Source organism: Gouania willdenowi, chromosome 6 (genome assembly GCF_900634775.1).
Source record: "Gouania willdenowi chromosome 6, fGouWil2.1, whole genome shotgun sequence".
NCBI classification, from domain to species: domain Eukaryota; kingdom Metazoa; phylum Chordata; class Actinopteri; order Blenniiformes; family Gobiesocidae; genus Gouania; species Gouania willdenowi.
This window is the reverse complement of record NC_041049.1, coordinates 17234268-17306356: the sequence shown is the minus strand read 5'-3', so window position 1 is coordinate 17306356 and position 72089 is coordinate 17234268.

The following is a 72089-nucleotide window of genomic DNA, read 5'->3' as shown; positions in this document are numbered from 1 at the left end:
TTTACTACTCCAGTGAGGAATATTGTGTTGGAGTTGAGGGAGTTAAGTTTAACTTCACAAAATGTTCACGTTACATGTTCCTTATTCTTGATATTTTTTATGCATGTTTTATTATTGCAATAAAATAAATATATTGATTTTATTGCATAGTTGTGACCATCACCAACCCTCCCTTAACAAATGATAAATAAAAACTTTATTAGGTAAGATATTAAAAGAGAGGGCAATGTTACACTTTGGTGAGGGGAAAGGAACAGGGGAGATGGAGTTAGGGTGGAAAATTGGAACGAGTGGTTAAGATTAAACTATTTTGCTTGTGCTGAAAGTGTAATGTGATGCTACTATTGTGCATATTGTGTTTTGCAGATTTAATCTATTGAACTAGTCTGGTGACAAATGTGGAGAGATTGAAGAGGGTGACGCAACAACCGACTTAAGTACAATGATGGTGGTTGTGAACAGAGGGAAGGAGTGAGTGTTTACACCTACAACTGATAGTTGGGATCAACGTATCTAAGATTAAGCTCAATTCGAGTTTATGCCAAAGCCTAAAGGCGAGCATATACTGTATAATTTTTGGCCATTTTGAACCACTTTTTCACTTTCACTATTTTTGGGATTGGGCCAAGTCTCAGCTAAATCATGTGTCATGCATCATGTAATATACACAATGTCACGAGAAGCGATTAACACCTCACGACCAGCTCCCCATCAGCAGTTTTTATGGTCGTAAGAAAATCTTTGGGTAGTGGCCAAGTGGACTTGGCTACTACTTCAGGACGTAACGACCCTGCCTGACCAGAGTCCCGGGCTCAGCTGGCTCCGGCTGATAGTACCTGGTATGGGCCCCTGTCCTGGGTAACGAACACCTTTCCGCTGCCTTGCGGCCAGGTTCTTTAACCAAAGGCTAAGGGAAGGTGTAACCCTGACAGAAAACCTGCATTGTGCCCAGTGATAGGCGGCCCTCAGCAAACTGCATTGACGGCAGGACGCTGCAGTCGCTCTCGAAGCCGGTTGTTGTGGACCTCCCAATGCCATCAGATCACTTCGTGGGTGACCAAGTTAGTGGATCAAGGCCAGCGCACCCTCCCTCCACTTAAATCTTCATCGCACACGTCTCATTGTGTGCGTCCTTCCAAGTCCTGCGCGGATGGGCCTGCTGGTGACGGGGGCACTCTGTGGATGCAGCTGGAAGCCCTCAGCCAGCAACCCACACGTAGGCGGCGCAGACAAGATGGTCATTGGTGGCTGGGATCGGAACAGCAGCACCCCTCGGCAGCTACCTGGGCGACTGAGCAGCTCTCTTTAGGGTCCGCACTGCTCACCTTGCACGGGCAAGGGCCTAGAAAAGGTGGCCTAATCATTGTCTGCCCCTCAGCTTCCTGGGCGGGGAACCACACCCGCCAGGACATCCCTATCAGTGGTAGAAAAACAGAAATCAACAGGCTTATCGTTTTGCCACCTGGAACGTTAGAACACTACTGGACCGGACTAGCAGTGGGCGCCCAGAGCGGCGCACGGTGCTTATTGCTGCGGAGCTGCGCCACTTCAACATCAATATTGCAGCTCTCAGGGAGACCCGTCTTCCAGACAACAGATCCCATACAGAAGTGGGTGAAGGATATACCTTCTTCTGGAAAGGCTTGCCGGCGGTCTCCTGCTGTATCCACGTGGTCGGTTTTGCCATTCGATTGACACTCCTAAATGCCATTGACGAGACTCCATCAGGGATTGACAAGTGCACTATGATCTTCTGTCCAAGAGGCGGTACGCCACCATCCTCAGCATGTACGGCCACACCCTGACTTCCGACGAAGACAAGAAAGACCACTCCTTTCAGACCCTGCACACGACCCGAGGCAAGATCCCTCGCAGTGACAAGATCCTGCTGCTCGGCGACTTCAACGCCAGGGTTGGCACGAACCACGAGGTGTGGAAAGTTGTCATTGGTCGTCACGGGGTCGGCCGCAGCAACAGCAATAAACTCAAGCTCCTCAGCCTCTGCGCAGAACATGGGCTATCCATCACCAACACCATGTTCCAACTCCGGACAATGCACAAGACATTGTGGATGCATCCACAATACAAGCACTGGCATTTGCTGGATTATGTCATTGTCCGCAAATCCGACCTCCAGGATGTCCTTGTCACGAGAGCCATGCGAGGGGCAGAGTGCTGGACCGACCATTGTGGCCTATAAAGCAGCACAGTCCGCTTTTGGTACCACCCAAAGACATCCCCAGGACTGGTTTGATGAGAGGGCCGAGGAAATCCACTGACGTCTGCGAGAGAAGAACGATGCCCACAACGCTGTACTCCGCCGCCCGTCCTCAGCTAACCTGCATGTGCCCAACGCAAACTCAGGACGATGCAGAACGACTGGTGGACGCAAAAAGCTCTAGAGATCAAGAGCTTTGCGGACAACAACGATTCCCAGCAGTTCTACTAGGCAATCAAGACAATCTACGGACCACAGCAGGGATCTCTGCACCCAGTTCGAAGCAAAGACAGCACTACACTCCACAAAGATTGTGCTGGAATTCTTGGGCGCTGGTCGGAACACCTTGGCGAGCTGCTGAACAGAGCCAATGACTCCGACCCAGCCATCATCCAGCAGCTACCAGAACTACCTGCCCTCCCAGCCCTGGACACCCCGCCCTAACTCTCCGAGGTTCAGAAGGCCATTGCCAGCCTGAAAAACAACAAGGTTGCCGGCCCTGATGGCATCCCAGTCGAAGTCTTGGAGCTCGGAGGACCCTGCCTGCTGCACCGCATTCACCTTTTTCTTGTGGCGGTGACCCTCGTTTCTTGCCAGGGCATGTCACCAGCGAATGGAATCGCCATCAACTACAGGACTGATGGGAGCCTCTTCAACCTATGCCGCCTTCAGGCCAGGACAAAGACATTGCACGACACTATCTTCAAGCTCCTGTATGCATGCCCATCCCACACACCTTAAGAACGTCACATGCTTCACCTATCTTGGCTTGGTCATCAACACCAACTGTGACATCACCAACGATGTGGAGCACCGTATACGCCTCGCCTCGGGGGCCTTCGGCAAACTGGCGGGTTGTGTCTTCCTCAACCGCGACCTGACCATCCACACGAAGATGGCTGTTTACAAGGCCGTGTGTCTCTCCACCCTGCTATATGGCTGCGAGGCATGGGTGCTTTACCTTTGGCATGTGAAATGTCTGGAGGCCTTCCACATCAGGTGCCTTCAGAGAATCCTTGGCCTGCAATGGTGGCACAAGGTACCTCACACAGAGGCCCACTGAAGAGCCGGTCTTCCATCAGCCTAGTTCATCCTTCTTCGTCGCCAGCTGCGCTGGGTCGGCCATGTCCTCCGGATGCCGGCCAACCGCCATCCTCAACGAGTCCTCTACGGAGAGCTCAGCGAGGGCAAGAGAAGCGCTGGTGGACAGAAAAAGTGATACAAAGACCACCTGAAGGCCACCCTCAAGAAATGCAGAATTCCACCCGCTGGCCTCGAAACCACCGCTACCGACAGACCTGGCTGGCGAAGTATTTGTGACGTTGGCATGCAGCACTTCAACGAGGCCTACGACAACGACATGCAGCACTTCAACGAGGCCTACGTGGCCACTGCGGAGCAGTGTCAACTCCGCCGGCACCAGGAAACTGCAGGCCCCACGGGAACCTATTTTGAGTGTTCCACATGCAGCAGGTGCTGCACTTCGCACAACGGGCTCCACAGTCATCTCCGGAGATATATCTGAAAAAAAAATAAAATAAAAATTGCGCCGCAATGACTTCTTTGTCGACACCGACGAACCACCAAGTAGTAGTTGCGTAAGAAAATTAAGCCCGTTTGAAATCCTGGTTGCTAATCATGAGGGTATTGCACTGTTAAAGCAGTGCAATAAACCGGCTTATCTCAAACTCTCACACTGCGCAAACACTGTTGGACTGCTGTACAATTGACAGTCCATCACATTGCCGCCTTTTCTTTTTTAAAGCTCTTTTTGCTGAGATTTGCAAGTGTCTATCTACTTCTGGGTTTTTCTTCTTCTGTATTAATGCCGACGCTTCAGATTTCTTCATCTTCTAATTTGTACATTGCATTTCCAAAAACAAGACACCGACGTGTTGTGTATGGACAAACAGTGTTATCAGTGAGATTGTGTCAGAGTGTCGGTTCGTATAGTGAGAGAACATGAATCGTGAGCTTAAACTCTGCAATTGAGTTGCACAGTTTGATCTGAAGCTGAGTACAATGATTTAAAAAAATCGCACAGTGTCTACCCGCCTATAGGCATGCCAGTGTAGCCGTCGCCCCGGGCTTGAAAGACCAGCCATGGTGGCAGCATCAATGGAAGCCAAGGAGGCCCAGGTCAGCCCCCCAGGACCGAGCCTGTCTCAGCAACTCCTGGCCGAGAAGCAGTAACCACCCCCACACACACATCTGAGGACCTAAGGCACCCTACTGTCGCACCAATCTCCCACCCTAAGGCCCCCCACCAAGCCCCAATCCCCACAAACACCCATGTCGCAAACCACAAGCTCCTGGGAGTGGGCCTGGGTGGAGAGACCGCAGGTAAAGTGCAGAGACCCACCCCCAGGGGGCCGGGTCCAGAGTCAGGACCCCAGGCCAGAGGTAACCAAGTCTGATGTGACGTCAACATATGTGAGTGCAGATTGGCTGAAATCTCCACAATTGTGATGCCCACATATAAAGGGATAATACGATTTCTTATGAGGCAAAGCTAAAGCTGACATAAATTACTCCCAAAGTATTTTCCTTTGCTGACAAGCTAAAAAGCAGCAAAAAAAACTAACAGTATTTAATGGGTGGTTTTCTCAATGAAAGTGTTTTAGGAGTTTTGTGCTCCTATATGTGAATGTGACGTGATGATACTGACATTGAAACTACTTTTACTCTCCATTCTGCTCAGCAAATATGGCTTCTATTATCTATTTTCATTGTGTCCAAGGTTAACCCTGACAGTAATCCCCCCCCACCCTGCTGTCTGCAACATTTATGGATGAAGACATGGTTTTAGTTTCCATGACTTACTTTTGCCATCGCTATATTTTCAGGATGGCCTTGTGGTGTGGTGTTTACCTTTAGTCATGGGTTAAGTGTTTAGATTTCTGTGTTACAAGGTAAAGGTCAAGCTCATCCCATTCCTAGCATACTGTAGTTCAGTTATTATCAACCTTTGTTTGTCTTGTGGCTCAGTATGAGCCTTTTTGACATACCAAGAATAACCCTTGCTTGGTATCTGCAGACTCCAAAGAAAATTCTTTCATGTCTGGAGCAACTGTCACTGAAGATGTTAGTCATTTATGTTTTGTAGAAGTCTTGACTATTCGGGCATGGTTAAACATTTTAGTGAGTTGTGCCAGTTTGTTTTAACCAGTGTTGACTAATTGTAGGACACCATTGCACATTGCGTGTACCCCTGGCAATGTGCTCAACTTACCCTTAGGTCAGTGCTTCTCAATCATTTGCTGTTACGCCCCCCCAGGAAGAAGAAAATATTTTATGCCCCCCTCCACTCTCCACCGTGACTATAAATAGTATCATTTATCTATAAAATTGTCATAAGTACACCTATGCACAACATTGTATTCTTACTGACATTAAAAAAAAAAAAAAAAAGGAAAAAGAAAGAAATATAGATCAAGATTTAAAGTGCATGAATTTGCCTGAAAAAACTAAACAAAAACAAAATCCTTATTTAAGCTATCAACATTTTAAGAATTAGAATCAGTTTAATTTGCCAAGTACAGTTTAAAAACAATACAAGGAATTTATCTTGGTGGATGGTGAAAAGAACAAAAAACAAACACTATAATAATAATAATAATAATAATAATAATAATAATAATAACAACTAGGAAAGACCTGTATTGCCTGTATTTGGCAATTGAAAATTTAAAAAATTGGCAAAAATGACAACCTGTATCTGGATTTGTTGACAAGTTTGTTCTTTTTGTGAATTAAATTCAAAATAATAATGCAGGAAAAACAGAAGACTGACCATGACCTTAAATGTGACCTTGAGCAAAGGTCAAGGTCACACAGTGAAAGGAAATGTTGTTCAATGTTACCAGTCTGAGCACTGTATCTCAATTAGTGGCCAAGTTATAGATAAAAAAGTATTCTTTTTTGGTTTTGGCTGAGCTTTTTCACCCTGAGAGCGTGAGGGCTCACTTTGTTCACTTTTATGAGTTGTTGACCTTAAATATGACCTTGAGCCACGTCACACATTGAAAGAAAATGTTATTCAATGGTACCAGTGGCCAAGTTATTGGGAAAAAAGTATTATATATATATTTTTAGTGACGTCATGAACATTGACTCCTACTGATCTTTTTACTGGTAGGTCGTACAGCTTCGGTCCAACTAAATAAAATTTCCACTTGAAATTAGCTTTTCATAAATGGAAGCATCTAACTTGTACAATAAGTATTGGAGATATGGAAAGTTTTGTTTTATGACACGACGCAACCTTGACCTTGACGTTTTGGCTCCAAATAAGGTCGACTTCACAGCCTTGACATTGTCCCTATGAGATGACATACGTGTCATTAGTGCTGCATTAATAGCCTAGGAGGAGACCCAGGACAAAGGGGTGATTGTGGCGTCCTTAATTGACGCCCCGCTTCCTCCGGTGGGGACCGGGTCTCACCCTCTCCCCCCGCAGACGGCTTCAGCCGCGGGCCCGCTCCGCGCCCCTCGAACACTTGGCCACCCCCGTCAAGCAACAGGCTCACTCGTGGGAGATGTGCTGGCGCCCATGGGGCTGCGTGGGCACCGCCCCCAGCCAGGCTGTGGCCCGGCTTGCCATCATCCCGTCCGACGTGCCCCCCCAGGTACCCAGCAGGAGTGTTGGTTCAATGTCTCCGGGGGGGCATGCATTACCCTCGTCTCGAGGGCAAAGAGAATATATATTAGGTGTTGCGGACTAAAAAGTTTGGGAACCCCTGCTCTATGGCGCGCACACACACACACGAGAGCGCCACTGCCCCCTACAGTAGTGGATGTGTAATTACACTGTACAGCAAAAAAAAAAAAGCATGTTACCCAAGGTCACACATGCACCCACCATCCTCCCACCCCCTCGGCATCGCACGGGGGCATGCCCCATTTGAGAAGGGTTGCCTTAGGTACAAGTATTCATCTGGCTGGTAATGATTTAGATGCAGTAGTCATATAATAGCCACTGTGTAGCCACAAGTGTAATCAGAGCGTGACTCGTGGCTAATGTTACTTTCTGAATCTGTCTATCACACTGCTCATTTTTGCAACTAGCTGCATATTGAGCTTCCTCTTTGGCTCCAAAGAGGCCTATAAAATGAGCCATAATAGTTATGTAGATGAGAGATAGGGTTTTGTCCATGGCTATATAAATATATCTTTATATGATAGCCTGCTAGGTAATGAGCAGTCATTATGATAGTGCGGTTTCAGTTTGCTCACTGAGCCACGTCCCAAGAGATCCCCGCTCAGCGTAAACACACAAAACACTGGTGATTTTCTCTCAGGACCAAAAAGGGGTGAAACAAAGAGAGCAAACATAGATCACTGAAACTGAAGCTATGTTCACTGGTCAGGCAGGGAAAAGAGATAAATAGAGAGAGTTAAAGAAGATTGAAAGAAATGGAAATCCTTCTATCTAATGGCAGGAATGTGTTGGCTCTCTTCAACATCTACCTTCAGTCGAGAAAGAGAGGGTGGACTAATGTACTTTGCACACTAAATCACTCTCTAAATCAAACAAAAAAAAAAAACCAAAGCGAGTGGGAAACCACTGCAAGGAAACCATGAATTTGATGTGGTCGTTATCTACAGCAGTTGTCGTATCTTGTCTGGCACTACTGGAGTTTCTGAAGCCCATGCAGTAATCTCACATTTAAACACCCTATGGAGGCAGATAAACCAGACAGCCAGCATTATCTAGTCACTGCCACATCAGGCCTGCACATCCAGCTACTTTTCTTTTTCACAAAACCATCAGCCATGAATACTGAGCATGAAGACAATGCAGCAAAATACAATTTGTATATTTGGCTTATTTTACAATTATTAAATAAATCAAAATTATTCTTAGTTACCACGCTTGCATTGTGAGAAAAGGTACTGATACATTGTGCTCTAATGCAGTTTTTCTCAACTGGTGGTACGTGTACCCCTAGGCGTACACGTTGGCACTACAGGGGGTACTTTAGAGAGAGAGAGAGAGAGGAAGAGAGTGGAAAATTAAGAAATAAAGTGTCAGTCTTGGTCCCACCCCAGGTGTGAGATGACCAGAAATGATAAAACTATAGACATAAATGATAAAACTATAGACATAAATGATAAAACTATAGACATAAATCTTATCAGAAGCCACGGAATCAGTGCTTTTCAACCTTGGGGTCGGGACCACATGTGAGGTTGCCTGGAGTTTAAATGAGGTTGCCTGAAATTTCTGAAAATTTTGAATAGATTTTTGAAATTTGTAAGTAAATTTGTAAGTATTCTTTTTTTTAAAACACAAAATCTTAAACAACTGTATTTCTATACTTTCACTTTGTGAATCTAGTTCAACTACAAAAAGGTTGGGAACCACTGCACTAATTATGTTTCATTTCACTTATTTACAAAATTAGATTCTTTAAAATATGTGTTATCAAGAGAAAGGGGGTACTTGAGTCAAAAAAGTTTAAAAAACACTGCTCAAATGAACGAAACCAGTAAAAAAAAACAAGCACAACAGGTGACATTGGGACACCTTACCTGATTGCAATCATTTTATCAGTAGCAGCTGAGGAAGACCTGTGAGTCAACAGCACAACCAAAGGCAATGATTAACCAACAGTCTCGCCACAGACTTACTCTGACTGTCCTATGAAGAGTAGGACTTTATTGCCCAATGTGTTTCACAATATCCATCTGACTGAGTGAAGAATGAAAACGTAGCACATGAAGACAAATGAAAAGGCACAGTAGCTCACAAAGAGAAGCAGTTTTTTTTTTTTTTTGAACCAATGTTAGAAATACTGAACACGGTCATTGGTTTGTCTACAGTGCAGAAGTCAGCTGCTATTGATTTCCTCACTATGCTTTTATGAGCATTTACAACATAGTCATTTCGGGCACAGAGCCAGTTTTGATTCAGCGGTGTGTGAATTGTAATCATTTTATTAGAAATCCTTTAACAAGTATAGCCTCGGGCCTTTACAGGAAGTTCAATTATTTTGTTCAGGTTCTGTTTTACAGTGTGATTGCATTAGTGCGATTGACTAAAACAATTCTGGCTTGTACAATTCAGCAATTATATCATGATGTGATGATTTGATCTGATGAAAACAGGGGGAACGTGATCTTAATTAAATAAATGTTGTTTGAGGAAGTCTGTTAAAAATCAAGGAAATGCCACAAATCGGCCTCGTACTAGGCATTCTGCATTATCATAAATAGGACATTGGGAGATTAGCCAAACTTTCATAGACTGTTGATGGTCAGTCACCCTGCTTTGTTTGTGCATTCATAAATGAACAGTAGCAACGGCCACGTTTACATGGGAGCTTTAATTCGACTTTAATCTAGAATTAAAGTTTATTCCTCTTTAAACTGACCTCATAAAAACCAAATTCCAAATGCAAATGTAATTTAAATTAGGTGGCTGGTTAATTCCAATTTTAATTCCAAATTAAATGATTATTCTATCTTGTAAATGTTTAATTTCGCTTTAAGTTAATTTCAGTCTTTCTGTGCATGCGCAATTTACCGTGATGACGCTCGGTGTCATCACATCCAAGATGGCGGCCCGGACTAGAGGCAAGACTATTTATTTAATAAGAGCCTTAGAAGACAAGGTTATAATGAAAAAAAGTGGATGGACAGGAGCATAAACATGCGGACATTCATGCGGACACACAAACATATTACACACACACAGACATCGGCAAACTAAGCAGGTTTTATCAGACAGGTGATACCCGTACTGCATTTACAGGCTGTAATGTCACCAAATTGATCATTGTACTGGTTGTTAGAGCTGCTATCTTTACCAGGGAGAAACTATTTATTCCTGGTTATTGTTTTACTGAGTTTTACTGGGCTTTATTCACTGGCGATTAGTTCTTATCTCCTTCTCCTGCTCAGCTGACCAAAGTGAAACCGTATGTTATAGTCGAGCAGCTGTATTCAAAACTACACTCAAAATAAAAGTGAAAACAGTTCTCATGTGGTCTTAGAGCCGACAATAAAAGGTTTGTTTTGTGTTTTTTCCCGATACACGTGAATGTCACATTCTCCACCCTGTCCAATCAGAACCCTTCCCAACCGCCAGACCTAAAGCGGAATTGAATAAAGCTGAATAAACCTGTTTTCTATGTAAACCTCAATTCGGAATAACTATTTTCATGTAAACAAGAAGCAGAACACTTTAATTCAGAATAACTCATTCAGAATTAAAAAAACATAATCTAACTGTGGCCAATGATGAATCAAGAATCACTGATAGGAGAATTATGTTTGAATCATGCTTGGAGACAAATGCGGATTCCAAGGGCGTAACGTTTGTTCGTCTATTGGGGGGGTCGAGAATAAATGCCCTCCGGGGGGTCTGGATGTCCCCCCCCAGAAAAATGTTAACAAAATGCATGCAATTTCCTGCATTCTGGTGCATTTTAGCCTCATGAACAAGTTAAAAAAACTTATTAAAAATGTTGGTACAATAATCTGACTGAACTCAGTCACACTTCTGTCACAACAGTGCGTAATGAATAAACAAACTGTATTTCCTTACTTTTGATTTCATGTTGCAACGAATAAATCACAGAATTACAGGGTTGATACAGGCAGAAGCAAGTCAAATTTAATGCTTTTTAATGCCATTTTATTTTTAATGCCACAAATGCAGAATTAAATCAGCGCATATTTCATTTAAGATTTGCAAACATTTCATCAAACAGAGGAAAGAGAATTGGAGAAAACAAAAAATTTCAGCAAAAAAAATGTTAATTGCAGCTGAATATGTTATGGTATTTTCAATTTACCTACACAGTAAAACTTTGTCGAGCAATGTTATAATTTACCAATAAACTCAGATTTAATGCCAGTTTGAATCCAATTTAATGCTTTTTAATAACAATTAGGGCGTTGCTTTTGGCACAGTTCATTAAACGACTTTTAATGTTTTTTAATGCACCACGAAAACTCTGAATTACACAAATGTTCCAAAAGGATTTTTTTCCGTCTGTCTGAAAATGGAACAAATTGTTGACAGATTGTTGTTTTGTTAATCTCATCAAGCTTTTCTTGATGGATATGGCATCAATACCACAACATGGTTTTGTCTCTTTTGTAACATAGTAGATCTTAGCCATGTTTTTAAACATCAAAGTGCACTGACGCTGCGCTCTGCTTCAGAGGACGAGGATGAAAGGAGGAGGGGTGGGCGAATGCTTTGTGTGTTTGAAACATTTTTTATTATTTTTTTTGTGGGGGGGGGTTAAATTAGTTAGGTTTAAATATTTTACGCCTATGGGGGATTGACATTTGTATACTTTCTCACCACAAAGGCTTCATACACTTGAGACCTTTCCAAGTGAAGGCATTTATGCATTTTACTTCTAGTAAATAAGCATTCAATGTGTTTTAAGATGTGTACACTGAACCTTCAAACAGCTCTTGGTGGCTGAAGATTGCTCTTTTGGGTTGTTTCCAAGCAAACAACAAGTTATTAGCCCCAAAGGGGGTCATTCTCTCATCTAGGTTAATCTCTAAAGGCAGAACGAGATTATATCTCTGTTCTCTCTAATGTCCACTGTTGTAAGAAACAACTTCAAAGCTATTAGAGAGGCATGAGGTCAGTGGTGCGACTGTTTGTTTTTCTCCCAGCATAAGTGCAGTCAGTGGGCCATTTAGAAAGTAGTTGGAAACCTTATCAGTGCTGTTGGAGGCTATGCTTTGTTCTAGTGGAAATTTAACATATACCAATTGACTCGTATCTTTACCTTTGTACACGCACCATCTAGCACAATCACCTCTTGACGTACGATTTGCCGCTCAGTCATTCAATAAGTGTTATCCACTCCTGCACATACATGAAGTATGTAAAGAAATAGTTTTATCCGGCTATTGAATTTAAGTTCAAGGACAAGGCACTTGTGTCAAAGACTGACAGAGATGACAGACAAACCAATGAGAGCTCTCGTTAGCTAGCTCTCGCTGCATGATAACAGCTAGTAGCTTAGCTACACCAAAATAAGGGGCAGCCTCTTAAGGTCTGTTTCTTCTTTTTAATTCGTAATTCATTGCAACATGGTCATTGGATAACAAATTAGTCAACAGCACCACTATTGAGTAACAATTATATTGCAATTTCTACCTGCTAACTAAATACAGATATTAGGGTTTTTTGTTTGTGGCATGTGTGTTTATTTTTGATTCTTACATTAGACTCTTTAATGTTTTGTGTGGTACAGCCATGAAGCAGGTGACAAGGACATGGAAACAACAAATATCGCCCCAAAATAAATCTTTGGTTGAGAACGGTAGAGCAAACTTTAGATGATGAAAAGATAACATAAAACATTAGAGATGACTTGCAAAAAATGAATAAAATGTACTCTGAAAATAGATTAAGTCGACTACATAATTACATAATTGCATCAAAAGATGTGTGACACTTTTATGTATTTCTTTTAAACTTTTGTTTTACCTTTTTTTTTTTTTTGTTTTGTTCTGTTTTGTTTTTTGTTTCCTGACTTATTAATTGTTTTTTTTAAATGCAGTGTACTTTCGATGACCGTTGTCTGTTACAATGATTGTTTAATTATTGCAATAAAGTAATAAAAAACAAAAAAAAACATTACACAGTGCAGGTAACCCGTATCAAATCATGGAGCGAATGCACAAACAGTACATCGTAGCTGAGCTGAATGAATATTCATTTCAGGTCAAACAAGGAAAAATTGAAAAACAACAGATGGAAGCTCCTCGGCCTCGAACCAACAGGGAATATTCATGGAACACAGTTATTTTCCACAATTCACTGCTAAAACAAACAACTTTTTTTATTAGTCGTGAATGTTTTAAAAGTCATGAAAACAGACAATCTTTTAAAAACAAGTACAACTATTCAACTACATGCTGATGACTGCTGGACAATATGGTCGCATCCTAAAATAGAAAGAAAAAAAAAAACCTTATGTTTCAGGTAATTTAAAAGTGACTGATGACTTTCAGATAATGTTTCAACCTCAAAGGTGCCACCCTAAATTCTGGAAGCAAAGCGCTGATATGCTCCGACCTTCCGGGCCATAATTCGTGTGCTGGTAGGAAATCATGGGGAGAGAGTTGGGCCCCGTATTCAATTCCTTGTCAAAACAGGACATACTACAGCAGCCATTAAATTGAAAGGAATGTGGGGAGTGCGTCTCGTAATTTCTCTCTCTGTCTCTTTTGGCCTCTGAGTCTCTCGTTGGTTTGGAAAAGCAGAATGAAAGACAGTCTCTGGTTCACGTGCTCAGGCTCTCATTGTGTTGAACCGGGAGGGCAAATATGTGTGTGTGTGTGTGTGTGTGTGCCTCCCAGTGACGTAATACAGGGTGATGATGAAGGGCATATGGAGGGGACACGGAACATATTTTACAGGCGAGACACATCAAAGGGTGACGACGTGCTTGGTCTCCTTCGGTGACTTTGTTTTTGTCTTTCTACCTTCCCTTCGTGTCCTGGTGCCACTAATAAAGTCCACTAATTCCATTTGGCCCTGCCTAAAGAGACAGAGCGGAGCCGCATATGCAGTACTGGTAGCACATATCCTGTGTGTTTTAAGATAAGGATACCTCCATTCTTTGAGGACCCTGAAGCTGAAGATTCCCATGATCATATTACATTCCATCATCTGCGATAAGCAATCCATGACCTTAATTCACATCATTCAAATCAGATTTGAAATAGCTGATAAAGGATGGGATAGAGTTTCATCTTCTGTGGATTTCAAATGACACGTATACAAGGTGTTTGACATCTCTCCAAGACCTAAAGGATTTTCCATAGTAAGACCGTTCATATGGCTGTTTAACGATGCAGATGTAGCTGGCACTGCACGCCAAAGTTCTCTATACTCACTTTTACTGTCTGCCAAAAAACGCCCTTTGTGGGTTTTAAGACACGCAAGACATTGTGGCAGATATTGCAAGGTCATATCAGCTGCTGAGGTCTGTGGAAGACGTTCACATTTATTTCTGTTTAGTGCAGATTTGGTCATTCATTCTTGTTTAGTTCTGGTTTGTTTCATTGTAGTTCATGTTTTTGATCTGAATTGTTTTTTTTTTTTTACAAATTGTGTTTTCAGTCTGTCTACTGGTTCCTGTTTGTCATTACTTCTCGCCTCTGGCTGCGTCCTAATACCCACACTTGAGTCCTTGCCCTCTTCAGTTGGGTGTGAGTGCATAAAGTGTCCCAACAGTACGGAGCGTGCTTTAGCTGCGCCCACAGCTGCTTGAAGCATGCAAGCAAGCAAACTCCGATGAAGGGAATTACCTCTAAGTCCTTTTGTCTAATTAATAGTGGGAAAACTCTCACAATAAACCCTGTTAGAGGCAAAAATGTCAAAAAAAAAATTATTTTCAAGTGTAAGTAAGTTATCAATTATTGCATTTGTGTAATATCAATTAGATTAAAATGCATTTTGTATTACAAGGGTTTTGGTACATGTAGTTATGTTCCATACATTTCCCCACATTCCTTGTAATGAAACACATGAAATGGATGATTAAATTTCTACTCTTTCACAGGGACAGACAAAATGATATTTAATTTTATTCAGTTAAGGACAGAAAATGACCAACTTTTCACAGGCCACCGAAATGCTTCCACACAACGATGTGAGTACGTTATTTTAATGCATTTTTTTGTATTGTTTTAACAAGGAAAGCTAAAAACAAAAAAAGTGATTTTAATTATTTTATATATATTGCCGTCACCACTGCTGATATCCTGACTCAGGTGGAAGACCGCAAACTGTCCCAATTCAGCACTTGTTCCCTTTACATCCGAAGTGCACTTAAACCCTTTGTGGTAGTCGTAGTGAGGGTATTGGGCTCCTCCCATTTTCACTCAGGTGTGCTTCATTTCCTGATTGGCTTCCCTCACTATTTAGCTGAATGTTTGGACAGAGACTCGTTGTTGGTTCATTCTTTCCATCGGTGTCCCGCTCTGTGTAAAGTGTTTTGATCCATCTGTTTGTTTGTGTTTGGTCTCAGTTTTTGATCATCTTTGTTTTGTATGTTATTTTTTTATTTCTTCATTAAGTGGACTAAATTTGATTTCATTCCTGGTTTCTCTGCATCGGGTTCCAACATTTTACCAAACCGTGACATGCACATGCAATTCCTCCACATTCAAACTCAAAAACCATGTGTTAATTAGCTAAAACTTACCCCAGCTGACAAGATGTTGACTTTTTTGGTTTTTGTTCAGCTGGAAGCTGATGTAGTTTAGTTTTATCCTGTTGTTATAATACTAGGCTACTAACAGTACTACCATTTGTTTTACTTTGAAATGGAAACAACCAATGCTGAAGATTCTTCTTTAAATTAAACTTCAACTCTAAATCTAGACTTGTTTTTCAGATGGAGTTTTTAAAGAGACCAGAGATTCAGTCTTGCCTCTATCTCGTCATTAAGGACATTTCCTTGTTACTTTCCACTTGGCACTGATGAAAATCTCTCCATTGCTGTAGAAGAGTGACCTAATCCCATGATTACTCTAAGGCCTAACTAAAAAACTAACCATAAATACAAATCTTGTTGCTTTTAGGAGGCTCCTCAAGTAGTCAACTTGGTGGTTTGATAGCTTACACTTCAGGGGCATCCTGAACTTCCAAAACTTTCAGGACCTAGGGCTGCGTCCGAATAGTCCCTCCTATCTCCTTTACTATTCACTGTTCCTTCAACCCTGGAAGTGTTTAAGTGGTGGCCATGATTAAAAAGCGCTCCGAGTTCTCTTTAAGCTAAGGAAAATAGGCTCAATGCCTCCTTTATAACGTCCTTTAGCCTAGGAAACACTATTGCATCCTCTACCAAAGGAGATGAGACAATGCTGACCCACAATTCCTTGCAGTGACAAGTAAGTTACCAATGCAATAATGTGCCTTGAATAACTTTAAATAATTTAAACTACTTTGTTTCCTCGTAGCCTGTACCCTCTTTTCCTTGATTTACATTCAAACCTTGTGATTTTTTAGATTATATCAGCGGAAAGTGTTATCAATGAGCTTTTAGTCCATTTCAGAAGTGTTGTAGTTATTTTAGCTACAGCAGGCGTCACTAACCTTCGTGGCCGTCATATTTATTATGTCACCCTAGTTGAAGTATGTCTGATTGTCAAAACAAACATGATCGCCTTTCCCCAACTCCTCTCCTAACACCTTTCCTTTACCCCGTGAAGTTATCGACGGGGTTTGGAAAAGTGGGATAGGAAAGGAGATAGGAGGGAGTATTGGGACGCAGCCCTAGTCCATGTTGTCACGTTTATTTCACCTCTGTCTCTCTACTCTCTTTGTGTTCTTTATTTCCACTCATGTGGTGTTTTGTTAGCAACTCTAGGTGATCCTCGTCTGTCATCAGCCAATCCAGTGTTTTCAAGCCTCCTCCATTGTCATCGTACTTCCAGTCAGCACACTGGTTTTGGCAACCTCACATCCTTCGTTCTGCTCTGCTCTTGCAGATGTTCTGCTCAGATTTTCAGTCCAGGCTCCTGTTTTTGTTCACTGTTCTTCTCTTGTAAAGAGATTCATCAACCATTTATTCCTTTTTTTCCACTCTGCTACAGACCAGAGCTCTGTATGTGTCCAGCCTTTGTGGCTTCATTTGTCGGTGCACCTCCACATCCACCTGGACTATTTCAGCTTTTGTTGTTTTTTAGTCAACTTACATATTGTAGCAATACCAGATGTAACGGCTACAGGGAAAAGTTACATCCAGGAGTGTTCAATCAATACAATTAACTTGGCTGTACAAATGAAGATCAACAGAGAGATAAACTGTGAATCAGTTTACCTTCATATGTACTGTATACTATATATACTATATAGAGTTTTTTTAGAGTTCTTTTAAGTAGTTATTTTAATTACAAATAGTTTATATGAATCCAATAAAGGGGTTAGTGCTTTCAAATTGCCCATCATTGCACAAACAATACTCTATTTGCAGAAACAAACAGTAAATACAGTATATGTACAGATTGGTAACAACATTTTAAAGATTTTGTGCAGCTTAACTATCTTTAAGAGCAAATGAAAGTGCACGCATTTAACAGTGAACTATAAATACAAATATATCTGGCAAATTGTATAGATTTGCAAAAAATAAACATATTGCCTGAAAGCAGCATTTTAATGAAAAGATAACTATTAAAAACCAGCATCATCATAGATTTTGTTGTGTGTGTGAGGCTCGGATATATACAGAGGCACACGGATTTAATAATTGGCACCAAGTAGCCGCACGTTGGCGTTTGTCCATTTGGTCGTCTTTGGGGAACTGGGGTGTCACTCATCTTCCTCATCAGGAATTCACGCGCTACAGTAAATTCTGTTTCAAACCACGTCGTATTAAGCCAATCTGATGCCAGCTTTTGCTCACGTTAGGGTATGATGTCAGTGCGAGCCTCCCGGAACCCACGAGGAATGCATTGTAACAACTGAAATTAGAAAAAAAAAAATTTCACATGGGGTCTAAGAGAGCAGTCTGGGCAATTTTCAATTTGACTGAGGTCTTTGCGCACACCAGAGAATGCGCGTAAAGCCAGATTTGAATGGGAACACCCACATTTCAGGGCTGTTTCACCCACAGTGTGTAACTGGGATGAAGGCGTGCAGCGACTGCTTAAGTGCAGGGGGAGAATAGCGCGTAGCCAGTAACGGCACCGCGGCTTTTTGGACTTACGTGCATGGGAGAATAGAGCCCATAGAGAGCAGCTTGAACTGTCTAGAACTGTCACAGCTCTGTAACACTGTGGAAGAATATAATCACTCATTTTTCCCTTTTGGTGGGGCGTTGCCCTGATCGCCCTTATGAAGAAACCGCCCATGGTTTTGACCTTACTGGCACTCACTTGTACTGACATCAACCCGGCACTCATCCAAAGAATGAGGTTGTAAACAAATTTTCTTGAAGTCGACACCAACAAGGAGCCTAGTTGAGTTTGCAAGTTCGACTGTGTGCGTACAGTGAAATATGACCACAAATTAGCTTTGCAAGCTTAACTAAGCACAAATAGAAACCAAAAGGTTCAAGATGGTGTTGCTTGATTAACAATGACAAAGTATAGAAAACAAAACGCATACTCCAAGGACAAAGGAGGGCCAATTTTTCACTTCTAGCACTGTCAGCCAAACCGGTCTAACCAGCAACACCACGGGAGTCTAACTATTTCCCTCCAAAGGAATGGGCGGAGGTTAAGTAATGGATGATGTTGAAACTCTTTTGGTTCTGTTGACAGTGGACAGCTAGATAAATCTTTCCCAACTGTAAAGCCTGTCTAGGAGGCGGAGCCTTTACCAGAATCTGCCAGTGTACTTCCTAGTATTCATACACGAGGAATACAATGTTGAAATGTTCATATCGCAGCAGAGCTGTAGTAACACAGAAAATGGTAGCAGGTTTTTAGATGACAGCAGGGATCCCAGGGTCCGGTTGTGCAATATTTGGGAAAATCGTTTGTTTATCAAAAAGGTGTGTATGTATCTATACGTCACCGTCAATGTGTTTGCTCGCAGAGCATGTGACACCAACGTGACTCACAGGATTTGTAGCTGTGACAGTAAAGTTCTCTGTGCTGACTGAGATCAAACATTTACAGTGTTATCCATTAATCTAGTCTTACAGGCTGTGATTAAAGCTTCATTACAGGCAATAAACTTCCATTTTACTGAGCTAGGTGAAAAATGACACGCACACCATTTTTATTTATTCAAGTTTTTATACATTCACTCATTAAGAAGGTATGACAAATATCACTGCATCCAGTACCTTGCATATCCTTTTCATATGCAATATTCAACCATTGTCATATTCATCCCTCCGCCAAGTAGGCATTGTTTTTACTAGTGTATTTATTTTTTTGTTTGTTTGTTTGCAGAATTACATTGAAAATACCATTCCAGTGATTTTGGAGGGGATCTCGATCAATATACTGATTCTGGATCAGTTTCAAAAATAAAAAAATCCCTATACCTAATCGCTGGTGAAATTTACAAAATTCATCAAAATTCATCATTGACCGAGCATTATGAAATTTGATTCAGTTAATTCCTCAATTACCCCACCCACTTTCATTTGGATAGGTTCCGAATTGCACATGGAATCAAGATTTTTCTAAAGAAATGGGGTTGCCCATTCCTTTGGTTCTACTGCATTAGTATGAATGATGGTACCATGATCAGGATCACTGATCCACATAACTGCCAAAATCTGACAAAGAGGATATTTGGTGCTTGGCAGAGGTCGGTGCACTTTGAGTGCTCGTGTTTAACCATAGTCTGATTGAGATATTACAAATCTCTGAAACATTTTTAGCTGCTTTTCTCCAAAAGAGGAAATAATAAGTCTACTAAGTTTGGATGAATGTTGGGCAAACAAGTTAAGACACAAGACTTGTCTATGTCTACATTTCTTTAGCACACACAGTATTTCCAATGGTAAATATTGGTATGTAGCTATTAGCAATGTATCTTTACAACATTTTGATGCTTTCTAAAGGCTGTGGTCTCTGCAGATTATAGGAATTAGTAGGGCATGATGGCAGCAGTGACTCTGAACACTGAACCAACCGGTTTAGTCTTGATCACGTCAAAATTGACAATGCCAATCTGTCTCCGTGCCAAAATACAAAGACTGTTGATTTTCAAACTTCCAGTGATTCTGATGTACGTACATGTTTTTTCATTGTTGGAGAAAATCGTAGAAACAAAAAAGTTTAAGAATAAATATCAACCAATGGCAACAGATAGCAGTTTCTAAATAGAATGTATGCCCACACCATGGAACACTCACCCTTCCTTTTTCATGATTAATATGATATTTGTAGTTTGTAGCCATAGAACTGCAGTCACCACAGAGCTCTCTTGCTTTTGCTGACGATATAAATCAGCTGAATACTGTTCCGACCTGTTCATTAAACAGCATATTGGGCTTTGATGCTTCCACGCACATATCCACACGGTAATGGGTTGGAGAAGGACAGCATGTGACCAGCGAGGGTGCTCCCTATACTTAGTGAGCTCCTGCGTTTTGATGGGTCTGACGTATTTCTGTTGTTGCGGTTTGAGGTTTCTCCACCAGCATCAATTTTCCCTCTGAAACCTCAGTCGGAAAAAAAAGCCCACAGCATTTAAACAGGCTAAAAATATATCTCATTACAACCACTGCAGGCTAAAAATAGACCAAAAGGGGTATTATTATCATGGATGGGGGATAAATTTGTCGACCGACTTGCCTCATAATCAGATGTGCCTAAATTTAATCTGTAGTGCAAGGAATAGGACGTCTCCTGCTGATTTACACGCATGACTCAGATGATACTAAAACAAAAATTACACTGGGGTAAAATGAACCATATCCGATTTAATTACAGAACAAACGAGTCGAAAGCTTTACCTGCTCTGGTCTACGCGAGCTCAAATCGAACAAACTTTACATTAACTGTCAAAAATCCTTTTCGTCATTGATTTCTGTCCCTGTCAAAGCCTTTTACAATTTTTAATTATTTTAAAGCCTATCATTGGATTACCTAAAGTCTCAAATAATTTTCTTTACTTGAGCAACACCCTGAACCCCAAGTTGCTCCCAATGGCCTTGCATGGTAGCTTTGTCACATTAGTATGGGTGAATGAGCTGATATTGTAAAGCGCTTTGGGAATACTTTGGTGGTAATAAACGCCATAATTAACATATGCAGACAGGCTCTAAAACCATATACTGTACCTCAAAGACTCATAATGTTTGACAATGCACCTCTTGATAAACAGTATTTGTCAGCTATGTTATTTATTAGTTTGCATCTTGGGCATTTTATACCATTAGGATGCATTTTGTAATGAAAAACTGTCAGTAATTTATGCTGCACTTCATTTAATAAGTAACTAATTTTTTTATGGAGGTCTTTCTTCAGATCCGAAGAACATAAATAGTATTCTTTCTTCTTCTCCCTCACATGTGGGCTGTTGAGGGATTTGTAGGCTTATTTTGTTTTAATGCATGCAACAGTAATTAGCTGTTAAGGCCTCAGTCAAAACTCTTCTACAGGAAAAACATGGATTGTGAACTGAGGTCAAACACAGAAATGTGTCAGAGAAATTGATTTATATTTAAATCAGCAATAACCACCATCAAAAAAAAAAAAAAAAAAAACACAGAAAAACAGCATAAAGGGTGTGTAATATTAGCATTGTGTTGCTTGCTGTTTATGTTTGAGACTAACACCTAAAATAAACTTCTAATCCCCAACACATGCAGAATGTGTGTCCACATATAGTACACACACATGTAAAAAGACATTATCTTACGACTTCATTTCTTTTAAATGCCTTTAAAGCTGTTTTTCAGTTGTGTGTTTTCATTAGTTATTTTCCTGTATCAAAAGCATCTCTGTGTCAGCCTTTAATGCTGGATTTTTAATGTTGTTTTATGATATTTGATTCTGATTGATTGTATCTGATTCTGATTTTTGAAGCTGTAGAGAAGTTTTGTTCATAAAAAAAGCTCTTCTGGACATGTGTGGCTATGAACACTGACACCCAAGGTTACCATGGCACCCTGACAGGCGGTCACCAAACATGAAGAAGGGGAAAAAACGACTCTCTTCTGTCTTAATTTAGACACTTGGATTCCTGTCACTGTTCATGTGCTCATGGGACCAGGAAATTGTAACAGGAAGAATTGCATAAAACAACCCCATTATTTACCCAGGACACTAAATGCAGACAGATCTGTAACATGTAGTTTTCTACAATGTACTATTTCGTGATAATGACATAAATAAAACATTTGTTCCACAGTTTAAAAAAACCCCCATCATTCAGGGTTCTGTGTTTTCATTTCAGAAGTGAGCCTTCAGCCATTTTTTATGATAACCTTGAATAGATTGTTAACCACACCGTCATGTACACAGTATATCTTTGTTCTGTATGTTCCAGCACGGGGGCCGGTGGGTTCATGATGACGCATTAACCCTGCATGAACCAGACAGGGGAAGATAAAGGAGGTGTGACGAGAGAGTCGGAGCAGAAACAAAGAGATAAAGTGAAGTATGATGAGGTATAGTGACAAGGCAGGACAGGTGGAGAGGACTGTGCACTTCATGATGAGGGAATCATACGTGTGTGCGTGTGAAGGGGGGGGGGGATTAGAGTAGATGGAGGCGCTTGTGGGTGAGGGATATGGAGGGAAGAAGAAGGAAGGAGTGAAGTGCAGAGGAGAGGGAGGACAGACGGAGAGTGTGAGGGAGTAATCTTATCATGGCCGGGGTATCGCAGTGGTCGGCTCTTGTGCACATGTGGGAGGCGGAGTTCTTTATGGAGAGCCAGGAATAGTCAAGTCCAGCTGACGCCTTGCCTGTGTGTTATATAGTTATATAGGTGAGGAGTGATTTAACTGATGGATAAATGTTGCTGTAAGGTTTGAAGTCCGTCGTATATTTTGGACTTGCTTTGCCTTGACGAGGCTTCTGGAACCTTTGAATCTTTGCGCTCTCCAGTCAGCTTTTTATTATTATAATGTCTGTAGAAAAGCCATGATTGCTCATATTTTTAAAAGCAAACTTAAGATATATAGTTTTAGTCTGTTTTTGATTAAAGTCCTTTAAATCTTTTAAATCTTTAGTTGTGTTGGGAATGTATTTATTATAAGGACAGAGGTGTAAAGAGTACTAATATATCCTACTCAAGTAGAAATACTGTTACTTGATTTAAATTGTACTGAAGTGCAAATAAGTCATTCATCAAACACTCAAGTAGAAGTAAAAAGTAGCTGAATTTAGTAGTACTCAGAGTTAAAGTTACTAGTTACTTCCACCCCCCACGTTTATTTTTGGTAATAAATCTTGTCACGGTTCCCTTACATACAGTAAACATCTCATGTGTAAACTTAAAAAGGAAGAGACAACATTTTGTACAATTAGAACTTAATTTATTTTCCACAAAGGCATCTTTATAAAATCAAAGGTTTGTCAAAAAACACCAATTAATTCAATTGAAAATTAGAAAAAATTCTCAGGCTCTAAGTATAACTACATTTATGAACTCTAAAACAGTGCCATACTAAATGTGCCATATTGGTAACAACATAATAGGTAGAAACCCCAACCTGAACTGAAGACATTGGCCGGGTGTTGATTGGAAATGGCATAACTAAGAACATGTGGAAAATAACTCTGGTCATTTCATTTAATTTTTTGTAGTTTCACAATGATCTTTTTTTTTTTTTTAAATTACTCAGTAACGGTTGGGTGTAAAGAAGTAATTAATGACTTTACTTAATTTAAAATGTACTAAAGTACATGTAAGACTACTGATTTAAAAAAAAAGGTAATGTATTCATAAAAGCAACTCAATTACAGTACCATGAGTACTTGTAATTTGTTACTTACACCTCTGACTAGGAATGCACATATGATGAACTGGTCCCGGCTGCTCACTGCAATGAAGAGCAGGATAATTGTTTGCCCAACTACAGCTTTGGGAAAGTATCAGTCAGAAGTGTTCCTAAAACCGCCCTCCCCTGTCTCTCCCTGTTGCTGAGCACAAGCATCACTCCACAGAAGTTTTTAAACATTACACTGGAAATTATTATTATTACCTCAACAGTTTTCTCAGTGTGATGTCAAGTAGGGTGAACATGGGAAACACACACCAACGGACATTCAAACACTTAATAATAATGAATGCTCATTAATGTCTGTACAAATAATAGCTTTAATAAATCGTGCTTAGCCCTAATTTTGCTTAAAGAGTAACTAAACCCCTGCTTTCTTCTGATCCGCCACTAGGAGAGAAATTCAAAAAATGCGTTGATTCTGGGCGTTACTGCTGTAGCAGTAAGACATGCCCACTCTGGCAGCCCATAGCGCTGTGCGCAGAGACAGATGGTAATGCATACAATGATGTGTCTGTACACACACACAGCGAGTTCATAAGCTGAGATGTGTTAATACAACCACAGGCACACACAATCACCGCGTGAAGCTCACACACAGCCTTACAGACACCACTCAGGGGCAAGCAGCACTGCTCTTCCACCACCTCGCTCACAAAGCGACAAAAAGTACATGCACGTTTGCGCACACGCAGAGACAGACGGGAATACACACACAGCATAGATGTGTCTGTAAATACACACATAGCTTGATGAACCCTCTGATTCGCGCAGACTGATCTTTATAGAAGCACAGAGTCAAAAACATCACCGCTATAGCGGGCTGTTCCACATGCAACACAGTGGACTTCCTCATTATGGCTGTCAATCAATGCTCACGCAGGGTTGTGATTAGAGGAAACCCTCCTCCCTCCTCTCAGCTATCATAGGAGGGGCGGGGCCAACAATGAAAGTTGATGACGAAGGGGCAATCGAAAAAATAAGTTTTAGCCAATAGCAAAATTCAATTGTAATAGTTAGTGTTCAACCTTTAGAGTTCAGTAACTCTGACATTTTACAACTAAATATGCAAAATGAAAATAATTTTAATGTGAAGAGTGGGACTAGGATTAATAAACAGCACTACCTAATACCCAAATACATGTCTATTCAGCAGAAAAAAATTGGGTTTGGGGTTTAGTTACTCTTTAAGATTACAGTGGGACTCAGTATTTACATCTTTACATGTAGTCTTTAAGAACATGTGACCTCCAAGTCAAGAACAGAAAATGATCCAAATCATGATTTAACAACATACAGTAATTACTGTATATTGAAGAGTTGCACTTCTTTTGAAATCTTCAGATCTGACATGTTTCACAACACAAAGATTTCACAAAAGATATCAAAAGAGAAACTAACACTTGCACTCAAACGGAAAAACCCTGTTGCAGATTTGGTTGTATTTATCCACATCAGTTGACGTTTACAACTCCTTAAAGGTTCTCTACGAGGGTTCAACATTTTTGATAACAACTGGGTTGTGTTGTTATTTTTAGATTTTGTGTTTTTATTTAGTTTGACCTGTCATAAAGACTACAGTCTTTGACTTTTATAAACCTCACTTCACCTTTGACAGCATTTATCAGCACGTTTGAGGATTATTGCTCGCTGGCAGTAAAGCAAGCTCGACGGCTGCTGTGCTACAGTGTGTGTCACAAACTCGTCAACACACATACGTCGATAATAGATAAAGAGTCCCTTAGAGATACAAGCAATTGCATTCAGCCTCAAGGAAGAAGAACTGAGTGAACTTTGGCTACACTGGGATACAAGCAGCACGAGCCGAAACACCCTTGAAAAGATTGTACTGGAGTTTGTTTGTCGGGGGACTTTCCATGTTAGTCACTAAACAATAATGATAGTTTTTGAAGGTTGGCTGTGGAGCCTTTAACGTTCTAGTTCCATCCCCTAAAAAAACGATGACTCAGATGATCCACAAATCTGTTGCTGATAACAAGTGGGAGGACAAAGCAATGCCAGTTGCATTTTAATCAGCGCAGTGCCAAACTACTGGTCACATGTGCTGAGATGGCACAGATACGACAGCATGGTGAATGAAGGCGACGAAGATGTTTCTCGTGACTTTACAAGATCAAAACTTCAGATATTTTGAGGCTATTGAAGGTTATCATTAAAACAAATAAACTACATGGCAACAAACATGATAGACCAGAAAGAATTACATTCCAAACTTATTAGCTGGAGTCTTTTCTTTAGCTGAAAAGGTGTGTCCGTCCTTCCTGTATTATTATAAACCCTGCCCTTTAAATACTGTAAGCCAGTACGTCCTTTGAACAACTGTTAAGTCACAGGTACAGTGAGAGTTTGTGTTACAAAATAATAACTTCAAACGCACTACATTAGTGGAGCAAGATTCCAGGTTTGATTTACCGGTATGTGCAGTAGGTTTGTCCATCCATCCTCCACTAATTGAGAAAGGCTCCTTCAAGTTAAAGTAAGTAATGTTTATTTATAAAGCACCTTTCACAGACAGAGGTCACAAAGTGCTTTACATATCCGCTCATTCACACTCACATTCACACACCAATGGGACAGAGCTGCCATGCAAGGCTCTAGTCAACCACTGGTAGCAACTTGGGGTTCAGTGTCTTGCCCAAGGACACTTCAACACATATACCGGTATAGTCCGGGATCGAATCCCCAACCTCTCGATCAGAGGACAACCCCTCTACCACCTGAGCCATGGTCAAAAGCAATATTTTCCAAATATTTTTTAAAAGTAATAACATTCTAATTTACGTAATTTCAATGAACCAGAGTGTTATGTAATATTAGTAGATGGTGAGGCCAAGCTGTATTACCAGTAGAAGCAGATTGGTGATGTTAATAAATGGTTATACTGTAACTCACTTTATAAACGGCTGCTGGTCTGTCAAGTTGTTCTAGATCAGGCAGTCAGATGAAATGCATCGTGAAAGCCTTTTAACTTCCCCTAGAGAACAGGTAAGGCTTAACAATAGGGCCTTCACAAATGTTTGATTTACAGGAACAAAACTAGGTGGAGTCATGGCCTCTGCCCTGAAACGACTCTAAAATAAATGTTTGCGCTTAATGGCAGAGGTGCATGAATCTTAGGGTTTCGTTAGGGAGGCTAATGCTACCTCTGGCTCCTAAAAACTGTGCTAAGATGATGTGAGTAAGTATAACATCATCTCCTTAGTAGGGACAGCAAGTAATTACTACATGGCTGACAACTTTACACCATTAATGATGTATTAAAATCTATTTCTAAATGTACACAAAGGCTAAGTTAGTGTAACTGTGCCACATGCAATTTTAAAAGTGAGGGTGTTCTCAGGGTAGGGCAATCATTGACTCCCAATTTAGTTTATTAAATTAATTTGCTAAAATCATGATAAAGCTGTTATTAAGTCAGTGATACTCAACATGTGGTTCTTTATGTCTTAATTTTAATTGTTATTCCCCTAGAAAATCTCAAAAGGGGGAAACTTTAATCCCATTTCACCTTTTTCTTTGGTCATTCTGCAACTTCATTCGTCCCATTTTTGTTTTTTTAGATTTCAGAAGTTCTTTCTGACACTTTCATCCAATTTTTGCCATTTCTTGAACAATTTTTTTTGTGCCACTTTTCAACCAATTAATCTACCTTTTGCGAAACAAATAATACTTGTTTCCTTTTTTCCCTACATGTTGCCTTTTTTTGTTCCACATTTTTGCCCTTTTTCACTAAGCTACATTTTGCCATTAATACCACCTGTTTCCTCTTTTTTGCCACTCATGACTGGTTTTTGGCCCATTTTAGTCACTCTTCACTCTTTCCTTTACACGATTTTGCCACTTTTGGACCATCAGCCATTTTTTTGGTCACTTCATACTTACACTTTACACATCGCTTCTTGGAATGGCGGCTTCGTCAAATGGGCTGACTGTGATTGGCTTGATCACCATTCAATCAAACCAATACGTTATCAACAAAGAATCCCTCTGTAAAAAGTGAGGGGGATGATTTTTTGTTTTTATGAAAGTGTGGGTGCCACATACCAAATATACCAAATGTAAGTGAAGTAGAATAGAACACAGTCAGAGGGACTTTAGCAACAGTGAGAGGAAAATGATAATAGTTAGCATCTTTGGAGCTCCTGGTTTGCAGTGATTGGTTGACAAGATCATGATGATGTTTCTGTGTTGAGTTTGTCATATTGTCAATAAGGAACTTTCCTATAAACTGGGCACACTCGTTTGGTTAAAATGTTTAATTGCGACATTTGAAGTGATTATTGATTTATGCAACAATGTTGGTGAGCAACGAACCAAGTGACTAGACCTTTATTTTGACCTTTGTTCAGCTGGGATATTTTCCTTTTTGTGCCATTTAATTGAAGTTTAATTTACCATAATAATGGCTTAGATTTATAAAGCACTTTTTTCAAGAAGACTCAAAGCAGATACAGCAACCATTATTCACTCACATCAATCATACCAGTGGTGGGAAGCTGCATTGTAGCCTCAGTTGCCCTGGGGTATACTGACAGAAGTGTGGCTGCCATTTCGCGCCTACTGCCCCTCTGACCACCACCAACATTCATATACACTTCAAGTGCCTTGCAGAAGGACACAACAACAATAAGTTGGATACAACGGGATTCGAAACCCAAACCCTTTGCTTATTTGACGACCCACTCGACCACTGAGCCATGGTCGCCCCATAAACCATCTACTTGTATGCTTTCATGTTTCATGGTTGATCTTTATTTTGGCGATTTAACACCAAATATGGTTTCTATTAGGTTTCACGTAGTTTTGTTCTTTTGATCGAATTCTGAAACCTGGTCATCAGTTACTTGATTTCTCTTGTTGGCGAGTTTTTGGTCAATAAAACTCTTTTGAATGGCCTCTGTTATACTGCTTGGTCTCAAACACTGTGAGACTGGTCTTACAAGGATCTGCTTCAATGGTTTTGACCCAATATGGCAAGATATTCAGTTTTCTTTTTTTTTTTTCTTTTCCTTTTTGGCCCAAATATGTACTCAGGAGCCAATACCAGCAGACAGCGGGGCATCAACTTTAATTTCCAGTCTTCTGCTGATATTAAAACCACCATCAGCAGACATGCACAAAGCCCCAAAGCTTTTACCTTTCCTCTGACAGGCTGGGTCTGCAATCACAGCGTGTCCTGAGGCAAGAAACCCTCCTTAGCTACTGCTTTTTGTTTGCACTCAGCTAGAAATAAAGCATGACAGAGCCCCATATCATACATGAGCAGTATAATCCTTATACAGTTCAAGCTATTTAGGCCTTTATAGTTGCATATAAAAATAAACAAGCATGCTGTCATCACAGGGGCTGCTATATTGTAAAGCCAAGCAATTAAAAATATGCTGATAGTTGCAGGGCAGCAACGGAGAACTGAGTCGCTGCCAGGACTCCATATGTGCAAGGGAAGAAGAATGAACTCACAGCTGAGGTCGCAGGAAAGAACAGCACACGTGGGCATGTTTGGTGAATGGCAATGTGGGACTTAATCTTTGCATGTGTGCAAGTACTGTATTTGCTTACTGACACTGTATGACCTGTAAATGCTGAACTGTTTGCTCACTGCATGTTTGTGGGGCTACATGCGCGTGAATGCTGGCAACACACCTGTGAAAAGGGTGTCATTGTAGTAAAGGGAAGTTCAATGGCTGCACCCTGACAGCCTAATAAGGTGTGAGTCAGGCAGCATTGTTTAGTTCCTTTCTTAGGTTTACGAGTGAATGATGCATGCCGCCTCCCACACGCACACACTCGTACTTACAGGCTGGTTTGGGATGTGGCGTGTGAGCCGGCTTATTATGCATTCAGTCACTCATCAACGTCTGACAGGTTTCACACAAGAACACACATCCACGGGTGTCTCGGTGTTTCACACAAACCTCACAACTACAAGTAAATAGCAACATTTTCCAGGAGAGTGAGTTCACATAATCTGTGGTGGCGACTCACGATTTCAGAAAAGGCCAAAAAAAAAAAAAAAGACTAAAAAATCAACACAGTCCTTTAGGAAGTTTTATTTTCATTTTTTTTTTTAAACAACTGTGGTTTCAGTTGTAAGTAATTTGAAAAAACAAGAAACAATTCTGATCAAATCTGCAAAATAATGCACTAATGCTATTCTTATGATGTCTGATCAAGTTTGAGGATTTATGTACAAATATTATTTTTTTATTTATAACTTTAATTTATACAGGTAAGACTAGACAAAGTCTAATTTCCAACACATCAATATGCTGTAATAATGGATTTTATATATTTTTTAAAAATGGAATAAGGACCAACGCCTTAAAGCTGATATCTGGAGTTTCTGAGAAATGTTTCGATGTCCCGCCCTCAACATCTCCACTTCCTCCCTCTGCCTCTCCCAATCTACCAGAAGCCACGCCTATACTTTTCTGCATGCGCATTGCGGAACACAACAAGGTCTATGGGTCAGATGAGAGCCATAATCATATTTACCTGTTTGCTGTTGTGACTTGTGCCTTGTTTCCGTGCACAGTTCCACATTCTCAAAAACAGGAAGTCAAAGCCTATTGGCTGGGCGCAGTTGACGATCGTATAGGGGTCTATAGGATGAAGGCGGGACTTATATACATCAATGTATATGAATGACCAATGGCAGTAGACCATAGTAAAAGACTAGTTAGGTATTTAGTCGCATTTCAAAAGAATCATACATAAACATATATTTCTCAGAAACTCTGGATATCAGCTTTAATTAGAGGAAACTGTGTAATACCAAGGCGCTGGACTAAATGTAGCCAAATGGTGGTGTCTATCAGAGGCAAAAAATTATGGAATACACTTCCAAAAAACCTCAGAAACTGTGCTATAACCCAACTTCCAAAGCAGTTCTCAAAAATTGTTTAAATGTCAATCATGGCAGAGAGCTTCCTGGATGCGCGGCTTCTGCAGCTCAGTGTCGCGTCAAATTTGTCATCAAATTGGAACGAGGTGTTTGGGCTCGCCCTGCAGTTAGAAAGAAGCAAATCACCCTCTAACTAACGATGGAGGGAATCAATGAAAAAAAACACTTTGGGCATGTGTATGAAGCCCAAATAGCACTTTATGATGTTTAAAGCACAGAAAAGTTGATTTAGCGTAACATGGTCCCTTTAATATGTAATGTAATTAAAATAAATAAATGAATGAAATGAAATATGCTAATAAATATCAGTTTACAAACACAATTTCAATACATTTACGTCTAAAGAGATGCTTGTTCACCCTTGTTGGTTGAAGGTTAAAAGTAGTGGTAACGTCATATTTTCCCCAACGCCTGAAGGAAGAAAAAAAAAACTGGTGCCAGTCACTGCATGTGTGAGCGTGTGCATGTTATTGGCTGTCACAGTGTTTCCTCTACAATGAACTGGCATTCTGTTAAGGGCCTACCTGGTCTCCAGTTGACCCCTGGGAACCTGCACAGAGACGAAAATTAAACATTCAGTAGTGTACTCTTTATTTCATGGCAAAGATAAACATTTTTCAACAAATGGTATGTATGTTATTAATGGTGCTAAACATGATTAACTAAATAACAGCTACAGTTAATTGAAATTGTTTAACGTAGATTATAAAACCAAACAGCATGCTTATGTAAGTTTGTTTGTCAAAGATTGAAAATAATCTATTTATGATATTTCTTTGTCTTTAACGGTGATGTTTGCCAAAGTTAACACTCATACTCTTCCTATGCATTTGTGTTGTAGAAAGATTGATTTATGTTGGTAATAAATTATCATCTTAATTGTTGTACGATCTTACAAATTGCTACATTTTGGTTTGGCGGAAAGTAGGCACACAAGCACTGAGCCAGTCAAGGCGTACATACATCTATAGTCTGTGCCCTGCAGCCGTAAACCAAAGACAGGGAGTGACCTCCTCCTCTGTGTCAGTGTGATAAACACAGCAAACATGAGACTCGCTGTGTCTGAGTCCTAAAGCCTAAACAAGCACAGGTCATGTTTGACAAATGACGTCAACGAAACTTGGCGAGTGCTGAACATTCAGGAGCGCACATAGTAATTCACAAACACACACACAGACACATACACGTGCCAATTGCTGGTACACCATCGGAACACAGTTTGTTTACCATGAACCAAGAAAGGAGAAAAGGGTGAAAAGCCAGCAAAAGAATTAGTCACACACATGAAAAAAACTCTCTCACCGATGCACGTGCATTCACAGTTGTGTATTAATGCAACCCTTGACCTTTTCAAATGCTGTTAATAAAGTACTGTATCTACAATGTTTTGTTTCATTTGATAAGGATTATATTATTTATATAAAAATGGGTCACAGCATTTAACCCAATTTGACCCCATTTAAAAAAAATAGTTGACTTTATTATTTTGTTTGCTTCATATTTCATAACCTTTCTTAATTTGATGGGTATGATTAAGCATAAAATTATCATGCATCATATATTGCACGCATTGGTGTTCCTCTGGGGTCAACGGTTGAATCAGCCGTTGAAAGCTGGTGCTACTAATTCCTACAGGTGTTCCAACTTTTCTTGGTTACCCACAACCCCCTCTGTGTCTGCATAAAAGCAGTGTCGGAACATACTGTGGTACCAGACCCTCATGAGCACCAGCTGAACAGTATTGTTCATGGATTCCATCATTTCTTTTTCAACTCAAATTGCCTATTTGTTCTATGCTTTATCAAAATTGGCTTAAAAGTAGGAACAATTAGTTTAAACTGGCAAATAATGAGCATCTTGAAGGCATCTGGTGACCCCCTCCGACCTCAAGGCCTGATCAAAATCATACTCGATCAAGCAAGATAAAAAGTAAACCATAAATATCTGAATACAAGTTTCTGATTTCACGAAGTGACAGGATGTGGACACAGGTGCATTTTCAATTTCACAATAAAATCCTGCAAAAACTTTCCTGTAGCCGACTCTTCCACAGTAAAAGGCCTTCGTTACCAAACTACTACAAATCTCTGCTACAGATGATGGCAGTATTTTACGCTATCGTCCTTCTCATCAAGCGCAGTGATTCTGCAGCACATGTGATCTCTGAGCTCTGCGTTTGAAAAATGAATCTTTGCAGAATGCATTCAACCTTAGGCCATCTGCAGCAGGATAACTGATCCTCGAGGCTGGGGTTTTTGCTGCTTGTGGCTTTGTTGGATGTGATGAGAAGAAGAATAAAGGACAAGGAAAAGAGAAAAATGAGTTACCTTTGATGTCGCTTTAATTGTCTGCATTTGTTTCTGAGTCGTTACCTCATTTGTCATCATCGGCTCCTTTAAGCTTCTCTTAATAGTTTTTTTCCTTCTTCTTCTTTTTTTTTGCTTAACTTAACTTTTTTTGTAAAAGCATGATATGGATGTTGGTTTATGACTCATAAGTGGCACGTAAGCATGCAGATTTGTTTCAACATCAACTTTAACAGAAAATTTTCATTTAAATCCTGTGTCCTCTGTGGTGTTTCTGCATTGTAACCCTGTTCTTACTTCACCAGGTCTGTTACCACACGTCCTCTTTACCCAAGAAGTATAGACTGCGTGTCTGTCTGTCTGAACCGCAGGCAGCACTCTTCCACTCTCCCATTAATGCCTCTGGATCAACAACAGGTGGTTAACGTGACTCGGTCTGTAGTTTTTCCAGTGTCTGTTTTTTCTGCTCACTGCACGCGAGCACAGAGATTGCGTGAGTAACGGCCTTCATTGCCTTTAGGAATCCATTATGGGATTAGACGGATGCAGTGTTGTTTGTCACATATATTTGTTTTTGTATTGCAGGAAATGTACGTTCAGTGACATATAGACGTTAAAGGGTTTTTTTTGTTGTTGTGGTTTTTGTTGATTGACAGAATGAATCTCACACCTACATGAATCAGTCATTTCCTGACAAGCAAGTATAATACCAATGTCTTGTTTGATGACACAAGGGTTTGCAGGGAAAGTGATTTGAGTGTTGTGCAAATTGTATAATCTAAATATAAAGATCTGAACATTGCAGTACCATTGTGTTTGCATGATCTACATGTTGTCATGGTTTCCAAAACACACACTGATCTACACTGCTGAATTCAAGTCTAAGGATTTGAGAACTATTTCTGTTGATTGCATTTTTAAATTGCAATTACGTCTTAAATTACAACCTTTACGATTACTATAACGTTGACCAGCATTTTTTCCAATTCTGTTTAAAATTACAATTCTTATTTTCCCCCTGAAACCAATTCCAATTACATTCTCAATTACTAAATCTCAATTACTCACAATTACTGAGCCTTAAATAAACAACCCAATACAACTTAACCTTCCTCTTGTGTTAGTATTCTGTTAGCATCTCTTATGATAACGGGCCAGTTTTGACCCATATTTTTAATCAGCTGTAAAATACACTAAAAAATATCATCCAATTTGTTTTTTAATCTCTTGGTTATCTTGTTAGGCTTCCATATCCATGAAAATATTGGTATTAATATTTTTGATGTGGGCGTCTGAGCCTTTTTTCTGTCGGTATACCCCTAGATTATAACTTTTTTTTAAATGGTACAATGATCCTCAAGATAACTAACAGGTAAACTTGATAAGAAACACATTTTAATAATGGTTTACCCCATAGGTCTATGTGTAAAACCAGAACTAGAAAACGGTTCCCCAGTTTTGCGTTTAAATACATTGTAAATGACAGTTTTGATATAATTTCAGTGCCAAATTCAATCACGATTACAACAGCAACACATTTTTTCAATTACAATTAAATTTATAGTTACAACATAATTGTAAATAATTACCAATTACAAGTATAATTGACCCCATCCCAACAATGTCACTGCAGCACCAAACAAGATCATTCCTGTACATTTCTGTTTTCTCCTCTGGCCACTTTAAATTCAAATGTTTTAATACACACCAGCATACATTCAGTAACCCCAGGGAGAACATGCAAACCATGTATAAAGAGACCAGGGCCTTGAGCCCACAGTCAACGCCCAATGAGGCATAGAATCTAACCTATAAAAGTAAATGTTCAACCTGACAAATAACAAACAAAACTACCTTCAGAAATTTGGGAGTTAATTAATTCCAACAAGTTCATTTTGTCTTCTTTTGAATAATATGTTGAGGTTTAATTTATTCAGGCAACTTTTTCTGAGGAAATTTACTTTGTCAACTGCCAGTCTTCTTCAGAGGTGTTGGCTGATTGCTTTGATGTTTTCTTGACTTCCGCGTATTAATTCCATCAAGTTAATTTTGTCTTCTACCTGAAAAAGGTTTTCTGAATAAATGAAACGATAAAATATAAAATTTGGGAGTTATTAGAAATGTGTTTTTGTTTCTTCATTTCAAGCTCAAGGTTACTGTGATGGACTGGCACCCTGTCCAGGGTGTTCCCCTGCCTAGCGCTTAGTGTGAGCCGGAGATGGGCACCGGTAGACCCCCGCGACCCTGAAAAACAGGAACAAATGGGTCTGAAAATGGATGGATGAAAGCTCAAGGTTAAAGGTCCGTTTTTTCTGCTCACTGCACAGAGATTGCGTGAGTAACGGCCTTCATTGCCTTTAGGAATCCATTATGGGATTAGACGGATGCAGTGTTGTTTGTCACATATATTTGTTTTTGTATTGCAGGAAATGTACGTTCGGTGACATATAGACGTTAAAGGGTTTTTTGTTGTTGTGGTTTTTGTTGATTGACAGAATGAATCTCACACCTACATGAATCAGTCATTTCCTGACAAGCAAGTATAATACCAATGTCTTGTTTGATGACACAAGGGTTTGCAGGGAAAGTGATTTGAGTGTTGTGCAAATTGTATAATCTAAATATAAAGATCTGAACATTGCAGTACCATTATGTTTGAATGATCTACATGTTGTCATGGTTTCCAAAACACACACTGATCTCCACTGCTGAATTCAAGTCTAAGGATTTGAGAACTATTTCTGTTGATTGCATTTTTAAATTGCAATTACGTCTTAAATTACAACCTTTACGATTACTATAACGTTGACCAGCATTTTTTCCAATTCTGTTTAAAATTACAATTCTTATTTTCCCCCTGAAACCAATTACAATTACATTATCAATTACTATATCTCAATTACTCACAATTACTGAGCCGTAAATAAACAACCCAATACAACTTAACCTTCCTGTTGTGTTAGTATTCTGTTAGCATCTCTTATGATAACGGGCCAGTTTTGACCCATATTTTAATCAGCTGTAAAATACACTAAAAAATATCATCCAATTTGTTTTTTAATCTCTTGGTTATCTTGTTAGGCTTCCATATCCATGAAAATATTGGTATTAATATTTTGATGTGGGCGTCTGAGCCTTTTTTCTGTCGGTATACCCCTAGATTATAACTTTTTTTAAAATGGTACAATGATCCTCAAGATAACTAACAGGTAAACTTGATAAGAAACACATTTTAATAATGGTTTACCACATAGGTCTATGTGTAAAACCAGAACTATAAAACGGTTCCCCAGTTTTGCGTTTAAATACATTGTAAATGACAGTTTTGATATAATTTCAGTGCCAAATTCAATCACGATTACAACAGCAACACATTTTTTCAATTACAATTAAATTTATAATTACAACATAATTGTAAATAATTACCAATTACGCAATTACAATTATAATTGACCCCATCCCAACAATGTCACTGCAGCACCAAACAAGATCATTCCTGTACATTTCTGTTTTCTCCTCTGGCCACTTTAAATTCAAATGTTTTAATACACACCAGCATACATTCAGTAACCCCAGGGAGAACATGCAAACCATGTATAAAGAGACCAGGGCCTTGAGCCCACAGTCAACGCCCAATGAGGCATAGAATCTAACCTATAAAAGTAAATGTTCAACCTGACAAATAACAAACAAAACTACCTTCAGAAATTTGGGAGTTAATTAATTCCAACAAGTTCATTTTGTCTTCTTTTGAATAATATGTTGAGGTTTAATTTATTCAGGCAACTTTTTCTGAGGAAATTTACTTTGTCAACTGCCAGTCTTCTTCAGAGGTGTTGGCTGATTGCTTTGATGTTTTCTTGACTTCCGCGTATTAATTCCATCAAGTTAATTTTGTCTTCTACCTGAAAAAGGTTTTCTGAATAAATGAAACGATAAAATATAAAATTTGGGAGTTATTAGAAATGTGTTTTTGTTTCTTCATTTCAAGCTCAAGGTTACTGTGATGGACTGGCACCCTGTCCAGGGTGTTCCCCTGCCTAACGCTTAGTGTGAGCCGGAGATGGGCACCGGTAGACCCCCGCGACCCTGAAAAACAGGAACAAATGGGTCTGAAAATGGATGGATGAAAGCTCAAGGTTAAAGGTCCGTTTTTTCTGCTCACTGCACAGAGATTGCGTGAGTAACGGCCTTCATTGCCTTTAGGAATCCATTATGGGATTAGATGGATGCAGTGTTGTTTGTCACATATATTTGTTTTTGTATTGCAGGAAATGTACGTTCGGTGACATATAGACGTTAAAGGGTTTTTTGTTGTTGTGGTTTTTGTTGATTGACAGAATGAATCTCACACCTACATGAATCAGTCATTTCCTGACAAGCAAGTATAATACCAATGTCTTGTTTGATGACACAAGGGTTTGCAGGGAAAGTGATTTGAGTGTTGTGCAAATTGTATAATCTAAATATAAAGATCTGAACATTGCAGTACCATTATGTTTGAATGATCTACATGTTGTCATGGTTTCCAAAACACACACTGATCTCCACTGCTGAATTCAAGTCTAAGGATTTGAGAACTATTTCTGTTGATTGCATTTTTAAATTGCAATTACGTCTTAAATTACAACCTTTACGATTACTATAACGTTGACCAGCATTTTTTCCAATTCTGTTTAAAATTACAATTCTTATTTTCCCCCTGAAACCAATTACAATTACATTATCAATTACTATATCTCAATTACTCACAATTACTGAGCCGTAAATAAACAACCCAATACAACTTAACCTTCCTGTTGTGTTAGTATTCTGTTAGCATCTCTTATGATAACGGGCCAGTTTTGACCCATATTTTTAATCAGCTGTAAAATACACTAAAAAATATCATCCAATTTGTTTTTTAATCTCTTGGTTATCTTGTTAGGCTTCCATATCCATGAAAATATTGGTATTAATATTTTTGATGTGGGCGTCTGAGCCTTTTTTCTGTCGGTATACCCCTAGATTATAACTTTTTTTAAAATGGTACAATGATCCTCAAGATAACTAACAGGTAAACTTGATAAGAAACACATTTTAATAATGGTTTACCACATAGGTCTATGTGTAAAACCAGAACTATAAAACGGTTCCCCAGTTTTGCGTTTAAATACATTGTAAATGACAGTTTTGATATAATTTCAGTGCCAAATTCAATCACGATTACAACAGCAACACATTTTTTCAATTACAATTAAATTTATAATTACAACATAATTGTAAATAATTACCAATTACGCAATTACAATTATAATTGACCCCATCCCAACAATGTCACTGCAGCACCAAACAAGATCATTCCTGTACATTTCTGTTTTCTCCTCTGGCCACTTTAAATTCAAATGTTTTAATACACACCAGCATACATTCAGTAACCCCAGGGAGAACATGCAAACCATGTATAAAGAGACCAGGGCCTTGAGCCCACAGTCAACGCCCAATGAGGCATAGAATCTAACCTATAAAAGTAAATGTTCAACCTGACAAATAACAAACAAAACTACCTTCAGAAATTTGGGAGTTAATTAATTCCAACAAGTTCATTTTGTCTTCTTTTGAATAATATGTTGAGGTTTAATTTATTCAGGCAACTTTTTCTGAGGAAATTTACTTTGTCAACTGCCAGTCTTCTTCAGAGGTGTTGGCTGATTGCTTTGATGTTTTCTTGACTTCCGCGTATTAATTCCATCAAGTTAATTTTGTCTTCTACCTGAAAAAGGTTTTCTGAATAAATGAAACGATAAAATATAAAATTTGGGAGTTATTAGAAATGTGTTTTTGTTTCTTCATTTCAAGCTCAAGGTTACTGTGATGGACTGGCACCCTGTCCAGGGTGTTCCCCTGCCTAACGCTTAGTGTGAGCCGGAGATGGGCACCGGTAGACCCCCGCGACCCTGAAAAACAGGAACAAATGGGTCTGAAAATGGATGGATGAAAGCTCAAGGTTAAAGGTCCGTTTTTTCTGCTCACTGCACAGAGATTGCGTGAGTAACGGCCTTCATTGCCTTTAGGAATCCATTATGGGATTAGATGGATGCAGTGTTGTTTGTCACATATATTTGTTTTTGTATTGCAGGAAATGTACGTTCGGTGACATATAGACGTTAAAGGGTTTTTTGTTGTTGTGGTTTTTGTTGATTGACAGAATGAATCTCACACCTACATGAATCAGTCATTTCCTGACAAGCAAGTATAATACCAATGTCTTGTTTGATGACACAAGGGTTTGCAGGGAAAGTGATTTGAGTGTTGTGCAAATTGTATAATCTAAATAGAGATCTGAACATTGCAGTACCATTATGTTTGAATGATCTACATGTTGTCATGGTTTCCAAAACACACACTGATCTACACTGCTGAATTCAAGTCTAAGGATTTGAGAACTATTTCTGTTGATTGCATTTTTAAATTGCAATTACGTCTTAAATTACAACCTTTACGATTACTATAACGTTGACCAGCATTTTTTCCAATTCTGTTTGAAATTACAATTCTTATTTTCCCCCTGAAACCAATTACAATTACATTATCAATTACTAAATCTCAATTACTCACAATTACTGAGCCTTAAATAAACAACCCAATACAACTTAACCTTCCTCTTGTGTTAGTATTCTGTTAGCATCTCTTATGATAACGGGCCAGTTTTGACCCATATTTTTAATCAGCTGTAAAATACACTAAAAAATATCATCCAATTTGTTTTTTAATCTCTTGGTTATCTTGTTAGGCTTCCATATCCATGAAAATATTGGTATTAATATTTTTGATGTGGGCGTCTGAGCCTTTTTTCTGTCGGTATACCCCTAGATTATAACTTTTTTTAAAATGGTACAATGATCCTCAAGATAACTAACAGGTAAACTTGATATGAAACACATTTTAATAATGGTTTACCACATAGGTCTATGTGTAAAACCAGAACTATAAAACGGTTCCCCAGTTTTGCGTTTAAATACATTGTAAATGACAGTTTTGATATAATTTCAGTGCCAAATTCAATCACGATTACAACAGCAACACATTTTTTCAATTACAATTAAATTTATAATTACAACATAATTGTAAATAATTACCAATTACGCAATTACAATTATAATTGACCCCATCCCAACAATGTCACTGCAGCACCAAACAAGATCATTCCTGTACATTTCTGTTTTCTCCTTTGGCCACTTTAAATTCAAATGTTTTAATACACACCAGCATACATTCAGTAACCCCAGGGAGAACATGCAAACCATGTATAAAGAGACCAGGGCCTTGAGCCCACAGTCAACGCCCAATGAGGCATAGAATCTAACCTATAAAAGTAAATGTTCAACCTGACAAATAACAAACAAAACTACTTTTAGAAATTTGGGAATTAATTAATTCCAACAAGTTCATTTTGTCTTCTTTTGAATAATATGTTGAGGTTTAATTTATTCAGGCCACTTTTTCTGAGGAAATTTACTTTGTCAACTGCCAGTCTTCTTCAGAGGTGTTGGCTGATTGCTTTGATGTTTTCTTGACTTTCGCGTATTAATTCCATCAAGTTAATTTTGTCTTCTACCTGAAAAAAGTTTTCTGAATAAATGAAACGATAAAATATAAAATTTGGGAGTTATTAGAAATGTGTTTTTGTTTCTTCATTTCAAGCTCAAGGTTACTGTGATGGACTGGCACCCTGTCCAGGGTGTTCCCCTGCCTAGCGCTTAGTGTGAGCCGGAGATAGGCACCGGTAGACCCCCGCGACCCTGAAAAACAGGAACAAATGGGTCTGAAAATGGATGGATGAAAGCTCAAGGTTAAAGGTCCCATGTCATGCTATTTTTCACCCATCTCCATTTGTTCTAAGAACCTCAAAAACATAGTATTTGAGGTTTATTTTCCCAAACTCGTCTGTTTTCCAGAATTTTAGCCTCAGGAAAGTCACTTTTTGAGCAACTCTACACAGTGGGCGTGTCTATAGACGGGGCACTGATTTCCTCATCCCCTCACTGTGACGTAGGGCCAGAGGACGGCCCGCCCTCCTCCCACCCACTCCGTAGCCGAGCTCATGCTGCTTTATAAACACAAGATTACATGTCAATCACAGCAGAGAGCTTCCTGGAGGCGAGGCTTCTCCAACTCAAGTGCCGCGGCAAATTCGTCATCAAAGTGGGAACGCGTCATCAAATTGGAGCGAGGTGTTTGGGCTCACCCTGCAGTAAGAAAGGAACAAATCACCCTCTAACTAATGATTGAGGGAATCAATGAACAAAACACTTTGGGCATGTGTATGAAACCCAAATAGCACTTTTATCATGTTTAAAGCACAGAAAAGTCAATTTAGCGTAACATGGTCCCTTTAAAGCTGAAAACATTGCATCTTACCACACAAGGTAGAATCACTATGTCCAAAACCATGAGTAGGTGGAGTTTATCACAGAATACATACTGTACCAGTACATTGCAGCGCCTGGAAAAATATAGCCTGCAATCCTGGCAATCATTAACAAACTTGTAAAGTATGTGCATATATTATGACCCTTTATGTGGTGAAGTCAAAATCAGAGTTAATGGCCCTTTACGACATGCAGGCTAACTGTACTTTCAGCTGTTTGTGTAGCACACGCACCTAAGAGAAAGAAAAGAAGAAAAGCAGTGGATGGGGTAACATAAGCTACATAGTAAATCAGTAATTGGCTGCTTAAGACCCAGCAGTATATAGTGCAGTATGTACTGTATACACTGAGTCTTGTGCTTTAAAGCAAGACCTTTGTCCCGCAAGAGCTGCATCAGTGAGATTCAGGAAAAAGTTTCTTGTCCTTGATATCTGGATTTCCACAGAAGCTGGAGGTGATCTATACTTTTTTTGGGCTAAACATGGAAAAGCAATCAAACCAAGGTCATTTATGGGTGAGCCTTTTTCCCCTATATGAGTCTATGTTGGCTTATGGAAACCATCAACACTCATGACAGTGATGTCATGCCAATTACAGTATGAGGAAACTGATGTAATAAAGTTTGACTGTTTTATTAGAATATACCTCGCCACAGCTGTGAAATCTCAAATGAAAAAAGGCACCGAACTTATTGTGTTCACGTTACCCATTTTTCACATATTTCTGGTGATTTGCACCATGTTCTGACCTCCTGAGTTGGTGAGAGGTGAATGAAGGCCACAGCACAACCAGTCGGAGCAGAGAGAGAGGGAGCGATTAAAAAATGTGCTCTGGGCCAGTAAGAAGAGAGCTTTGCTTTTGTTGGAGGCTGACCAACACTTGGAGCAGAGAAAACAGGGGCAGGGGAGCTGCTGCAGAGACAGTCGGGATCCAATCCACCCAGGACATGCACTCTGCGGCTGATTTATAACAGTAATGTGCACCTTGGCAAGCTGCAATTTTCAATAAAAATCTGTTTTCTCCCTCCTGAGTTCTTCACATTGCACAAGCAGTTTATGCATTTATTTTATTTTTTTAATGTATTGTAGGGGGTTTTTTTTCACTTCAGTTTCTCTTTCTGAGTGTTGTTTTTTTAGTTTTTTTTTTCTCAATAGAATAAAGTCTGCAAGATTTTGCTTGACACGTGTTCAAATCCCCTCTAACCTGTTCTTTTCCCTATACTTTATGCAGTGTATTAACCACCAGGTTTTTCACCCCTCTGGGTCCTCTGGTTTTCACCTTGACTCCAAAATAGTAATTTCCCCAAACCGATACTGGTCCGATACTGAGGTGCATACTCGTAAAAAAAAAATGCTCTCATACCACAGACGAAATTTCAGCCTTGACAAATTTGATTTCATCTTTTCATTAGCCACTTTGGTGTTGAAAGAACAATGTCAACAGCTTTGTAGAATTTCATTGAGAGCAGCTGTTTTGGTACCATACTTGTATCAATACTCTGTCAGTGAGTACACAAATTTGAAAAAGTAGTATCAGAACATCCCAACTCATAAAATATGTGATATTTTGAATAGAGCTAAGAAGGAGAAAAGCGTTTACCCATCGCTGTCCCTTTTACCTGCAAGTATGTTTTATCATCGAATTGGAAATCATTCCGCACGAGGTTTAACCTTAACAGTTCCAATAACAACGCGTCCGGTCTATGTTCATCTGGATTCCTTTCAAGTGCTGTCTTTACCGCCCTTAACCCTTTCTCCATGTCTAAATTGGTATAAAGACTCTCCACATCCAACGTAAACAACAAAGGATTCACCGAAGGGGATACTTTTGTATCTCGGATGTACGTGGGGTGTAGTTTTGCTAAGGATTTGAGATTCGTGATTCCGGCTCTCGCCTGGATGTCTGCGCAAAGGAAAGACCCTTTTGTAGTAAGTCGATATGTACAGTACATCCTTAATTTGAGTGGATCTGCTCAAATTGAACACTCCCCCTGTGGCACTCCATTTAGCACCCGGGCCCTCCCTCAACCCTGCTTTCGAGCCCCAGTGTTTCACCATTTTTCTTGTCGTGTCTGGTCGCCAGTGAATACTGTCCTGTCCTGTATAAAAACCCTCCCCTGGCAAGCAAGGAATGGGAGTTCTCTCGAGAAATTCACCAGTGGGATGTGTATCTTTGCCTGTGGGAACACTCTGCGTGCCTTATTGAGCATGAGGCTACTGTATTTTCTTAGTAGGCTTGGGTTGCCCTGTTCCCTATCATTCCAACCTTTACACAAGGCTCCGCTATTTTCCCCAAAATATGTGTAATATTTGCCATTTTTGCCCCTGGATAACAATCCATCTGTATGTCCCATCCCCACGACGTTGGGAGGCATCCTATATTAGAATCTCCAATGATCAAGACCTGTTTTTGAGGGTTCAACGCCCAATTACGGTTCTTATTACCCTTGTGAGCATGTTTCGTGAACGACGTCTGTCCCTCTTTTTCTAGTCCAATCCTCTCCCCCATCTCCACCCTGGGTTCCTCCAACCCCTCATACTTCTTTTGGAACTTTGATGTTCGTTCCCCTGGATCCGGGCTGTCCCTCCTTTCTTCCTCCTCCAACGTTGCTTCCGTTATTGTTTCCTCCTGTGGTCCTTCTCCCCTGTCCCTGTGTTTACGTTCTCCCCTCTTTCCCTTCTTCTGTCACCCTTGGGGTCCCCCATTTCACTAGCAATGAGACCCTGTTTTTGTAATTCCCTCTTGATCGTTACCAGTTGTTCCTCCCAACTATTCGCTTCTCCCCGAAAAAGACCTTCAATTGTACCCCAGTCCTTCTCCCTTTCCTCCCTGGTGTAATTCCTGATCACTTGGATTAATCCATTTCTCTTCTTCTTGTAATGTGTTGTCAACCATCTTTGAGCTTCCTTCTCTTCATCCTCCTGTGGTCCTTTGTTGCAACTTTGCCAGATCTCCATCCAATTTTCGCAAGTTCCCTTCAGCCACTCCCTCATTTCGATGCTCAATCATCCAGAGGTGCCCAGCTGACTGTACCCCTTCAATTGATTCAAGCACTGTTGAGTGCGGATCAACCGGCGTACGGGCTCCCTCGGTCCCTTCCCTAGACCTGGTTGTCCCCCGACGTCTCCCATTGTCGTCATGCTTCCTTGAACCACATCAATACTGCTGATTATTACCCCACTCTTTTCTTATCATTTTAAGGTTATGGTTATGGTTAGAATTGGGGTTAGGGTCAGGGTTTATTATTCAATTGATTTTAGGGGTTAGAGTAAAGGTTTCGGGTTAAGATTGGGGTCAGGACAGGAGTTAGAGTTAGGATCAAGATTAGGGTTAGGGTTGGGATAGGAATTAGGTTTTTTAGAGTTAGAGATAAGGGTTAGGGTTAGGGTTACTTACCCTCAATTGCACTTCGGGCTAGAGTTGAAGATTAGGGTTAAGGTTAGGATAGGAATTAGTGTTAGGGTTAGGGTTAAGATTTAGGGTTCGGGATAGGGTTACTTCACCCCAATTGAAATTAGGATTAGGTTAGGGATACTTAAAGTAGCACGGGCTCAGGACATCCTTTCTATCCCCCAAGTAAAACATCCCGTTCATCATTTTAATGCAATTTAAAAGGGGTTTTCCTTTAATCATAAAAAATAAAAAGAATAAAATAAAATAAAATTTTTAATTTTTAACTTTTTTTTAAAAAAAAAGGAAATTAAAAAGGAAATTAAAATTATTAAAACATTCAGACACCCATAAAAAGGAGATAAGTAGAGACAAGGATCTCCATGAGAATTAGGAGCACCGGGAGGGCACGGTCCAAACGCAGCAATCCAATCATCATCAAACAAATAGAAAATACACACAACAACAATGGAAACCTCTAAAAGCCAGCTAAAAATTCATAAGATAATTTAGGATAAAAGAGAATTTAAGATTATAATTAGAAAGGGGGTGGGGAATGGATTGGATCAGGATAAGAGGTAGGGTTAGGTATGGGAGGGAAGGTTTAGGGTAGGGAAGGGGGTTTAGGGTTAGGGAAGGGGGTTAGGATTAGGTAAGGGAGGAAGGGTTAGGGTTAGGGAAGGGGGTTAGGGTTAGGATTACGGAAAGGTTAGGGAAGGGACGGGGTTTAGAATAGGGTGGGTTAGGGTTAGGGTGTCAGGGGAATGCAGAGGTATATCATGAGAGAGGAAATAAAAACCACACACAATTTTTCAATGCAATAAAACCAGAACAATTCATATTTACAAGAAGGCATATTCAGACGAGAACCCTGCTCCCTTACCTTTGTTCCTCTCTCATGGTCCCACTCCTATTGGGTGGCCTTCCTCGCGCCCCTCTTACCCTATTAATTATTATAAAAGTTTTAAAAAAAAATAAATAATAAATCAATTTATATATTAAAAAATAAAAGAGTACAATGTTAAGACTTATATACAAAATGGTGATAAAGTGCAATGGTAAATAAATAAATAAATAGGCACACATATATATATATATATATACCTATATGCACATACCTATATGCACATATAGGCACTCAAAAATAAAACTAAGATTAAAACTAACTCCTCCCCAATTAAAAAACTGGAGTACAATTATTTCTATTTCTGATAAAACCGTGGGAGGAAGGAGCGGTGGTCGTAGGGTAAGTATTCGGGGTGGAAGCGAGTGGGTTTTTTTTGAAAAATTATTTTTCAAAAAATAAAACAAATACACATTATAATAAAACAGTATGTACAAACCATGAAATTATAAGTGAGCAATAAGTGCATGCATGTCCCTGTTCCACTTCTAAAAACAATTTTAAATAATTTTAAAACCACCCAGGAGAGGACCGCTTCTGTCCCGGTACAATATCACTTTTAAAAAAAAAAAAAAAAAAAAAAGATTTCCTTAAAAAACTGTCGTTGTACATAATAGAAGGATCAATATTAAAACCCAAGTATCTGATAAAAAGGGAGGAGCCAATAAAAAGTTTAAAGTGCTGTGTTGAAGGCTTTCAGAAGTTTAAAAAGTAGTTAAGAAAATTAATTAAAAGAAATTTGACAAGATAAAAGGACCACTGCGTGTAGGACCGTAACCCTCCGGGGGTCCCTCCTTCCGGTCAACTGTTAAGGGGGGACCGGAACCGGGACATCCCTCAGGTTAAAACCCACCGGGATCTTCGTGCCCAGCCTACTGATCCACTGCCTTTCTGCGTATCTTTGTTGTCCAGTGGACCAGTAGGGGTTTTGTTGGAGGACCCGGTAGATTAAATTATCAATTCCAACTGTAATAAAATGTGTGCGGAGGGGACTGACCCCAGTTCCGGTCCTCACCCTACTCTTATGTTGCCCTATCCTGGTCCCGAGGCTATTCCTGGTCTCCCCCACGTACATCCTATTGCAGTGTGTGCACTTTATTAGATATACTATATTTTTATCTTGGGGAGACCACGTTTCAGCCATGGGACCCCCGCTGTCTGTTGCTTCATTTAAAACATAGGGTTGGTCGTGGATGACCTTGCTGACAGCGGTATTGGATGGGCGGAAGCGTGAGTGGACCAACAGATCCTGCAGATTTTTATTTCTCCTGTAAGCTGTGATTCTACGGCATCCCTGGAACTGTTGGTCCTTTTCCTGCAGTGACCAGAAGTTCCCATGGAGACTCCCGATTAGCCCGTGCAGTTGCCTGTGGAATGTAGTTGGGGTTAGGCTAGGAGTTACTGTTAAGGTTAAGGTTTGTATCAAGGTTAGGGTTAGGATAGGAATTAGGTTTATTATGGTTAGAGAAAAGATTAGGGTTAGGGTTAGTGTTCGGGTTAAGGATAGAAATTAGGATTTTTAGAGTCAGAGATAAGATTAGGGTTAGGGTTAAAATTAAGAGTAGGGTTAAGGTTACTTCACCCGAATTGCACATCGGGTTAGAGGTTAGGCTGGAAATTACTGTTAAGGTTAGGACTAGGGTCTAGGGTTAGGGTCAGGGTTAAGGTTACTACTCCAAATTAAACTTTAGGGTTAGGGTTGTGGTAATCCGTTTTTTGTGTGGTCAGAGCGGCCACAGGCGCCAAATGGCAGCCTTGCTTCTGTCAGTATTATATGCCCCAGGGCAGCTGTGACTACAGTTACAATATAGCTTACCACCACCGATATGATTGGTGTGAATAGAATGAATAATGGTTTCTGTAAAGCGCTCTGAGTGTCATGAAAAGCGCTCTATAAATCTAAGACATTTTTATTATAATTACTTCTTTAATAAAAAAAAAGTAGATTGAACAGTTAAATCCAGTTGCTGTATAGAAAACCACCATTTGACTGTTAAATGTTTAGAGCTGTTGAGTGACTTCTTGCTCTACTAAGCCTGCAGCATCTGTCAGCTCATTGTATTATTCTGCTTGTGTTTCCTTTCAGTAAATCCAAATATTTTTGTATCACAAAAATGGGATCTTTCAGCATTACTATGCATTACTAATACCTGTATTTCATTGATAAGATGCTCATCTACTACTGAAGCCAATGTGCATCTAAAAACAATGCCAAAGTTACATTTCTAGTGTTTTCGCGGCTTGAAAGTTGTGCAAAGAAAGGCAGACGATATTGTAGACTTCCACGAAACACCTGAATACGGCCAAAATTCAATGTCCAATGGAGTAACATCATATCACGAGGGAACACCACAAAAAAAAACCCTGTCTTGCCTGGTGGAGAAACAGAAGAAATCACAATAAGAACTAGAATTTTTGCATTTCCTGAAGAAAATGCAAGTGAGGATGCATGTGCTGGCTTGCGTCGCACTACATTAGCATAGCATTAACCTAGCAATAGCCTTAACGTTGTAATAACTTAGCAACAATCGCTTTGAAGGTTGAAAAGGTTGAAAAATGTTGAAAATGTTGAAAAAGGTTAAAAAAGGTTGAAAAAGGTTGAAAAGGTTGAAAAGATTGAAAAAGTATGAAAAAGTATAAAAAGTTTGAAAAAGGTTGAAAAAGGTGAAAAAGGTTAAAAAGGCTGAAAAAGGTTGAAAAGGTTGAAAAAGTTTGAAAAAGTTAGCATTGCGTTAGCGTCAGCGTTAACATTGTGTTAGCAAAAGCATTGTGCTAGCATTACTATTGCGTTAGCATTAACATTGTGTTAGCAATAGCATTGCGCTAACATTAGCATTGCGCTAACATTAACATTGTGCTAGCATTAACATTGCGCTAGCATTAGCATTGTGCTAACATTAGCATTGTGCTAGCATTAGCATTACGCTAACATTAGCATTGTGCTAGCATTAGCATTGCGCTAGCATTAGCATTGCGCTAGCATTATGCTAGCATTAGCATTACACTAACATTAGCATTGTGCTAGCATTAGCATTACGCTAGCATTAGCCTTATGCTAGCATTAGCATTACACTAACATTAACATTGTGCTTGCATTAGCATTACGCTAGCATTAGCATTATGCTAACATTAGCATTGCGCTAGCATTAGCATTTCATTAGCATTAGCATTGCGTTAGCATTAGCATTGCGCTAGCATTAGCATTGTGCTAGCATTAGCATTGCGCTAGCATTAGCATCGGGTTAGCATTGGCATAGCGTTAGCAATAGCATTGTTTTAGCATTCAAAAAGTTTGAAAAGGTTGAAAAAGTTTGAAATGATTGATAAAGGTTCAAAAGTTTGAAAAGGTTGAAAAAGTTTGAAAAAGGTTGAAAAGTTTGAAAAAGGTTGAAAAAGTTGAAAAAGTTCAAAAAAGTTGAAAAAGTTTAAAAAGTTTGAAAAATTTGAGAAAGTTTGAAAAATTTGAAATAGGTTGAAAAGTTTGAAAAAGGTTGAAAAGGGTTGAAAAGGTTGAAAAAGGTTGAAAAGTTTGTAAAGTTTGAAAAAGTTTGAAATGTTTGAAAAAGTTTGAAAAAGTTTGAAATGTTAGGGTTAGGGCATTGCGCTAACATTAGCATTGTGCTAGCATTGCATTAGCATTGCGCTAACATTACCATTGTGCTAGCATTAGCATTGCACTAGCATTAGCATTGCACTAGCATTAGCATTGCGTTAACATTAGCAATGTGCTAGCATTAGCATTGCGCTAGCATTAACATTGCGTTAGTATTGCACTAAAATTAGCATTGCGCTAGCATTAGCATTGTGCTAGCATTAGCATTGTGCTATCATTAGCATTGTGCTAGCATTAGTATTGCACAAGCATTAGCATTGCGTTTGCATTGGCATTGCATTGGCATTGCATTGGCATTGCATTGGCATTGCGTTAGCAATAGCCTTGTTTTAGCATTCAAAAAGTTTGAAAAGGTTGAAAAGTTTGAAAAGTGTTTAAGAGTTTGAAAAAGTTTGAAATGGTTGAAAAAGGTTCAAAAGTTTGAAAAGGTTGAAAAGTTTGAAATGTTTGAAAAAGTTTGAAAAATTTGAGAAAGTTTGAAAAATTTGAAATAAGTTGAAAAAGGTTGAAAAAGGTTGAAAAGGTTGAAGAGGTTGAAGAGGTTGAAAAAGTTTGAAATGTTTGAAAAAGGTTGAAAAAGGTTGAAAAGGTTGAAAAAGTTGAAAAAGGTTGAAACAGTTGAAACAGTTGAAACAGTTGAAAAAGGTTGAAAAAGTTTAATGGTTTGGAAATTTCAATGTAAGTGGAAGAGAGCAAAAAGTTCCACGAGAAATAACTCAAAAAGTTGAAAAGTTTTGAAAAAGCTGGAACATAGCAGAGAAGTGCAGAATTTTCTGAAAAGTTTGATACCTCAATTGTTGAAATTGGTTGAAAACTGTAGGACGAGTTTGAGAGGATGGAAGAATAATAACATAAAATAACTAGAATTTTTGCATTTCCTAAAGAAAATGCAAGTGAGGATGCATGTGCTGGCCCGCATCGCACCACATTAGCATAGCATTAACCTAGCAATAGCCTTATCGTTGTAATAACTTAGCAACAATCGCAAAAACCAGTTTATATACTAGTATAAGTAAATTCCCAATATGAGCTGAAAGTGAACAAACAGCTGAAGCATTAGTTGAAAAGTTTAAAAAAGGTTGAAAAAGGTTTAAAAAAGATTGAAAAAGGTTAAAAAAAAAAAAAGGTTGAAAAAGGTTAAAAAAGGTTGAAAAAGTTTGAAATGGGTTGAAAAAGTTTGAAAAGGTTGAAAAAGTTTGAAAAGGTTGAAAAGTTTGAAAAAGTTTGTAAAGTTTGAAAAAGTTGGAAAAAGATTGAAAAAGTTGAAAAGGTTTGACAATGGTTGAAAAAGTTGAAAAGGTTGAAAAAGTTGAAACATTTGGAATATATTTAAAAGGTTGAAAAATGTTGAAAAGTTTGAAAAAGTTTGATGAACCTAGCGTTAGCATTCACATTTAGCCTTAATGCGTTAGCATTAGCATTGTGCTAGCATTAGCATTGTGTTAGCATTATGCTAACATTAGCATTGTGCTAGCATTAGCATTGCGCTAACATTAGTATTGTTAGCATTGCGCTAACATTAGCATTAGCATTGCGTTAATATTAGCATTGTGCTAGCAATAGCATTGCACTAACATTAGCATTGCGCTAGCATTAGCATTGTGCTAGCAATAGCATTGCACTAGCAATAGCATTGCACTAGCAATAGCATTGCACTAGCATTAGCATTGTGCTAGCATTAACATTGTGTTTCTATTGCACTAAGATTAGCATTGCGCTAGCATTATCATTGCACTACCACTAGCATTGCGCTAACAATAGCATTGTGCTAGCATTACCATTGTGCTAGCATTAGCATTGTGCTAGCATTTACATTGCGCTAGCATTAGCATTGTGCTCGCATTAGCATTGCGCTAGCATTAGTATTGCACAAGCATTAGCATTGCGTTAGCATTGGCATAGCATTGGCATTAGCAGAGCGTTAGCAATAGCCTTGTTTGAGAAGTTTGAAAAGTGTTTAAGAGTTTGAAAAAGTTTGAAATGGTTGAAAAAGGTTCAAAAGTTGGAAAAGGTTGAAAAAGGTTGAAAAGTTTGAAAAAGGTTGAAAAAGTTTAAAAAAGTTGAAAAAGTTTGAAAATTTTGAAAAAGTTTGATAAATTTGAGAAAGTTTGAAAAATTTGAAATAGGTTGAAGTTTGAAAGAGGTTGAAAAAGGTTGAAAAGGTTGAAACAGTTGAAAGAGGTTGAAAGAGGTTGAAAAAGGTTGAAAAAGGTTGAATGGTTTGGATCAGTTTCAAAATGGCTGACGATGAAGAGGGTCAAAGGGCACAAGAGGGTCAAAAAGGTTCGAACTTTCAATGTAAGTGGAAGAGAGCAAAAAAACTGTAGGACGAGTTTGAGAGGACGGAAGAATAATAACATAATAATAAAGGGAAACAAATACAATTAATTAGTGAGGATGCCAATGCATCCTCACTAATTAAGTAAAAACATTTGTCAACAAACCAAATGCTTGTGATGGAGTCTACAACAATCTGGCGAGCAGCAATTTCAATGTTCGACATTTGCTAGTGAGTAAATTGTCCTCTTTTTTGGAAGACAACCGTAAATAGGTGGGGTTGTTTGTGTTTGTCCATTATGTCTTGTGTCTTCTCTCTGTCTCCCACACAGGGCCCGATTGAGCATTGCTTTCAGGTGTCAGAGGGCGGGGTTACAGCTATAAATCACAATGGCTGCCATTCCTGGCTTGAGACTGCAGCCACTGGTTACCTTCTTTGTGTCTTCATAGGTTTTCTTCATCATTTAGTGGTTATGTTTAATAAATACTATTTGCCGGCAATTCCCATCCTGCGTTTGTCATGTGCCAGATGTGACACTGGCTACATGGAAGCTTTAATTCCTCTTTAAACTGACCTTGTAAACACTTAATTCCTAATGCTAATTTTAGAGATGTCACGATACAACTTTTTCACTTCCGATACGATAACGATATTACAGCCTTGCTTATGTCCGATACCCATATCAATTCGATGTAATATCAGCACGAATCATACATACTTTTATTACTTAATTTGTAGTGTGGAATGTGAGAAAAGACTTGATCAAGTGATGTTACTCAAACAGAGAACAATAGTCAACAATTCAAGTTCACTTCAGTTATTTTTTACAGTCAGTATATGGTGGGAACAACTGAGGGCGGAGACAAAAACAACAAAAACTTATCAGAGTGCTTATATCAGCGATTTTAGATGCAGTCCGATAAAATCCAATATTCATTTTTTTAGCAAAAGAAAAAATTCCTCTTTCTTGTAAACACTTAATTCCGCTTCAAGTTAATTCCAGTTATGCTGCACATGCGCAACTTGCTGCTATGATGCACTGGTAACGACATAATCCAGGATGGTCGCCAGGACTAGAGCCGAGACTATTTATTTAATAAGAATCTTAAAAGACATGGATATAATGTAAAGAGTGGATGGACGGAAGTATAAACGTGCGGACATTCACACAGACCTTGGCAAACGGAACGGCGAACTTCACTAATGATGCGCGGCCGAATTTCGCTAGCAGAGTTTTAATTTGACACGTGGTTTAAAAAAACGCCGTAGAAGTGTCTTAATTTGTGAATTAATAAATACATTTTCATTTGGAAGATGCTTTAATCCAAAGCGACAAACAACACAAGCAGTTATGGTTAAAGGCCTTGCTCAACATCCCACAGTGATGACTGTGACTAACCAGTGACCCCCTGATTACAAGCCCGCTTCCTTAACCGTTAAGCCACCACCTCCCACCACCCATGAATACACTCATCTTTGTTAAATGGATGGTTTCTCATGACTAAGCACTGCTAATTTTGAGAACAAATTTCAGTTTAGTTTTAGTCATTTCACTAAGATGCAACTTGGTTTTAGTCAAATGTTGTCATCAGGACTATTTCACTTATAGTCTAGTTTTAGTCAGCTAAATTGCATTAAGATTTTAGTTGACTAAATCTGTTACAGATTTATACTTTTTTTTTTTAAAGTCCAATTACCATTTATCATCCTGATATGGGATGGTGTTGTTGTTTGTAACAGATTTGATGTGATAAGAGCGTCAGATCACATGATCACATTAGTTCTTATTGGATTTCGTCCAATGTGATGAAATAACAGTTTGGTTTTTTTTAGTCGACAAAAATATAAATACATCTTAATATAGTTTTTGTTGATTTGTTTTTTTTTTTGAATAGTCTAGTTATTGTCACTTAAAAATATGTGGTCAGCAAAAAACTACGACGAAAATAAACATGTTATCAAGAAGATATTACGAAAAAGTTCCACCCATCTATTTATCCATCTGTGCCTGATAATGGCAGAAGTGATAACAGCGGCTCCACAGAGCAACTTCCTACTTCCTTTGTTAGATTAAAGCTCTTTTCTGTGAAAAAGGAAGAGGGACCTCAGTTATGAGGTTAGACATTGAAGGATTGTTGGAGAAATGAGGAACCTTTGATCAAAAACAGATGCTTTGTGATTCACGACTTGTTTTTTTCTGAAAATGTACTGAGATTTTTTTTTTTTTATTAGAAAATGTATTTTGCAAGTTATCAGTTTTTTCATCATATATGCTTCCCCGGAAAGGTGCAACCACTACATCATCTTGGAAAACTTCAGAAATGCATTTGGTGAATCAGAATTTCCTTCAAAATAGAGGAAGTCCAACAGTGTAATCACGTCAAGTCCCCGGCTGGGTAAAATAATACATGCTACAGGGTGATGTATGCATTTTAAGAGCCAAAGCAATGAGTAACAGCTGATGAGTGGAAATATCTATAGCATGAATGTAGAGTCCGGAGCTGTGCCTCGCCTTCCTCCTCCTCCCTTTGCTCCACTCTGATCTCCACCTTCCCAGCTTTCCCGCCAATTCTCTCTCTCTCTCTCTCTCTCTTCTGACAAACAGGACTCACGTGAGCCCCTCCAGCCCTTAGTCTGCTCGGAAAGGACACCGCCCTGTCTGGCCTATGTGACCCGAGCCCCTGCTTTGATTGGCTGGAGTTAGAGCACGGCAGCAACAGGCCGAGCATGTCTGAGACAAAAACACAGGGCGTCCTGCCAGCTGTTGTCCCCAAGGGTTGAGTACTGTGTGACGGAGGACAAGCAGTGAGAGCATGCCTGGAGGACTTCAGTGCTGAAATCCAGCATGTTGAAAGACTTTTGACCAATTTCAAACAGACAAAAAACCTTTCTTTTTTTAACTGGCAGAGAGGAGATGCTACAGTACATCAGGTGACAAATGCTCTAGATCAGACATAGGCATCTGGCGGCTCGGAGGCCACATGTGGCCCCTCAAGTTTAATTTTTTTCAGTCCCCAAAGCAAAGCCCCAAAATATGTCATGTAATGTGAGTACTTGTAATCCATTACTTTCACCTCTGCCTGCAACATATTGGCCACGGTTGCATGATGTTTTTTATTCAGACTTTTTCACGACAACCAGTAGTAGCGCCTCCTAACTTCCTGTTATTGCGAGTCTAAGGGAAAACCTCTCTTATTTTTTCAACAGCGTTGCTCAACTTGCTAGCTTGTGATGCGGAGGCAATCGCAGTGGCAAATACCCGACCAAATAAACTAGCTAAGGGGTATAAGTTCTTCCATGAAAAATATATCCATAGCTATGAAGATAAGAAAAGAAGTAGCTTTGTGAACCGCTATCTACAACACATGAAGTATAAACATTGTAATAAAGAAACCTAATTTAGTCTGCTAAATATATTATATATAAATTATATTTTAACATTCTGATATGTGTTTGTCTTATTTACCTGTGGGTGGATGTGCCATAGCAGCTCCATAGTTTTAGCATAGCTAGCTTGTTGTGAGAGGACAAGCTGTTGTTTCTGAGCCCTCTCAAAGGCAGACTCGCTCTACGGTGGTGCAATAAAATTATTCCAGGGAAAGAGAGATGGAACAGCTCCACTTTTAAGGTGTCTGATGGTGACTGGATCCACTGACAAAATCCTCCTGAGTGAAGTACCAGTGTAGTGTACAATACAGATTCCGGACCCTCATCCCTCCTAACAGCTTAGATCCACTGCCTCCTTTGGTCTGGGTCCGTTGAAAAAGCGTGGTTCGACAGGTGTGGCTATTTTCTTGCCCCACAACAGCAACCAGGAACAGAACAAGAGCAACCACGCTGAGAATGAGCGTTTTTGTCACTGTCTAACGCTAAAGCTGTAGCCACAGGAAGTTGTTGCACACCACTTCTGGTTTAAAATACGGAAGTGTGAAAAAGGTCTGTTCTTTGGATGGCTTCAGGACTTTTCTGTCAGCAAAGAGTGTGCAAAGTAACGCATCAGAGCCTTAATATGCTCTCTAATGCCACCTACTGGCGTGGATGACTATCAAAATGAGAAAAATCCTTTAAGTAGTAACATAACTTTGGACAATCAAGACCGTCTTACTTGTCATATCTGATTATCTTGGCACAGTGCATGAAAAATAGATTTAAACAATGAAATATGACTGTATGGAATCCCTATAAATGTAGGTCTGGTATTGTTTGACAACAGGGCTCTCTTTTATTTCTATGCATCCAAAATTCAGTAGCAGAATGTTAGTTTCTCACCTTCATTGGTGCGCTTCACTGTTGTCTAACCAGTAATAGAAACAGTTGCTGTCACTGAAGGGTTACTCATTTAGCCTGATTTAAAAGCAACAAATCCATTAAGACACCTGCACTGCTGGTTGTGAAGGCCTCGGGTAGATTTCCATGACCCTACCAACACATGAAACCTGAAACATGATGGGATGAAAGCTCCTTTATAGATATATGTAGTCAAACTCTTAATATTTTGTGCCGACCTAATGTAGCCGTCAACTAGAATCTCTCATTGACTCATTATGAAATGTGACAGGCAGAAGTGCTTCTTTTACAGGGACTGATTATCTCCATGATGACATTATGTTTGTCTTGCTAATTGGCGAATTGTTAGTTTGACTGCCTGGCAGGTGGTAGCTACGCTAACCTGTTGGTTCATGTAGGGACACACCAAATTGTGTAGTAGTAATTTAAAGTCAATAATTATATATGGCAAACATTCCAACATTTTATCCACATTACATTTGGCAGTAAAGTTCTTTTTTAATGAAAGGACATTGCTAACAGCTAGCTAGTAAATCTTGTACCAAAGTGAAACATGCATGAGCTGGGTTGAGTTGAAGGTAAAACAGTTAAAACTGGCGGAGTTTATAGGTGCTCTTCCTTCCTCCACACCCAAACTCACTTCCCTCCTCGTCTCTCTCAGTATAGTATTTAACACGTGGATTCATGTGTCTAGACATGTTATGATGCTGCTCGTCTGCATCTTTCTGTGGATGCGTGAGTCATGTAAACACTGACCCGTGACAATCACCATCTAAACCATTATTAGGCTTTTGTTACGCCCAAACTGAGTGGTTTGACAGACCCTTAAGCTGGAGAGATTCCAACCTAAAGCATGTGTTATTCACAGAGAATTAAAAACAAAAACAAAAGATTGAGCGTTTCACCTTGAGTCCTCAAGTATTTCTACCAATAAACACACTTAGGTGTACTGTAAAAAAGACCTAATTTACATTTCAGCTACGCATGTGCGACAATTTGCAGTCTCACTTCACATACGTTGTAATGAATTAATGAATTCATTTAAATATTGCCACACTGTTTTATATTTAAAATGTAATTGATGAAAGTTGTGTACTAAATATTAAATAATATATTATTATTATTATGTACATGCATGTGTATGTACATATGTATGTAATATGTGAATATACTGTATGTTTGATGTGCATGTATAAACTGTATATACAGTATATATATATAAAACTTTGTGCAGAATATATATTGAATGTGCATTGTAAAACTAGTACCATTAGTTTCCTAATTAATATAATTTATATTCTAATAAATATTCGACCAATTCCGCTGCGCACCACAGACACTGCCTCCGTGATGTCATCCACAATTCACGTTGGCCTGTTGAATCCTCGTTCAATTGCGAATATATCTTTTTCTTTCAACGATTTTTTCTCAAGAGAAAAGCTGGATATTATGTGCCCTTTGGAGACATGGCAGAGAGAGGAATAGTTTATTAATTTAAATGAACTCTGCCCAGCTGTCTGCTGTGCTGTCGGGAAGCCCCACCCCTACCGCCATGGTGGTGGCCTGGCTATTGTGCACAGGGACGACTACACATGCAAAGTCATTTCACTTCCTTTGAATCGCAGATGGTCAAGTTGGGTTCTTCAACTCCTTTCTACTGCTTGTTGATCTACCGTCCTCCTGGCCCTGCTGTTGTCTTCTTAAAGGATTTTAGTGACTATTTATCTTCTATAATAAAGTTGGAATCTGTTTTAATCCTTCTGGATTTTAACCTTCACGTTGACGATAGCTCATCTTGCTCATCCGTAATGGAACTTATAACATTGACCAAATCTTTTACTTTTGAGAAACATGTTTCTGAGCCCACTCACCAAAACGGACTAATTTTAGACTTAGTTTTTACGCTTGGCCTAGACATTATAAACGTGTCTGTAAATGATGTCCATATGAGTAATCACAATCTTGTTTTGTGTGATCTGCACTTTAGTCCAGAGCCCAAGCCTTCAGAAGTCAGGTCTCAGAGTCATGTTATCACTGCTAATACTGCAGATAGATTTTCTGATATGTTTGACCCACTTTTATTCATGGATTGCCTTGATGTAGACAATTTCATTCACTATTTTAACAATCATCGTGTAACAATTTTGGATCAGGTGGCTCCTGTTAAACCCAACTTGTCTACACAGAAAAAAGTATGCTCCTGGACAAATGAAGATACCTTAAGTCTTAAGAGACTGTGTTGAAAGACTGAACACCTGTGGAAATCCACAAACCTCATGATACACAGGCTCTATCTCAGGGATCTTGTGTTGTCATACAATGAAATGGTTGAGAATGCCAGATCTGACTATATCCGTCAACGGGTAACATTTGCTGATATTTCGGCACTGGTGACCAAGATGAAACCCTCCTCTTGTTCATCTGACATTCTTCCTTGTAGGCTTTTTCAAAAAGTGTTTGAGAAAATTGGCCCTTGGGTTACCAAAATGGTTAACCTCTCGCTGTCTACTTGTGTGTTTCCCAATGCTTTCAAACATGCCATAGTGGATCTATTACTACAAAAAGCAGGTTTAGACCCGATAGACCTCAATTGTTTCAGGCCTACTTCTAAGCTCCCATTCCTGTCTAAGATCCTTGAGAAGGTGGTCTGTGAATAGCTGAATTTTTTCCTGGATCAAAGTAACATCCATGAGACGTTTCAGTCCGGTTTCCGTCAACAACATTCTACGGAAATGACTTTACTAAGTGTGTCCAGCGACATTATGATGTCTGCCAATTCTGGAAAATGCACTGTTTTAGTTCTCTTGGTTCTGTCCTCAGCCTTCGACTGAGAAGATTGAGGGATCGATTAGGACTGTCAGGGTCAGTTCTACAGTGGTTCTCCTCATATTTATCTGGGAGCTTTAGTGTTACAGCTATCCAAATAAGATCTGAGTCAGCGGATTTGTTGTGTGGAGTCCCTCAAGGTTCCCTTTTGGGTCCTGTCTTATTTTTGTTGTATGTGACCCCCTTAGGAAAGATCATCCAAATGTTGTGATGTTTCTTACCACCTATTTTCTGATGATATCCAGCTTTACTGCTCCTTTAAGATGTCTGAGATCCAGAAGCTTAACTCCTTACTCCATTGGTGGAAATAAAACTATGGCTAAGCGATAACTCTCTGCAGCTCAATGCAGACAAAACAAAAACACTGGTTATTGCCCCTGATGACTCAATTGCAGGGATTAAACTGTACTTGGGTGACTTAGGCCAGTCTGCTAAACCAAGCCTTAGAAACGTGTGAGTTATCTTTGACAAAAATGTGTCATTAGTGCAACACTATAAGCAGCTGACAAGGAACCGCTTCTTTCAACTAAGGAACATCTCTAAACTCAAGAAAATGGTGTCAGAATGATTTGGAGCTTGTCATTCATGCTTTTGTCTCTGTTGTATTAGTTTGTTTTCATGTCTGAACAAGAAGGATCTGTCTCAAATGCAATTAGTGCCAAACTCTGCAGTGAGGATTCTGACCCGTACAAATAGGAGAACTGCCAGTGTCTTATAGGATACATTTTAAAATTCTGGTTATAGCTTTCAGTGCCTTGCAGGGTTAGGCTCCTTTTTACATCAGTGATCTGATCCAGCCTTATACCCCTGCTGAGGTCTGTAGATCAGAATCTGCTGATGGTTCCTCGCACTTGTTTTTGAACCAGAGGAGACCGATCCTTCCAGGCCGTTGCTCCCAGGCTTTGGAACGATCTTCCTCTCTCTCTCTGCATTCAATTGACTTTGTTGTCACCTTCAAAAGCCAACTTAAGATATATTAATTAGTTCAAGCTTTTAATTATCTACTCTTGGGCTGCTATGATTTTGTGTTGTTTTGGCCTTTTATATTGTATGTACTTTTTGATTTTAAACTATGTTGTGAAGCACTTTGTGGTTGTTTGTCTGTGAAAGGTGCTATATAAATAAATGTTACTTACTTACAAATAAGAGAGCCTTGTTTTGTTTTTGTAATGGGGTAGATGTGTATAAGCTTTTGCTTCCACCTACACCCTTTTGGCTGATTAGTTAGACAATTGAGTGTTGTTTGTTCTGTTTTTTGTTTTCTCAAGACTGATGAAATAAAATTTAAATTGATGAACTGTGAAGCTGATTTCAGTATTTAGGCCAGCATGCCCTTGCCTACAGTACATTGTGCTATTAAGGACTGCTCAAACAGCATTTATGTAATTGTGAAATGGAAAAAGTAAAAATTCAATGTATTTGCGTTTATATTATATACAGGTATATGTTCCTTGCCAAAAAACCGGATCCTGGAAAAATCAAAAGTGGACGAAAATGATAACTAAAGGTATGATGGTGTGATGTGTGTGAGTATGCTAGTAGGCAGAGCGGGTCGGGGGAGGGGATTCAGGGAAAGACTGTTGATTACATTCCTGGAAAGTGGCTGGAATGGGAGAGCAACCTACAGAGGAGCTATGCTAAGCTGAGCTAACAGAACTATGTATAAATACTGGGCAATAAAGAGCCAGTTTCCGTACCTGTGCAGTCTTTTCAGTTAAATACTCTTCTATGTTAATATACTGTATGTACACAGGAACCTTAAGCAGGCTCTGTTATTTTCCTGCACCAACCCATCAAGAAGATCACATACAGGTAGTTTCATGCTTTCTTAAACCAGCAACAATATTTAGCAGCTGACATCTGCTTTTACTTTGAAGGAACATTTAGCCACTTTTGGTCTCAGGCTACATACAAAAGTGCTACAAATGCATCCTTTCAAACTGTAAACGGTCATTTTAGACATGTTTTTTGCAATTGCTGCACTTTCCAGTGCTTGAAATTGCCAATATTTCATATTTCTCTTGTTTCTGCCATTTGCCATGTACAAATTTGTGCTTACTGCGATCCCACAATGAAGCTGTTGAATTTTTCTATTGTGTAAACCACTGAAGAGGAAGGACTTAGAAGTGATACAAGTCTTAATGTATGGGCTGTAATTTTCAACTTAAATGAGCCCCCTGTTCTTTATAAAACTATGGCGAAACTCCTAGTGTGATGGAACAGCCCTGTGTGGAAATAAATCCTAATGTATGTAAGCTTTATATTCTTTAGTAATTGAAGCTTATCTGCTGATTGTACCCCGTAGGCCAATATTTACTTCCCATTTGCACTAGTGAGCCTCAACCACCCATGAATCTGTCACCGATTCATCACTTCTTCTTCTTTAGACCACCCTTAATTGATTCAGACCACCGCAGTACAGGAAAACTCTAAGAGATGATCCAAAGCAGCCGTATATCCATCATAAATACTCAGTTTTTTAATTTTTTTCTAACACTCCATGGGTTTACTGATTTATTTACTGTAGTTAATCATAATCATGATCAGTGTTTATCACCAAAATAACAGGAGAGCAAGAGTTTTTGAAATGGTCTCATATTGATGTGATAAAAACACAAAGTATCATTCTAAATATTTCGCAGTGGTAATGCAAAACTAAATCAACACCTTCTCAAAACAACAGTCAATATTGATATCTCATGGACAAATTATAATTTTAGCATAATATGATGTTATATACAAATACAAATATAAATATTTACACAAAAAATAAATTTTTGGTGCATTAAATGTTCATTTATCAGAAAAACTAGGCTGCTGTTTTGGCAAAGTTGAAAAAAATATCAATGATCTTACAAAACATAAAGCACTCACATCCCCTTTCAGAGACACCCATCTACTGAAATAAGTACTTTGCCCAGATTTCAATACCAATCCACCAAGATGGTGTTGCTCAGGCATCTGGTCAAAGCACAAAGCAGAAATGGATAGAAATTTCATCATAACTCATAATGGTTTTTAAATATATATATATATATTTGTAGATTCATATATAGCCCCAGCATTCCCCAGTGACCCTGCACAGTATTAAATAGATCAGAAAATCAATTAATGAATGAGTAATTGGAAATTTAAAAATATTTCCTGACTTTCAATGGCATGTAAACATTTTGGTTTTTTTTCTTCAGCGCTGTTAGCTTTGTGATAGAGATCAAGAGTGGTATGCTGCCCTGCATTATTGGTTTCAAACACTGCCCTCCAGTTTCCTTTGTTTTTGGATTACATGAAAAACTCTAGGAAGGTCTTTGTCCGTCTTCAGAGTTGTTTTTCTCTCCTCAGGATATGATGCATGATGATGCCATCAGCGTCTCGATAAACAAAGTCTGACAACTGAACATTCCTGCTGCAGGAATGCAAAGAACGTCCATTCTCTGCTTCTTTTTTTTTTTGAAAGCCGGTGGGGTCACTGGACAGCTGTAGGGACAATCCAGCCACTTTACAGAAAACGATCTATCTGTCAGCAGAGCGTCTTTTTCAAAGGACTGGTAGGGTCAGTTGGGTGCTGAGGTCAGGTGTGATGTACATGACAAGCGGCCGTGACAAACAATAGGAGGATCTGTAGGAGTGAAAGCTTTATCTGGTAAGTGTGGCCTGCTGAAGGCAGATGAAAGTGAGAGCTTCGACCATAAGGCAACAAGCAGCTCAGCCCTGGGTCCAACTTGTCATAACTGTTTGTCAAAGCCTTTTAGAATTTTCGACAGCCCCTTTAAAAAAGGATGATCTCAATGTCCTTTAAAACAGAACAGGGTTTCACAAGGTTCAAGGTTCATGGTCTTTATTTTCCTTTCAGTGACAAAATGTGTGCCAAGAACAGGCAGCATACTAAGAATAGGAATAGATTAATAATAAAATGAAAAGTATATACAACATAATCAGGGCTTTAAATTAACACCTGCCAATCCTCCAATTGCGGGTAAAAATTTACTTTGGCGGGTAACATTGTAGTCATTTTGGCTGCGTCTGTTTGAATCGGCAGGCTGCAGAAACCATGTGACAAGTCATTGTTGCCGGTATGGGCGGTTTTCTGCCAAGGAATTTGAGGGTTTTGTGTGTATTTAGACTTTAAAGGTCCCATATCATGCTATTTTTCACCCATCTGCGTTTGTTCTAAGAAACCCAAAAACATAGTATTTGAGGTTTATTTTTCCAAACTCGCCTGTTTTCCAGAGTTTTAGCCTCTGAAAAGTCACTTTCTGAACAACTCTACACAAACAGGCTGATTTGCGGCCTACTTATGCATAGTCATGAGTGGGCGTGTCTATAGACGGGACACTAACTTCCTCCTCCCCGCACGGTGATGTAGGGCAAGAGGACGGCCCGTCCTCCTCTCACCCACTCCGTAGCCGAGTTCATGCTGCTTTATAAACACGAGACAGAGCGTGGGGGCGGGGCGTTCGCCGGTACATACATAGACTGTAGAAAATACATACATAGCACTGCGAGAAGGACACTGAAATGCACACCTTCGTGGGCGTGTCTGTTTACATGTTAATTGCAGCAGAGTTTCCTGGAGGCGCGGCTTCTCCAGCTCAGTGCCGCATCAAATTCGTCATCAAAGTGGGAACGCGTCATCAAATTGGAGCGAGGTGTTTGTGCTCACCCTGCAGTAAGAAAGGAGCAAATCACCCTCTAACTAACGATTGAGGGAATCAATGAAAAAAACAGTTTGGGCATGTGTATGAAGCTCAATAAGCACTTTTATCATATTTAAAGCACAGAAAAGTCTATTTAGCATAACATGGGCCCTTTAAAACATAACGTGTATCTGGCAGACTGTTGGTTGTACTTATCCTACATTTCTCATGAACACTATGTCGTGATGCTTCATACAACAATAGGTTACATGATTATGTTAGCGTGATTGTTATGGAACGGCGCAAAACAAACAATAGGAGCTAAAATGAAGTTGTAAAAATAGTTAGGAAAACACAAACGTGTAGATATTTATCGGGTGTTGAAAAACCTGAACTGCAAAAAAGGAAGGCTGCTGCCGACACGGGGGAAGATGAAAATGAAAGAGGATCTGAAAAGAAGAAGAAATTGAGGAGTTTTAATACTAAATGGATGTCATGTGAGTGGCTGGTATTCTACCATTTGTTCACCTTTAAAATGTGCACTATACAGTTTGTGGGGAATGGGATTTGTTTACATTTGAAGAGCATGCATGTTAGTAAAACTTTTTGTACATTCTTAGTACTCTATTTTTTCTAACTTCAAACAGTGTTCCAGGGATCCAATGAGTTAAGTTTGTTTATGAAGTTATGAGAATATACTTTGTAAAAGGTTAACTTCTCCGACACACCCAAAGTTCCATATTGCACCTTTTAGGCATTGTTACAACATTGTTTTTAAATTAAATGTTTATATTTTGACCATTTTAATGTATTTCTGCAATCAACTCAAAGAAAAACTATTGTAAAAAAAAACACAAATGCTTAAATCTATTCTGTGACTCATAATGTAGTTTATTTTCGCTGGAAAAAAATTTGTCTGGTGGAAAATCTGGTTGGCTGGTAACTTTAAGAATTTACTAGTCATGCTGGCTGGTGATCTAAAAAGTTAAATTAAAAGCCCTGAATATAATACAAAACAGGGTTAAATAGTAAAGCATACACAGGACGATGAGGTTGTGAGGATGTGTAGCAGCCCAACACTTTGACATTTTTGGAAGAGTAAAGAAAAAATGCAAAAGTTAAATTATGAAATTGGGTTAACATCAGTCAGTTCAAATATGAAACCTCTAATAAAACAAACAATTATGAAAAGCTATAATGGCAAGTTCTACAATTAGTTAAATATTCTTAAAAGAGATAAACAAAAATAATAAGAATACAAGTGAATAAGTAAAAACAAGAGCACTCAGAAAAAGTAAACCTGGAAGTAATAATTCCAGCATGTTTATTTTGTCTTCTTTTTTTAATAATATGTTAAGGTTTCATTTATAACTAGATGCCTCTGAGGAAAACTGACAGTTGGCAGTCGAAACACGTCAGTAGATCAAATGTTTTAAAAAAAAAGTTGTTTGAATAAATGAAACCTTAACATATTAAATCTGGGGGTGTCTCATTGCCCTTGTTTTTTCTTTTTATTAAATAATATTACTGTATGTGTGAAGTCAATTCCTGATGTTTTCTTGACTCCTGCGTATTCATTCAGACAAGTTCATTTTGTCTTCTATTGAATAATATCTTAAGATTTCATTTATTCAGACAACTTTTTTTTTCAGGAAATTTACTTCAATCTCCTGGCATGTTTAGAATGTTAACTACCAGTCTTCTTCAGAGGCGTCTGCTGATCGTTTTCTTGACTTCCGCGTAATAATTCCAAAGGCTTCACTTTGTCTTCCTAAAAAAATTGGCTGAATAATTGAAACCTTAAAGGTCCAGTATTATGTTTTTTTTTTTTCCACACATCTCCAATTGTTCTAAGAACCCCAACAACATAGTATTTAGAGGTTTATTTTCCCAAACTTATCTGTTTTCTGGAGTTTTAACCCTCTGAAAAGTCACCCGCAGTTCACTCCTAAAATCAGGCTGATTTTTGGGCCTTCATGCATATGCATGAGTGGGCGTAAACACACAGCAGCAGTAAATCATTAACATTCTGCCTTCTTCTCCTCACCTCTACTGACTACGGAACTAGTCCATTTAAGACAATAGTTAATTATCTTGTCCGACCGCTGCGTTGCATTGTGTCACAAACATGTCAGATCGTCCCATTAAAGTGATATGAGGTGGTATAACGGCTACTAAAAATGGAAATGATTGTGACCGCCCACGCTGTGCCGCAGGGAAGTAAGCTCAACTATCAGCGGAATCAGCTGTTTCAAACATTCACATGAACTGTTACGCCACTTTCTTTTCATCCGCACCTCTTCTGGTCACAAAAATAGTCCATTTAAGACGATAGTCCATTGTTTTGTCCAACCGTTGCGTCGCATTGGGTCACAACTATATCAGATCATCCCGTATAGGTGATACATGCTGGTATAACGACTACTAAAAGTGAAACTGATTGTGAGCATGCTTCGGCTTCTCTATATACTGGATTATCTCTATACTGAGCGCAAATATATTAACTGTAATATCAACCTGCCGTCGCTATGTTTGTTTTAGCTCTGAGGTAGTCTGAGAGGGAGGAGCTCACATTCTTATAGGGTAGGAGGAGCCAGGAATGTCAGGAGGAGTTTCTGCATTATGACATCACAATGCAAGGAAAATCCAACTCGCCCGTTTGAAGCTGACTTTTTACAAAATGTGGAATAACATGGGAGAGAGGAAACAGAACTTTTTCAACTTTGACCCTCTGAATGAGGCTAAAGGGATGTATATCACTGTAGCAAACCATTTTAAAGTGATTTTTTTTCACAATACTGCCCCGTTAACACATTACACCTGGGGGTGCATGTCTCATTGCCCTTGTTTCCCTTTTATGAACCAATATTCTGTGTGAAGTCAATTCTTGACGTGTGGCTTATCATCAAAGGCCTGAACAGTCAAGAACCACTTTAAATGATACTGAGACAAATGACTAATACACAGGGTTCCTTCCTAAGAAATGCTTTCAACGAAAGTGAAGCAAGTATACTGCAAATTCCTGTAATTACAAAGAAAAGGCCATTTTCATCATAAATCCAGAGGAACTACACATGACTCACGAGAAAATGTGTCACTGTTTACGTCGTCTTCATCTTCTTCTTCCTCCGTCTACTTCTTCTTCTACTCTTTGTTCTAATTTTAAAGGCCCTGACACGAGCAAATAAATAACCTCTCTTTGGGGTTTCAAATGAGTCAGCGGAGCCTTTCATCACATGGCGACGTGTTAGTGGGTTCAGACGTCTGTAACATGATCAGGGCTAAGAGAGAGAGCGCAACTCTGACCCTTGACCCCTGGCCAGGCTCAGCCATCCTCTCATCTTTCTGGAGACGTGATGCAAAGCTACAGAGTGTAAACGCTGCCAGGCTTCCAGGACATCTGAGCACACCGTCACACATCTTCTTTCTTTCTTTCTCCTTCCTTCCTTTCGCATTCTTTCCCTTTCAACTTCATTCCGCTCTCAACACTCTTCCTGACATGCTTTGTGAGTTTTTACATCTCCTTTGTACTAAGACTTCGTTGAGATTTAGTAGAACAATCTAATGCCTTGATTTGCAGTTCAGTGGCCAAATTCCCTGAAATGTCCCTAACTGGTGAGCACTACACTCCTCACATCAATCAACCCATCTATTCATCTTGTAGAGCTGCTTTTTCCAGGCTAATGTTACTAAAGGCTGGATCCAATCTCAGCCAACACAGGGCAGGGTGCACCTTAAATAGGTCACCTATCCATCACTTGGTTAACACACATAGATAATCATTTATAAACGTATATAGACCTCCTTGCTATTAGTAGATTTACAAATGTACTGTCTGTGCTAAGTATATGAATGAGTCTTAAAATATCAGTCTGTATGATAATGCAATTCCTTATAATGTGTTAAATGTGTGGCTCTAAACACAGATTCAGCTAGAAGCAATGTTTTAGGTAGATAATGTCCCCTTCATTCCACACTAATAACTAGCTGACGATACATGATGTTCTTTAAAAGCAGAGAAATCCTCTTTAATAACATATACAGTAAGCTTAAAAAAAACCCTTAGTAATTAGAAACACCACATAATAATATGGAGGAAAAAAAACTGATGTTCTTTATCTATAAAGCTTCTATTATCCACATCCAGTATTCAAAGGATCGTGACAGTAAGTCATGTCGTCGTGCTCCACTGACTTGGAAAGTGTGTTATGCTATTTGCTCATCTTGCTGCAACCGGTAATCAAACATGAGTTTTCTCGGTTGCAAGGCAAACACTTAATCCTTTAAGGAGCAATAAATTAATTTCCCCATTTTTTAATGCTGACGTTTTTCTCCCCTGCCAATGTTCTATTGCGACTAATTCCTTCTACTGGAGTAAACTAGAGAGAATGATATCTATGACTTACTATATTTTTGCCCAATGCTTTAAATATTTACAACACGTGTCGATACAATTATTTGACAAAATCTTCCCAAATTAAATATAAATTGGTCAAAAAATCGAATATTAAAGGACATTCAAGTATCTGTCACTTTTTGCTCAGATATTGTGAATGCCTTCTATACTTTATGTCTAATTTATAACTGGAAGTGCAATTAATGTTGAAATTGTTCATGTTCCCGTGGCCCACCTGTGATCAAACTGATCCGTATTTGGCCCTTGAACTAAAATGAGTTTGACATTTCTGATTTAGAATATTTACAGAAACGGTAACAACATTCCAAACCTCTATCTTTATTGTGGACCTGTGTTTCTTAAACCTTTTTTTTAGGCCAGGGACCAATGGACTATAAAACACATTATTGGACCAGTGAAATATCAACCTCATTAAGAAGGTAAATTCAACAGTTCACTTCATTGCAGCCTAAAATCAGAGCTCCAATAATTTCAGTTTGAACTGTAATAATTATTGTCCACAATCATTTAGGGTCACCTTCTAATTCACATTCACAGTTGAAAATATTTGTGACCAAGTTTCTAAACGCAATAAAATAGCATGTCACTAGCTGACCAGTGGGGGCGCTAACGCACCAATAGTGAGTAGACCAGAGTTTAAAGCTGATATCTGGAGTTTCTGAGAAACGTCTCGATGTCCCGCCCTCAACAGCTCCACTTCCTCCCCCTGCCTCTGCCAATCTACCAGAAGCCACGCCTCTACTTTTCTGCACATGCATCGCAGAACATAATAAGGTTGCATCGAGTCGCATTGATATAGGTCTATGGGTCAGGTAAGAGCCAAAATCATATTTACCTGTTTGCTGTTGTGACGCGCGGCCTTGTTTCCGTGAACAGTTCCGCATTCACTTTGATTGACAGTCTCAAAAACAGGAAGTCGAAGCCTATTGGCTGGGCGATCACGGTGCTCTTTTCTATTTGTATAGGGGTCTATAGGACGAAGGAGGGACTCATATACATTAATGCATATGAATGACCACTGGCAGTAGACCATAGTAAAACACTAGTTAGGTATTGTTTTTCGCATTTCAAAAGAATCATACATAAACATAGATTTCTCAGAAACTCCAGATATCAGCTTTAAGAAAAATGGTCACAATCTGTGTTGTTTTTAACTATCTAGTCTTTTGCAAAATCACAAGTTTTAGCAATAGACTTAAAATTCACTAAAAAAAACTAAAATTCACTAAAAAACAAAATAGAAGGAAATTGCCTCCTAGATCATGATTCATTTTAATGTTAGAAAAAGTGTGGACACATATCATTGTTTGTGTATATATAATTATGTGTGTATGCATATGTATGTTTCTTGCACGTAAACTGTTTATCTGGTATGTTTATTGTTTTGTGAGAGGAAGCAACCACTGATATGAATTATGACAATTACAGGGGTGGGAATTTCTAAGTTTACTTCCTCCCATTCCTTTTCAAGTTTATGTATATACAAAACTATGTTCATTTGTGGGAGCCCAATGCAAGAAGCAATCTGGGGACCACCACGTTGCCAAACTACATGGAGTGAATTAAACTGCAGTCATTAAAACCTGCTTAATTATTATTTTTTTAATCCAACACCTCAAAGGTGAGTATTTCGATCAGGATAAGGCATGAAGAAAAATAAAGAAAAAGAACAACGCTCTATCTGGCAATAATTAGGACAGATATTCTGTGATTTATTTAACATTTTGAGAGCAAAAACACAACTTAAAGACACCAGCCACAGCATATAAGTGTGGTTTCTTTTATTTGAATGTTCTACATTTACTTTTAAACACATTCAAAATAATTACATTTAATTCTCCTCAGACTAATGGGTGCCCTATGCATTTGCATAGTTTGCCTACAGCCAGAAACGGCTCTGAGCGCGTGTAACCTCAACCCAAAATGGAACCGTTTCAAAACACGGATGACCTTCCATGTTTTCTACAGTAAACCTCATTAATATGCCTGAAATCTATCTTTCGCTTTGCTTATTATGAAAGGCTACAGTGTGTGTACACGACACGCACACACACACACACACACACACAGTCACTATCACAGAAGAGCTGTTATTTGTGATTCAGAGAACTGACTCAGCACAGCTGTGACAGATTTACTTATCAAATAATAAAAGATGAACTGACTAAAAAAAAAATCAACCGTTTCTATTCAAACCGAAACCTCGGTCACGTTTATTTCATTCTGCTGGGAAAAGCACACCTGCTTTTTACAGCGCGCGAAGCAGAGCTACGTGCCCGACTAAGCCCTGCTTACTTAGAAAATGTTAACATTTGCTGGCACTTGTTTGGACGCTGTGTAGGTTGTGTTTGAACAGCGGAGGCAGTTGTAAGGGATACTGTCTGAGATGGACTGTTGATAACTGCTGTCTAGTAGAGCAAACCACACACTGTCTGTGAAACCACTGCTGAGGCTGTAGCAGTGAGGAAACATAACCGTCAAGTTCATAGCTCGAAGAAAACAACAAAACATCTTCCCTTTTTTACCTGAAAAACCCTATGATTTCATTAAATAGACTCACATTAAACATCTAAGTTTACTTAGTAACTGCTTCATGGTTGGTTTGAAAAGATATCTACAGGAAAATTAAAGTGAATCACATAATGGTGGTTCACTTGAATGTGGTTTTCACTACTTCTATCAATCAGCCACAGACAAAAGTGACAAGCAACCAAGTACAAATACTTTGTTATTGTACTTAAGTAGTTTATTCTGGCATCTGTGCTTTACTTGAGTATTTATATATTTTTAGTGACATTTTACTTTTGTTTTAGTTTGTTGACTTTTAAGACCTTCAAAGACAACATTACGACGTTAAAAGATGCAAATTTTTCTAGTTTGAGCTCTTTTCTGTTAGGCAGGTCCCTCAGTTTTATGGTTGATATTAATAAGTTTTTAAAAATGTTAAACTCAAAGCTGTTCTGGGTTTTATTGAGCAGTTGCACTTTTTTTTGACACATTTTATTTACAAATTTATTATGAGTAACAGATTTAACTTGTTTCCATGTACCAGTACTCTACAAATTGTAGATTGAGACATTTGTTTTAATTTTTAACTTTTTTTTACTTAAGTACATATAGTAGAATGGGAGGGAGCAACGTCAATGCTTTTACTTTTACTAGAGTTATTTTTTTATTCAAGTATCTATACTTTTACTTGAGTACTGAAGACTAGTACTTTTGCCACTTCTGGCCACAGATACCTGGATATTAACACACAGAGATGTACACGGAACATTAATCTATGAAAACAAACTACGGTATGACTAAAGGAATAATTCTTGTTTTCGTTTTGTCATAGCAGATGTGATTGGCTGGGAGCAGGTTCTAGCTTTATGGGCGGCCTGTTGCAAGATCTTATTCACGGTGATTTGTTAAACCCTGTGGGAAATAGTTTTTCAAAGCCTTTTCATTTTAAAAGTTAAAGAGGCCTGGGTGCATTAGTAAGTGAGTCAATTCAAACAAGAGCACTCAGAGGCCGCCTAGTGCCAAAGATCCTCTATGCCAGATATTGCTCACTCTGAATTCGATCTGGATGAAACTCGGAAGTTAACCTGACCAATAAAGATGGGTCAATTACGAACCGAGATTTCAATTTAGAAAGTTCGCCAATGATGAAAGAGGGATTTGGGGATTTTTGAAACTGATCCAGAATCAGTATATTAATCTGGATCCCCTCCAAGATTTAATGAAATCTTTTATTGTGTTGGGTCTTTCTTTGGATAAATTTTGTCAAAATCCCTTTTAGTACTTTATATAATCCTGCTAACAGACAATTGAATAAACACAAGTTAAACTAGAACTGCAAGCAGTTATGAAAGGGGGCCAAGCCTTCTCGTGCGACTTGGCTCCCAGGTTTTGCGGAGCCCCTGAAAGTACGTCACAAAGGATGACGGGCTCGGGGCGAGCGTCAGGACACAGGCCAACGTGCCATTCGCAGTGAACAGGTGGATATGAAGTTTTGGAAGATGTGATTTAAAGTGTGAAAGTTACAGGCCAAAATGCATTTGCACCCATTATAGCGCCACCTAGTGGTGCACTTTTTGGTATGGGTGATCTGTGGGCTCTTGTATAGTTACCCTGTAAATTTCACAGCCCTCAACATAATACTTCAACTGAAATAAAGGTTTGTTTATTTATATGTTATGTAGTAATAAGCCACGCCCACTTTGACCAATCACGATTAACTTTGAGATACGGTCCCAGGAGCGAACCAAGGTCAAACCCACCAAATTTGATAAAAATCGGTTGTGCCATTTAGGAGATATAAATTTCTCATAATTGCAGTGCCCCCTAGAGGCCTAATTTTTTTAAATTTGGCTCATACCCCCACAGTCTCATGGCAACCAAGAATCTAAGAATTGGTGGTGTTAGCAATTATTTTGACCAAGATATGCAACAGTTTGTGTTTTAATAGCTATCTAGAAAACT